The following is a 61,424-nucleotide window of genomic DNA, read 5'->3' on the forward strand; positions in this document are numbered from 1 at the left end:
ATGAGTCATCAATCATGGAGCATGTCAAGACAAAGATAACAAATTATTGGTGCAAAGTTGACACCTTGCATGTAATAAATTAGATTAGGTGTTAATAGTGAAAAAAAGGCAAGGTGTCACTTTGTTTTAATGTGGTAGATAAAAATGAATCAATGTGGTTTGATAATTCACGTGGGAGGAAATGAGATTTCTCTCAAATGGAGAAGAAATTAGACAAAGGTGGGGACACTCCAATTACTCCCTTGACTTATTTTCCTCACATGACATTATTTTAGTTCCTTAGTGAAAATGAGTTGGAAGTTTTTTATTTTTATTAGAAAAAGCTTGTAATAGTTTTAATGGAGGAACACTTGTTCTTCTAAAAAAGAAAATAGAAGTGAGTTTGGTTGTGGATCTTCTCTTCTTCTTCTTTCTCTCTTGTTTTCCTAGTGTTAATCCATTGCCCCTAGGATCATGAGCTAACTTCCCTTTTGGGGAGTTAATCCAACTCATGTGAGGGAAAAACATTGGTTGTGAGTTTGGTAGGTTTTTAGGATGAACAACTAACACTACATCCTATCCCAAAATGATAGTTGGTGTAGTGTCTAGTTAGGAATCAAACAATGAGCTTAGAGATAAGTCATTGTTTGGTTTCACTTGCTAGCATGTATGAGCTCTTAAGTGAGCCATGCATGCTAGGGATCAATTCTATTTTTCCATTAGGGACTTGTCTATGAGTCTAGGAAGAATCAAAACCTTTTTCAAATAAACAACTAATGATAGTTTCACATGAGGAGGATTAACTCTCCACCTTTCTTTTTAGTAATTTGTATTTTGTTTAAGTGCATGATTTCAAACTTAAATGTTTTGCTTTAATGTTTGTTAGGAAGAAACCTAGTATTATAACCTTACTATTTAGTTCCCTTATTGTAACATCCAATTTGTAGTTGTTTAATACTTTAGGTAGTTCGAATCCTTATTCTAACTCTACTCAACGAAGATCGTGAGTAAGGTACTTTGAGTGCTTTTTCACCAATTTAGAGAGTTCAAAACTCTAAGTAGTGTCCAAGCATATATCATAAAGCTCTAATCCTGTAAGACTCATCTTTAACTAAAAATACTTCAAATCTGTTCTGTATGCAAATTGTCCTAATGTTATGGCGTAGAAGCGTGTGGTTGGCCACTCCATACCAAGCTTCAACTCAACTACTTCAGTCCTTGGCATCTCCATCTCTGGTTCAAAGTACACATTAGAAGTTTCAGCTTCAAAGTGGTAATATTCATCACCTGGTGGTATCTCAACTCCCTCTCATCTTCGGATGAGTGTGAGCTATGGTAGCCCTCTTCGGGGTGAAGACCATCAATGATAATTGTCGCTCCCACTTGAACTGAAGGGTTTGGTTTGGGTACAACCAATGGAACTCTCTCTCTCAAGATCATCATCCAAATTCATCCTCAAAACCAAATTTTAAGTCTAGCCAATTCTCCCTTTAAGTTTTCCTCCTCTTCATCAATGATTACACTTTTTCCCTTGTCTTTCAAGTCAACTTCTTATCTTTCTCGATGCTTTCTCTTAACTTGTTTTGGTTTGGACGCCACCTTCGTTTTTTTTTTTTTTTTACCTTTCTTCAACCTTTCTTTTTATCTCCAAAAGAGTGATATCATCTCCCTCTTCAGCTTGGGATAGTTGAGAAAGTCCATTTGGTGTTGGTGTAGAAATTCTATAAGTCATAACTAAAAAGTCATCAACACCACCAAGATCTAAGTCATCAACACCACCGAGATCTAAGTCAGCATATATACGACAAAAGTCATCTTTGCTAGGAGCCAACAAACCCCACATCTGTAACAATTCACCATCAGTATTCACATACACCAATTTACCATTTGTAATGTAGGACAATTGCAAGCCAACTGCCACTTGTACTAATTATTTAAGTATGTCTTTTGTGAAATCCATCATGTTCAACTCATCACCATCAACCTCACGCATCATCAGTGAATCCCACTCAGATTCGTAATGAGAATGACACACTTCTTTTGTATCAGGCGGTGGTTTAAAGCTTCCCCCAATATAAATAATTAAATCCTTTTTGTCAAATAACACCATCCTACACAAACATGGATAAATTACTCGAGAATTAGGAACGACACAAATACTGTAGGGTATAAAAGCTTAAAAATCTAATTTTTTTAAAAGAATGAGACAAATACTGTATAAATCCCTCTCATCATTTTATAACAAAGTAAAAAAATAGTGAGGTTGACAAAGATTGAAGGAGATTACCTTTAAATCGAAGATTAGATATAGTGATGATGAAGGATCCACACAACAACTTCCAACACCACTAGATATACACTTTAGACACTCAAAACCACGAAAAAGTAAAAATTACTTACAAAGCTCTCATTTTTATCTCAATTGCATAACAATGGCGACCTGACACCATTCTTCCCACTTAAAACCACCTAATAGAGCAAACTTTCATCTGGACGTAAACCGCATGTCTATTTTCGAAGTTGTGGGCTTTTGTGGGCTTTGAACAATGTCAATGGCTAATTTCATAATTTCCACGCACAAAGGGTATTTAGGACAATTCATGATCCTTGACCAAATCACCGACGAAAACTGTTAGTTGACTCCTATTGACTGTCAAGTTGGGGAAATCCTAATTTCAATTATTATGGGGGGTAATCCTAATTGCAACTACTGGTGGGGGGGTATGTCAATATAACCCTTGATTTAATGCCGAATTCCTGTGACCCATTAGACCCGTAAGCAAATAGGGTCTATTACTTGGGTTAACAAATGTGACTCTAACCCAACTCATTTACAAATCACGTGTAGTTTTTAAGTGTTAAGCAAGGTTGTGTTCCACGTGATGGGGTTCTATTGTCGTACTCTAATAGCTTTAATTAATAATTTAATTTAATATTGTAAGCCAGTATGCCTGTATAGAAAGTCGTTCACGTTGTGGTTGATGGTATTAATGTATTAATGGAATAAACAATTTCAACAACTCTTTTTTATTCTTGGGGTTAAGCAAACAAGTTATTTTTTGGCAAGTATCAGACCCCCTTCATTTGATATTCAGTATACTAGTTTTACTAGTTGTGCATACATGAGGCTTTTTAAGTTTCAACTCTAATGTCTCTGATTATACTTTTATATATAGGCTCAAACTGTAGGACTTGTCATTTCAGGTAACAGTTTTACATTTGATTTTTTTCAGAATAGTTTTATTGTAGCATCAATGATGGATTTCGAAACATAAAAATCTTCCAAGAAATTAATGTTTGAATCTGTAAATTGAAAACTTATATTTGAGATGGAAATTGGACTTATGAGATCATCCCCAATGCTAAATCTTAAGCATAATTCCAGTGGTTCATTATTTGGGAGCAAAGAAAATTACCCTTTCTGTAATATGTTTGCTTTCATTAATCTTCTCATTGGAATATCACTAGTTTACCTCATTTTCGCCTTTGAATTTTCTATTGTCAGACATGGATCATGGAGGATCGTAGTGGACTTGATGAAAATTGGGATGCTTTGTAAATATTAAGTGATAGAAACTCTTGAAGCTGTGAATATGTTAAGGGCCGATGGCAGATCAAAATCAATTGAAGTGTCTTTAGGTGAACTGGAAAGTGAGAAAATACAGCGATATTCGCACGAGCATCTTACCAAGTTCACAAGAAACTTCACTTTTCCTTTAGGCTCGGGTGCGTATGGAGATGTTTTTAAAGGCCAATTACCTAACGGTGAACAAGTAGCCGTTAAAGTACTGAAGAATATCGCGAGTGATGCATTGGAATACACATTCATGGCAGAATTGAGCACAATGAGCAGTACATCTCACCGAAATCTAGTTAGACTCTATGGGTATTGCTTTGAAGCAAACATGAAAGCTCTAGTGTTTGAATACATGAAGAATGGATCTTTCGATAGAGTTTTATACGAAAACCACCTTAATTTACAGTGGGAAAAGTTGTATGATATTGCAACTGAGACTGCAAAAGCGCTCTCTTATTTGCACGAGAGCTGCCGTAAGGTAATAATTCACTATGATGTAAAGGCTGGTAATGTGCTACTTGACTCAGATCATTCTCCTAAGGTTGCAGATTTCGGATTGGCTAAGGTTTCAAAAAGGGATGTAAGTCATATATCCGTGATTCAATTCAGAGGGACCCGTGGCTTTGCTGCCCCAGAAATGTGGATGCAAATGCCAGTAACCTACAAAAGTGATGTTTACAGCTTTGGCATGTTATTGTTTGAAGTTTTGGGTAGGAGGAGGATTTGTGAGGGCGAAGATTGGTTTCCTGGACAAGTTTGGGACATGTTTGAGAAGAAACAACTAGACAAACTTATAGAGGGCTGTCGCATTGAGGAGAAGAATAAAGAGAAAGCAAAGACGTTATCTACAGTCGCATTATGGTGTACTCAGCACAGCCCTGATAAAAGGCCAACCATGAGCCTTGTGGTGCAGGTTCTGGAGGGAAACATACAGCTTCGGCCACCTCCTAATCCACAATATCCATATTGTGTTTCTTCAGTGGCTTCAAGTATATACAACTGGATAGATGGTTCCACAAGCATTAGTGGACCGCCCCCGTCACCAGTTTCTTCTATTGGCTTTCATTCCTCTGATAAACGGTATGATTTCTTTCTGAAAATATGTTTTGATACTCTAAGTTTGTTATGGTTTGGATTGAACTTGAGAATTTAATGTTTCTGAAATAATTCCAACTGCTATCTAGTGTATTGTAATGACAATTAAGCACACAACGGAAAATACTTGCTGAGGAAGTTTTGGATTCATAAAATGTGGGATTTTAATGATCAGACGTCTCCCTTTTTATTTTTATTTTGTCCGTCTGTCTTTCAGTGATTTGCCGATAAAGGAAACGCTTGCATCTTTTCTGCTTTGTTTTTTACTGTTTCATCTATAATGTGGAATTTGGGCGTTTAACGTGTTTTCTTCTTGTCTCATAAGTTTGTATGTGTTTGGAAAGGTAAGCCGTGCTTTAAGTTTGATTTTGCATTGTGAATGCTTTGTTCTAGCTGCACGGTTGGAAATATCTTAGAAGGTTAAGGAACCTGTTGTATGGTATCTGGATATCTAATTTTGTTCATATCATATTCTATTCACTTATTTTAATTGATATTTTCGTATATCTGATTTTTGCAGTGAGTTATAGTTTTCAAAAACATAACTCGCTTCAAAATGTTAAGTTTATACTTTTTACTTGGTTGACTGGGGCAACGGGAAAACATGTCGTTGCTAACTTTTGTGGTGTAGTTAAGAATGGACAGAAGCATCTTGGTGAACAAATTGCCAGGCATTGTTTTCGTCTATCCATTCTATGTAGATGATGGAGTGACTGCTTACTCTAGAAGTAATTTGGTTGCTTTTTACATTTGAAAGAAGGTTATGTAAAAAACAGAAGGTTAAGGACTGTTTTTTGTGTTAAAAAATGGTGATAAGTGATGTATTCTAGGGTTCTAAACCCTTGGTTTAGTCCCATATAGGTTCGCATATTATTAAGGGGTTTTAGAAGCATGTTTGATTGCTATTTTGGTGTTTTTAGCATAGGTTATTTTTAGGTTTATGTTTAATTAATAATTATGAAAATTAGTTGTTTTAGTTTCTATAATTGAATTGGAAAGCTAGTTTCTAAATTCATTAGTTTCTTTAGTTATATATTGAATTGTAGGCCTTTGGCCGTACTTGGTTGTTGATTAATAAACTGTGTTTGTGTGAGAAAGGTTTTCTCTTTGTGTGTTCTTGTTATTGATTATTTGCAGGGTGATTACAAGCGATAACTTGTCATCTCCCTTCTCAAATTTGTGAGTTTCAAGTCCGGTTGTCGCGCACAACAACCGTAGTAGCTCACAAGCAACCAGTTCGTGATTCTTCAGCATCACGTTCATATCTATATGCACACTAGTGCATCAATAAGACTTTGAGAGGGTTCAGGTTTGTTTAGCACTTTGAAAGCGCTTTGTATAGCATGGCATTAAGCAAGAATTCAAGTATTGTGAACTATTTCAAGATGGGAAGCAATGGTATGATGGTATGAAATGGTACATGATGTTCAGAAGAATACTCAATGATTACCAATTAGATCATCAGTGTGAGTTTGTGACGACCACCTATTAAGCGGGGCGACTTTTGGCATGAGCGACAAACTAGTGTTGGATTTGAAACAAGAACAGAGTTTTCATGGTAAAATCCTTATGGCCAAGCTACAGGCAAGTGTGGTCCTTCAAAAATGGACTTTTAGCAAACTTGACTACTAGCGGGTTCGGTGCGAAGTACCTTATAATGATGCTTACCACAGGAGAATACCATAATATTGCTAAACTGAGTAGCAGAATACAAAATACCCTAAAGCAATCAGTTGGCCGGGAGTTGTGGTATTCAAACATGAAGTAAGAGCACCGAATCATTCTTGATAGCAAAGGACCTTTTGTTTTTTTTTTGGTTAGGAATCAGGAATATCAAAGTCAGAGGGCTGAAATTCTAAGACTCTTTTCACTTCACTAGGATCTATGTTGTCCAAGGCGCCCAAACAAGCCAGTCAACTTTTGTGAAAATTGTTATGACTTTTTCTCAAAGGTGTTGCGGAAATCTTAGGAAAAATTGTTGGGAAGCCTAATGCCTCCCATAGCCTTGACAACATAGATAAGGATATAAATGTGTGGTAACATTGACAACAAATAGGGAGTATCACAATTTATAACACAAATGCAGTCATTTTAAAATGCTTGAATTCTTGCTAAATGCTATGCTATACAAAGGGCTTTCCTTTGTACGCTATAGTCAGTATATTTCTATTGATGTTTATTACGCATCCCTAACTTAGAATGGAATTGTATTGTTTGGAAAAAGTGAGAAATTGAATTCTAATGGGTGCCTTTGAATATGTTGTACGCTCCTTTTACGTGAACGATTTGATTTGGTTACATGTTTATGATCCTTACAGGTTAGATGTAGCAGAGCAGAGTGGGGAAGTTCTTTCAGGATCTGTGTCTGCTGAAATCCTGTCAAGGTATACATATCTTAGATCATTTTTTTGGGAAAGTTTTGGCATTAAGAAAGTTGTTCGTGTTGGTTGTATTGTTTTTTTTCCCTCTCCCTCTCCCTGACTCTTTCTATTTGGCTTTTCTAACTTAAAGGGAAAACATCGGAAACTCTGTAGCAAGTCCAAATGCTTCAACAGACTGGAATGCGGCTCTGGATATGATTTCATTTGGTTCTCCTGAGCAGGTTCTTTATTTTTCTCGTTATATGCGTGATTTATTTAATTTATGGTTTTTTTGGATGTTATATTTCTAAGAGGGCATCCCCTGACCCGAAATTTTTAGGAAGTTTCTATTATGTGAAGCCCTGTTATCTTTTCAAAAATATTGAGTGATACTAGGTCAAAATGAACTGAGGCTGTATGATCTCTTTTTTCTCCAAACTTTCTTCTCCATTAGTAGGTTTTGGTCCAATCGGTCCAACTTAAAATGACGGTTAAGCTTTGGGACAAAACTCACAAAAGTAATCAGTGATTAGGTTTTGCCCTTGCAAGCACTCTTGAGGTGTGACCAGCTGTTCATCTGATTAAAAGCACATTGAAACTTGAGGCGTGCTTTCAAGGGCCAAAACCTAATTACCTACTAATTTTGTCCCAAGGCCTAAATAGCAATATGAAGTGTGACCAAAACCTAAAACTCCCTATGTTTAACTGTTTAAGTCTATGTTTAGTATTTCATGGTTTTAGTATGACAAATTAGATCTTATTTATGTTGTGGCATGTGAGCTTCTAATGGGTGTTTAACCTTTCTTGTGTTACAACCCACTTAAGGGAAAGTAGTTTTTTGTTTTTTTTTTAAAAATAAACTGAAGTTGTAAGAGAGTATTTTGAAAGTTACCTTTTTCTTGGTGTTTAACTTTTCCTGTGTTACTTAAAATAAATGAGAGAAAATAGTTCTAGCTATGTTCTTGTTGACCTGAGAAGCACCAGATTCTGAATTCCTAAATTTTTTAATCATTAGCTGACAATAGTTGGGACTTCTTTTCCTTCTATTTTCAGCAGTAGGGGTGACTTGTAGCTAATCTTCATCAGACATTTGTATATTTGGAGTATTTCCATAACATGTCTAGTTGTTTTATTATGATTTATCGGATGAGTTCTTGAATTCTTGTTTGTTCTGCTCTTAATTTTTTCTTCTTCATTTGAGCTGTGTAGTATCAATCTCACAGTAAAGAAATATATGATTTATCTGTCTTTCTTTTCTTAATTTCATGCAACATGTCAATGGTCTCTCTCTCTCCTAAGTCATAAATTACATCAGTAATGAATTTCAGTCAAACAGAAAATCTTGGAACTTGACTCTCACATATCGAACTTCGAGCGACATAATCAAAGAGTCTCCTCCAGCTTCTGAATCCCTTTCCTCTTACTAATTAATCCTACTATTTCTTTCATAGCCCACGACACAAAGAACGGCCACTTGAATATGGTCAACCATTAATCTCGTCTCGGATGAAAGAGGGTGGCCAATAAGCTTAACTTCTTATAAGCACAATAATATTACCTTTAGTTATAATACTTTGCAAAGATAAAGGTGGCTTTGTCTTTTCTGTTTGTGGATTGTGGCGCATTGACAATTCTGAAGTCGTAGGCATGATAGAAAGACTTTCTAATAGGCTGACTCTACTTGCTGCAGTCTGTTGAAGGCATAAAAGTTGTTTGCCATGAGTTGGCACAAGCTACGGATGATCCTGAAAACACTGCCATAGAAAATTTAATCAAGGACGCAGATAAACTTGTTTTATGCTTGGCAATTAAGGTTCAGTGAACTGACTTCCTCAAATTAATTATTATCTCCTGAGGAGTTAATTTCAGTTCTTGAAGCAAGTATTTATTTCTTTCGTATTTATAAATTTTAAAATTTACAGGTTCCCAAGACATTCGACTTCATTCTGACTGGAGGTTCTTCAAGATCTTGTAAATATGTCTTGAACACACTTATGCAGGTATTGATCCCCAATTTTAGTAGTTTCTATCTGAATATTGTTCATTCGTTCATTCCGCTGTCCTAATTTAAATGTTATATATGCTGCAGACTTTTCAGAATAAAAAACTTGCTCATGGTGTAAAAGAGAGTACTCTTCACAGCCTCATCACAGAGCTTCTGCTTTTTCTATTGGATGAAAAGATTCTCTTGATAGATGACGGTGCACAGATTTTGAAAGCATCAAATGTTTTGATGTTAAAGATTCTGGTTAGATTTAGCCCCATACATAAACGCTTTGATCATGCAATTTCTAGTGTGGCTCTGTTTTTCTCCTTGACTGACAGTGTTAAATACAGGATAATTCAGAACGGACATTGTCTTTTGTTGTACTAATCAATCTTCTGCAACCGTTAGACCCCTCCAGATTGCCTTCCCCAGCATCCACTGAGTCTGCTGTTACTATAAATCAGAAGTTCTCGGATCTGGTTGTCAAGTGTCTCATCAAATTGACCAAAGTAATACTCATTTCTTACTCATTTGTATTTATATATGTGAAAGTATTTAAAATAGAACTTTTGAAGATTGAATTTTAAATTTCGAATTGGGCAAAAATTCCATGTCATTAGAGAACTGTTCTTGATAGTTTATAGGTAAATATGCAATCTAATAAAGGATAACAACAACCTGGGATATTTGTGTAACTCAGTTAACAAAAGGAGAATTAGATTTACTGAATCTATCAAATTCAGTATTGGAAATAGCACTTGCTATCTGTAATTGATTTGAAGTTGTTAATGATAATTTCTTTTTTCTTCAATCCTATTTCATATTTTTGCTAGTCAAAAGACAGCTTTATTATGAAATGTGCTTCTTCTATATCAGAGGAGTGACTCTGTAATAAACTCGATTTTGTTATAATTCAGGTGCTTCAGAGTACAATACATGAAGTTGACCTTGATCGTATTCTTCAGAGCATCCATGTATATATGCAGGAGTTAGGAATGGAAGAAATCAGAAAAAGGTAATGTTTTGCTAAATATTTCCCTTAAGGCCTTAGCTGACTTTTATTTTACTGTATTATGTGTTTCTTTGCCTGATTAGAGCTGGAGCTGATGACAAGCCCTTGAGAATGGTTAAAACTATTTTACATGAACTTTGTAAGTTACGTGGGACTGCTATAAAGGGTCATCTTTCCATGGTTCCAACAGACATGGAACCTCAACCTATTGTTCTTGCCTACATCGACCTTAATCTTCAGGTACGTTGAAGACTAGTTTGAATACTAAACCCTTTCTATAAGCTCAACTCAGAAGATTTACTATTAGGTTTGTGAATCTATTATTCTGCCAGACTCTTGCTTCTGCCGGAATGCTGACTCCAACTGACCCTGTGGGCCAAACTCATTCTGGTGATTCTGCAAACACCAGTCCTTCACCAGCAAAACATTCTGCATATGCCCAATTAAAGGTTCTGTATGTCTATCTCTATACATACATTATTACATTTGTTGCATTTTGGCATATGATTGCCCCTCTTGAATATAGTATTCACCGAAATCGTGGTTGTTTGATACTTTGATATGCCCATACAGCAAGAACTTGGTGAAATGAAAATTGGTGACTAGCAGACTATACCCCAAGGTAACTCTATTATATTCTCCTTGATGATGCATTGATCTTGATCTTGTTGGACTAAAACTGTTCCAATACTAGTTGAAATTTATGTGAACTGATTGAGTTTCTTTCAATTGGTTTTTCTCCAGGTGGACATATTCTCTCAGCTCCAGAATGCGAGCGAGGCATTCAGGGCTTCTAATAGTGGAACTTTTCCTATCAAACATAGAAAAGTAATTATGAAGGCTTTCAGGTCTTGCAGAAGTCTGGTTTCGTAGGAAAAGCGTCATTTTACCTGAATGGCAGGAATGCTGAGTCAGTGCAGCTATGAGACTAGGACAATGTTAGGGGCGGGTTTGGAAATTGTGTGGCTTGAGTATTGACCAAAAACCACAATCTTCACACACCCACACCCATCCACCCACCCACCAACAGCACCATAGTCCACCACATGTTTTGGCATCATGAAATTGCTATCATGGACTGCTTTTGCAAGGAAGATAGGATCAGCCTGGTATTCTTGTATTTGCTAAACTTGATTGTACTTTATTTTCAATATGGTCTTATTTGAAATTAGGACTGATTTGTACATTTTTTTTTTTTTTTAGTTTAGTAAGTTTAATTCATGAATCCACTTGTAAACAAGAAAAATAAATCTTGTCCCTCCTCAGACCTCAGATCAGGAATTATGGTCCGTCCATACATGCAATTATGAACAAGGAATCTTAGTATTGGGAGCAGTAGTTAGATTTTTTCGTTAAATAATTCTTGTTTCCTATCACCCAATTGTAACAAAAATTGAAGAGATAAAGTGGGTGCCATTTTTTTGTTTGTGCCCCCATAAAAAAAATACACCCCTCAATCCGGAAATGGTTTACAGTTTACTTGCTTCCATTCTATATTTTGACGGTGGTAATGATGAACCAGTTCTTCTGCTTGTTTATTTAAGGTTGTATTCCACCACGTGCTTGGTTGAGATTAAAAATAATGTGAGCACAGGCCGGCAGTATAGAAAGTCATTCACGTTGTGCTTATTGGTATTATTATGGCATAAACAATTTCAACCACTTGTTCATCCCAACAACCCAGCTTTTTTATTCTGGAGTTTTCCTTGTTGGGTTAAAAAGCCTCATTCTCAAGTCTCAACGATCTTGGATATGAATATATGATGGTTCTTTTTTGGCAAGTATCAAAACCACTTCATTTGCTATTCAGTATACTAGTCCTATCAGCATGCTTTTCAACATAATGTCTAGGCTCAAACAAAGGAGGGGAATCAGATCGTGGAACTTGACTCTAAACTTGTCATTCCAGGTAACATGTTTTACATTTAAATGTTTTTTTTTTTTAAATAGTTTCAGTCAAACTTATATTTGAGATTAGGGTGCCAATGGGTACCGATTATCTGAAACCGAAACCGAATGTTTTGGTTATAGGTCTTAAAAAGTTAGACCCATTTAAAATGGGTCATTAAAAACCGAACCGATAAAGAATCGAAACAGTTGAACCGAATAGTAAAAAATCTGTGGTACCCGAACCGAAACCGATTATTATGATTTTGATATATAAAATTTAATATTATATTACATTTAAGATAATCAAACTCATACATCATAAGATAAAATATATTTTTTACGTGTAAAAGTCTATTAAATATATAGCATAATAGTGAATGTGTGATGTTAAATATATATTTTATAATTATACGTTAAACAAGTGTATGTTGTTAATAATAATGTCAACATGTATATTATGAATTAACTAATACATTTTATATTTATTAACTTATGTATGTGTATATTTAAATATGATACACATGCTTGATATATTGTGGTACACACACTTATTATAAACCAATATATAGTGTTCATGTTAAAAATTAGTGATGAGATGTAATTGTAAGATATATGTACTCACATGTTCGATTTAAAATGCGAGTTAATACACGTGTATAAATATATGTGTATGCATGTAAAATATATCAATGTAACAAATATATGTGATTGCACGTGTACACGATCGAGTTAATAAGGAAACAAATATATTTGTATGTACGTAAAATAAAATCAAAATTATAAAATTAGATATTTGATTATTTTAATTTCTATATCAAAGGTTTAAATTATCACATGAATAGTAAATGTTTTAACGTGTATGATTGATACATCACTAATTATATATAAAATATTATCGTGTAGGAAAATTTAAAAAAAAAAAAAAAAAACAATGCAAGTTTTAGTATTTAAATGATTGAAATTGTTTAATAATCATAATAAATAATAAAGACCCGAATTAGAACTGAAACCGATTAAAACCCATGGGTTTTTATGGTTTTGGGTTGGGTTCTATAATTCTCATACTAAAACCGTTGAGAACCGAAACCGATAAAACCGCAAATAGTAAAACCCAAACCCAAACCGCTAAGACTCGACCCAAAACCGACCCGTTGGCACCCCTATTTGAGATGATCTAATTAGTAATGGTTGACTCAAAATACTCCAAACCCATACTTGTTAGGGGCATTTGTTTTTGCCTCTGATAAGACTTTGAGGTCTTATAACCTCTTATAAGATGTGGTCTAGTGATTTTGGACATTTTTTTTGTTTGTTTTTTTGCCTCTTATAATAGGCATTCTACTATAAATGTCTTATAAGAGGCTCCAATTTTATAAGTACTAAAATTGGATTTACTTTAATTCTATAAGTCTTACTAGCTTTCGAACCCGTCCTACGAACGGGTGTCGTTATATTAAATTATTGTAAAAAATATTAACAACTATGCATAGCTATGAGATATGAAAATTATATTAACCAATCATTCAAATTTCTTGCACCACTCTCTACAAAAATGAAGCATCAAACCTTGATAAAACTCATCGACTTCTTTTTGTTGTTAGGTTTAATAATAAAAGTTTGATTGAAATTTTGTGAGAATGTCTAATGTGACGAAGACAATATTGAAGCTACTTGAATAGCATGACATTCTTAATCATAATAAAAAAATTATGATAAACACTACTTAAAATGAAAAACTATATTTGTCGAGACATTTATTCTCTATACTTATAATACAAACATGTTTTAGGGTTATTAGTTCAATGCATTTGCATTAAGTTTATGATTTTCCATTAATTATTCTTTGAAGTTAGTTCAATGTAGTATATTGCATTCAGTTTCCAATTTCTCATTAATTATTCTTTGAGGTTAGTTCAATGCAGTTGCATCAAGTTTTCGATTTTCCATTAATTATTATTTGAGGTTAGTTCAGTGCAATTACATCCACTTTATAATTTCCCGTTAGTTATTTATTAAGGTTAATTTAGTACAGTTGCATCCAATTTTTTATGTTTAATTAATTAGTCTTTGAGATTAGTTCAATGCATTTGCATCAAGGTTCCAATCTTCCGTTAATTACTCTTTGAGATTAGTTCAATACATCTGTATCCAGTTTCTGATTTTCCATTATTTATATTTTGAGGTTAGTTGAATGCAGTTGCATCCAATTTTCGATTCCCGTTATTTATTTTTTGAGGTTAGTTCAATGCAGTTGCATCCAATTTCCGATTTCTCATTAATTATTATTTGTGGTTAGTTCAATACATCTGCATCCAATTTTCAATTTCATGTTAATTGTTCTTTGAGGTCGATTCAATGCATTTGCATCAAGTTTACGATTTCCGGTTAATTATTCTGTGAGATTAGTTCAATGTATTTGCATCCAGTTTTCGATTTCTCGTTTATTATTTGATAAGATTGCATTTGCATCTAGTTCTCGATTTTCAGTTAATTATTGTTTGAGGTTAGTTCAATGAATTTGCATCTAATTTCTGATTTTTCGTTAATTATTTATTGAGGTTAGTTTAATGCATTTGCATCCAATTTATTATTTATGCTTTAAGATTAGTTCGATGCAATTACATCCGGTTTCTGATTTCTCGTTAACTATTCTTTGAGGTTATTTCAGTGCATATTTGTATTTAGTTTCTGATTTCCCACCAATTATTCTATGAGGTTAGTTCAATGCAGTTACATTTGGTTTTTGATTTTATGTTAATTATATTTTGAGTTTAGTTCAATGCATTTGCATCCAGTTTCTGGTTTCCTATTAATTATTATTTGAGGTTTGTTTAATGTTTAATGCATACCGTTTACGATTTCCCATTAAATATTTTTCAAGAATTTTCATCTATTTTCTAATTTTCCATTAGTTGTTCTCTGGCGTTAGTTTAATGCAATTGCATCCAGTTTTCGATTTCTAGTTAATTACTTTTTGAGTTTAGTTTATTGTATTTACATAAAGTTTTCGATTTCCCGTTAATTACTCTTTGAGCTTAGTTATGTATTTGAATCCAGTTTTCGATTTTCTTTTAATTATCCAATGTAGTGTGTAATACCAACTTCTACTGATCTATCTATAGTGTCCTTCCAAACATGACATAAAAAATAAATTATATTTGATTTATTATGTTGGATCATCAAAGATTATCTAGTTCCCAATTTCCGTTAATTATTCTTTTAAATTATGCATGACTCACTATGTCGAATCTACAAAAGATTATCTACGAATGGGTGTTGTTATATTAATTATTCTAAAAATATTTGCAAATATGCAGAACTATTATATATTAATATTATATTTGTCACTCATCGAAATTTCTTATAACGTGAAAACCTCATCCTCCATTAAAAAAAAAACTCACATTTGATAAAACCCTTAAATTTCATTTTGTTGTTTAATAATTGAAGTTTAATTGAAATTTTGTGAGATTGCCTAATAATGCGAAGTTCATATATATTGAAGCTACTTGAATAGCAAGAAGTTACCAATCATACGGAAAGAGATAAGATAAACACAATTTTAAATGCAAAACTATACTTATCGAGACATTCTCACAACATATAATCAAACTATGTTTTGAGGTTAGTTCAATGCATTTGCATCCAGGTTCGATTTTCCGTTATTTATATTTTGAGGTTAGTTAAATGCAGTTGAATATAATTTCGATTCCCGTTATTTTTTTATGTTAGTTCAATGCGGTTGCATCTAGTTTCCGATTTCTCGTTAATTATTCTTTTTCTGCTTAGTTCAATACATTTGCATCCAATTTTTAATTCCTTGTTAATTGTTCTTTGAGGTCACCAATGCATTTGCATCCAGGTTCGATTTCCAGGTTAATTATTCGTGAGATTAGTTTAATGCATTTGCATACAATTTTTGATTTCTCGTTTATTATTTGATAAGGTTGCATTTGCATCTAGTTTCGATTTTCCGTTAATTATTGTTTGATATTAATTTAATGAATTTGCATCAAGTTTCCAATTTCTTGTTAATTATTTATTGAGGTTAGTTCAATGCATTTGTATCTAGTTTATTTTTAAGATTAGTTCAAATCACGGATTCTTGCGCGGTTTTGATTTTCCGTAATTATTCTTTAAGATTAATTCCACACATTTGCATCATGTTTCCAATTTATAATTAATTTTTTTCTTTGAGGTTAGTTCAATGCGGTTGCATCCAGTTTTTGATTTTCCATTAATTTAATCTTTGAGGGTTAGTTCAATGCATTTGCATCCGGATCCGATTTCCGACAATTATTTTTATATTAGTCGATGTATTTGCATCCAAGTTTTGATTTCTCGTTAATTATTATTTTTGAGGTTAGTTTAATGCAAATGTATCCATATTCGATTTTCTATTAATTATTTTTAAGATTAGTTTAATACTTTTGCATTTTGCATCCAGTTTAGATTTCCTCTTAATTATTTTTTGAGGTTAGTTCAATGCAGTTATATCAAATTTATATATATATAGTGTTGAAAATTTATAAATTTATAAATTTAATTGGAATATGTCGTAATTATTGTGGCTAGAATTGTGGTTTTTGGAATCCTTAACTATGAATAAATATTTAAATCCCATTGTGATGTCGCATCAAATCGAAAGGGTTTTAGGAAAATCATTTTCAGTGGAAACTATTGTTTTTAGCAATTTAGTTTTTTGTCTCATATTTTTTTTTCGTAATTAGTTATATTGTTTAGAAAAAGTTGGAGACTGTGTGACACTCTAGATGGGATTATTTTTTCATAATTAGTTATAGTATTTAAGAAAAGTTAGAGACTCTCTAAAACTTTATATGAGATTGTTTTCTTATTTATATCATATTTTTTTTTATAAATAGTAATAGAGTTTAGAAAAAACTGGAGTTCCTGCAAGTGTTTCAAAAAAATAGATTGGCAAGGGTATAACTATAATATATATATCTAAAGAATTGGAATATGTCATAATTATTGTGGCCGTAATTGTGATTTTTTGAATCCTTAACTGAATAAATGTCTAAATCACATAGTGGATGGAACATCAAATCGAAAGTGTTTTAGGAAAATCGTTTTCGGTGGAAATTATTGTTTTTAAACTCTAGATGAGATTGTTTTTTTCGTAATTAGCTATAGTGTTTAGGAAAAGTTAGAGAGTCCAATGAAACTCTATATGGGATTGTTTCCTTTATTTATATCATACTTTTTATATTTAGTAATAGAGTTTAGGAAAAACTGGAGTCTCTATGAGGGTAATCTAAGGATAAAGATAAATATTTGTTTTCTAGAGGGTAGAACTCTAATATATATATAAATCCTATTTTGTCTCCTACTTTTTCTTAATTAGCTATGACACGTGGACACTCTAGAAACGCTTCCTCAATTGAAGAGGGTAGAGCTATAATATATATATAAAGATAACTTGAAAAATGACTCAAACACCACCGTTCATATGCCCCTAGCCTCATTCTCTCATTTTCTCTTTTCATTATTTTATTCTCCAAATAACTTCATTGCCCTAGCCACCACCACCACCACCACTGCCATCACTACCACCACCACCACCACCACCACCACTACCACCATACTATTAAAACTATCACCACCACCACCACCACCATCACTACCACTGTGTTATTAACACTACCGCCACTTCCACTTCCACCATCAATACCACCGTATTATTAAGACCAATATTATCACCTACACTACCACCACTACCACTACCATCTTACTATTAAGACTATCACCACCACCACCACCGTGCTATTAAGACATCCACCACTTCCAACTACCACCACCGTACTATTAAGACCAATATCATCACCTCTACTACCACCACCACCGTGCTATTAAGACCACTACCACCACCACCGCCAATAAATGTAATTTTCTAAAATCGATATTCTAATTATCAAAATTAATTTGAAACCGAAAATCAAACTATTTGCCTTGTTTCAAATTAATCTATTCAAGTTAAATGTGATGTAAAACAGGATTATATTTGTCAAATAACCATTTATAAGATGTGGTGTATTTGTTTTTTCTATTTTTACAAGTATTTATAATAAGAACTTAAAAGGAAAACAAACCACTTATAAAACCCTATTATAACACATGGTATTATAACTTGACCCAAAAAAACAAAATAGGGACTTGATAATGATTGGGATGCTTTGTAAATATGAAGTGATAGAAACTCTCAAAGCTGTGAATATGTTAAGGGCCGATGGCAGATCAAAATCAATTGAAGTGTCTTTAGGTGAACTGGAAAGTGAGAAAATACAGCGATATTCGCACGAGCATCTTACCAAGTTCACAAGAAACTTCACTTTTCCTTTAGGCTCGGGTGCGTATGGAGATGTTTTTAAAGGCCAATTACCTAACGGTGAACAAGTAGCCGTTAAGGTACTGAAGAATATCGCGAGTGATGCATTGGAATACACATTCATGGCAGAATTGAGCACAATGAGCAGTACATCTCACCGAAACCTAGTTAGACTCTATGGGTATTGCTTCTCTAGTGTTTGAATACATGAAGAATGGATCTTTCGATAGAGTTTTGTACGAAAACCACCTTAATTTACCGTGGGAGAAGTTGTATGATATTGCAATGGAGACAGCAAAAGCGCTCTCTTATTTGCATGAGAGCTGCCGGAAGGTAATAATTCACTATGATGTAAAGGCCGGTAATGTGCTACTTGACTCGAATCATTCTCCTAAGGTTGCAGATTTTGGATTGGCTAAGGTTTCAAAAAGAGATGTAAGTCATATATCTGTAATTCAATTCAGAGGATCCCGTGGCTTTGCTGCCCCAGAAATGTGGATGCAAATGCCAGTAACTTTTACAGCTTTGGCATGTTATTGTTTGAAGTTTTGGGTAGGAGGAGAATTTGTGAGGGCGAAGATTGGTTTCCTGGACAAGTTTGGGACTTGTTTGAGAAAAAACAACTAGACAAACTTATAGAGAGCTGTGGCATTGAGGAGAAGAATAGAGAGAAAGCAAAGACATTATCTACGGTCGCATTATGGTGCACTCAGCACAGCCCTGATAAAAGACCAACCATGAACCTTGTGGTGTAGGTTCTTGAGGGAAACGTACAGCTTCGGCCACCTCCTAATCCACAATATCCATATTGTGTCTCTTCATTGGCTTCAAGTATATACAACTGGATAGATGGTTCCACAAGCATTAGTGGACCACCCCCCTCACCAGTTTCTTCTGTAGGCTTTCATTTCTCTGATAAACGGTATGATATCTTTCTGAAAATATGTTTTTGGTTCTCTAAGTTTGTTATGATGTGGATTGGGCTAGAGAATTTATTGTTTCTGAAATAATTCCAATTACTATCTGCTGTTTTGTAAATTTATAATGGCAATTAAGCACACAACGGAAAACACTTGCTAAGGAAGTTTTGGATCCGTAAAATGTGGGATTCCAATGAGCCGATGTCTCCTTTTCAATTTTTATTTTGTCTGTCTGTCTTACTGGGATTTGCTGATAATGAATAATGGAAAACATATTTAGGATCAGGAATAACGATGGAAGTTAGAGGACCGAAATTCTAAAACTCTTTTCACTTCATTAGGATCTACATTGTCCGAGGCACCCAAACACTCCAATCAATTTTTGTGAAAAAAATTATGACTTGTTCTCAAAGGCGCTGCAAAAATCTTAGAAAAAATTGTTGGGAATCCTAGTGCCTCCCCATAGCCTTGAAAACATAGGTAAGGATATAAATATGTAGTAACATTGACAACAAATTGGGAGTAGCACACTAGCACTTACGTTAGCTCCATGCTAAGGACTCTTGAGGTGGGATAACAAATGGATGAGTGAACTAAGGGGTTTTACAATGCTGATGCCAATTGTTCCTCTATGAAGTGTGTTTGAATATGCTCTTTTATGAAATTGTAATTTGGTTTTATCGGTTTTTTATGGTGTGTGGACCCCATTGCCAGCATACTTTGATTTTTTATGGATAAAAAAAAAAATGTTGTTAAAATTGGGTGAAAAGATTACCAATGTACTCCAGTCAGTAAAATTACTAAAATGTAGTAGTAGTGATATTCTATAATCAATGTGTCCCCAAACACTTCTTTTCTCCTTAAGGTGTATTCTTAATATTATTAGAGAGGAACGATGAGAAATCTTACAACCATGCAATTACAAAATATGCCAAAAAACAAAGGTCAAAACCAACTACTAAACAACTTCGAGAGTATTATGACAGTAGAGGCCTAAGAAACAAGAACCCTCGTAAAGCCTATCACAATTTTTAACACAAAATAAAAATACTTGAATTTTTGCTCAATTCCATGCTATACAAAGTGCTTTCCGTTCTATGCTATACTTGATATATTTCTATTGATGTTTATTACGCATCCCTAACTTGGAATGGAATTGTATTGTTTGGAAATAGTGTGAAATTGAAATCTAATGGGTACCTTTGACTATGTCGTACAATCCTTTTATGCGGCCGATTAAATTTGGTTTCATGTTTATGGACCTTACAGGTTAGATGTAGCAGTGCAAAGTGGGGAAGTTCTTTCAGGATCTGTGTCTGCTGAAATCCTGTCAAGGTATACATATCTTAGATCTGTATTTTTTGGAAAGTGTTGGCATTAGAAAGTTGTATTGTTTTTTTTTTTTTCTCTCCCTGACTCTTTCTATTTGGTTTTTCTATCTTATAGGGAAAACATCGGTAAGTCTGTACCAAGTTCAAATGCTTCAACAGACTGGAATGAGGCATTGGATATTATTTCATTTGGTTCTCCTGAGCAGGTTCTTTATTTTTCTCAATATATATGCATGATTTATTTGATTTATGTTTTTTTAGGTTGTTAGAGTTCTAGTGGACATCCCCTGACCTGAATTTTTTAGGAAGTTTCTATTATGTAAATCCCTGTTATCTTTTTATATATTAAGTGATACTAGTTCAAGATGAACTGAGGCCGTATTCTCTCTCTCTCCAAACTTTCTTCTCCATGAGCAATAATAAACTTTTGTATAGGTTTTGGTCCCAGTTAAAATGCGAGTTACGCTTTGGGACAAAAGGTAAGTGACATTGACACGGAAAAATGAGTCTGTATCCGACACGGATACGAAGTGTCTGACATGGCGAGATATAAAAAATTGAGGTATATTACATACGATATGTGTCCATTTGTGTCTGACACGGATTGTTTTTGAAATATGGTGTGTCCATGTAACATAGGACAAAAGTAATCAGTAATTAGGTTTTGCCCTTGCAAGAACTCTTGAGGTGTGGTCAGCTGTTCATCTGATTAAAAGCCCATTGAGATTTGAGGTGTGCTTACAAGGGCCAAAACCTAATTACCTATTAAGTTGTCCCAAACCTAAAATCCCTTTGTTTAACTGTTTAAGTATGTGTAAGTATTCCATGTTTTTAGTATGACAAAGATTTAGATCTTATTTATGGTGTGTCATGTGAGCTTCTAATGGGTGTTTATCCTTTTTTGTGTTACAACCCACATAAGAGAAAGTAGTTCTTTGTTTTTCGACACGAGAAAGTATTTTGAAAGTTACCTTTTTCTTGGTGTTTAACCTTTCCTGTGATACTTAAAATAAATGAGAGAAAATAATTCTAACCTTGTTCTTGTTGACCTGAGGAGCACCAGATTCTGAATTTTTTAATACATTCATCATTAGCTGACAATAGTTGACTTCTTTTTCCTTCTATTTTCAGTAGTAGGGTTGACTTGTAGATAATCTCCATTTGTATATTTGGAGTATTTCCATAACATGTCTAGTTGTTTTATTATGATTTGTTCGATGAGTTCTTGAGTTTTTGTTTGTGTCACAGTAAAAAAGAATATGATTTATCTGTCTTTCTCATGAGTCATAAATTACATCAGTAATGAATTTCAGTCAGACAAAATCTTGGAATTTGACTCTCACATATCGAACTTCGAGCGACATAATCAAAGAGTCTCCTTCAGTTTCTGACTCCCTTTCCTCTTTCAAATCAATCCTACTATTTCTTTCATAGCCCAAGGCACAAAGAATGGCCACTTGAATTTGGTCAACCATTAATCTCGTCTCGGCTGAAAGAGGGTGGCCAATAAGCTTAGCTTCTTATAAGCACAATACTATTACTTTTAGTTATAATACTTTGCAAAGATAAAGGTGGTTTTGTCTTTTCTGTTTGTGGATTGTGGTTCATTGACAATTCTGAAGTTGTGGGCATGATAGAAAGACTTTCTAATAGGCTGACTCTACTTGCTGCAGTCTGTTGAAGGCATGAAAGTTGTTTGCCATGAGTTGGCACAAGCTACGGATGACCCTGAAAACACTGCCATAGATAATTTTATCAAGGACGCAGATAAACTTGTTTTATGCTTGGCAATTAAGGTTCAATGAACTGACTTCATCAAATTAATTATTATCTTCTGATGAGTTGATTTAAATTCTTGGAGCAAGTATTTTTTTTTTCGTATTGACAAATGTTCAATTTTACAGGTTCCAAAGATATTGGATTTCATTGTGGATGGAGGTTCTTCAAGATCTTGTAAACATGTCTTGAACACACTTATACAGGTATTGATCCCCTATTTTAGTAGTTTCTATCTGAATATTGTTCATTCGTGCATTCCGCTGTCCTAATTTAAATGTTATATATGCTGCAGACTTTTCAGAATAGAAAACTTGCTCATGGTGTAAAAGAGAGTACTCTTCACAGCCTCATCACAGAGCTTCTGCTTTTTCTATTGGATGAAAAGATTCTCTTGATAGATGATGGTGCGCAGCTTTTGAAAGCATCAAATGTTTTGATGTTAAAGATTCTGGTTAGATTTTGCCCCATACATAAATGCTTTGATCATGCAATTTCTATTGTGGCTCTGTTTTTCTCCTTGACTGACTGTTAAATACAGGAAAATGCAGAACGGACATTGTCTTTTGTTGTACTAATCAATCTTCTGGGACCGTTAGACCCCTCCAGATTGCCTTCCCCAGCATCCATTGAGTCTGTTGTTACTATAAATCAGAAGCTCTCGGATCTGGTTGTCAAGTGTCTCATCAAATTGACCAAAGTAATACTCGTTTCTTACTCATTTGTATTTATATATGTGAAAGTATTTAAAATAGAACTTTTGAAGATTGAATTTTAAATTTCGAATTGGGCAAAAATTCCATGTCATTAGAGAACTGTTCTTGATAGTTTATGGGTAGATACGTAATCTAATAAAGGATAACAACAACCTGGGATATTTGTGTAACTCAGTTAACAAAAGGAGAATTAGATTTACTGAATCTATCAAATTCAGTATTGGAAATAGCACTTGCTATCTGTAATTGATTTGAAGTTGTTAATGATAATTTCTTTTTTCTTCAATCCTATTTCATATTTTTGCTAGTCAAAAGACAGCTTTATTATGAAATGTGTTTCTTCTATATCAGAGGAGTGTCGACTCTGTAATAAACTCGATTTTGTTATAATTCAGGTGCTTCAGAGTACAATACATGAAGTTGACCTTGATCATATTCTTCAGAGCATCCATGTATATATGCAGGAGTTAGGAATGGAAGAAATCAGAAAAAGGTAATATTTTGCTATATATTTTCCTTAAGGTATGTATGTGTTTCTTTGCCTGACCTTTATTTTATGGTATGTATGTGTTTCTTTGCCTGATTAGAGCTGGAGCTGATGACAAACCCTTGAGAATGGTGAAAACTGTTCTACATGAACTTTGTAAGTTACGTGGGACTGCTATAAAGGGTCATCTTTCCATGGTTCCCATGGAAATGGAACCTCAACCTATTGTTCTTGCCTACATCGACCTTAATCTGCAGGTATTTTGTAGTTGAAGATTAGTTTGAAAACTAAAACCTTTCTATAAGCTCAACTCAGAAGACACTATTAGGTTTCTGAATCTATTATTCTACCAGACTCTTGCTTCTGCCGGAATGCTGACCCCAACTGAACCTGTGGGCCAAACTCATTCTGCTGATTCTGCAAACACCAGTCCATCACCCACTACAGATTCTGCAGATACCCAGTTAAAGGTTCTAGATGACAATTTCAATATATACAGTTTTATCTTTGTTGCATTTTGTTGTCACTGCCCGTTTCACTAATTTGTATTTACTGATTTCTCTGTTTGTTTGATATGCATGTGTACAGCAAGAACTTGCTGCAATATTTAAGAAGATTGGTGACAAGGAAACATGTACATTAGGTTTATATGAACTCTACCGTATAACACAATTATACCCCAAGGTGAATTTTGTTATTCTTTGATGTTGCATTGATTTCTATTTTAGTTGCTGCATTACTTCTCAGATTTCACTGCTAATATGGTTTAACAGTTTAGGACACCTTGCATAGCAGTTGAAATCATCTCGCCTTTGTTAGTTTATAGCACTGCTCGGAACCTGAGTTTCTTTATTTCTTTTTTCTTTTTAGGTTGACATATTTTCTCAGCTCCAGAATGCGAGTGAGGCTTTCAGGACATATATTAGAGATGGATTAGCTCAGGTTTGCATGATTTCTGGTTTGAGATCTATCAATTATCCTGGAAAGCTCATTTATTGTGTGTAGCCGTCTTCCTGGTATTTGTGTCGCAGATGGAAAAGAATGCTGCCGCTGGAAGGATACCGTCAAGTGTTGACTTTTCACCCCCAACAGCACTGTAGTCTACCACATGGTTTGGCATCATGTAATTGCTATCATGAATTGAAGGAAGGTAGGATCAGCCTGGTATTCGATAAGGCCTTATTTGAAATTGTATTGCTAAACTTGATTGTACTTTATTTTCGAGAAGGTCTTCTTTCAAATTAGGACTGATTGTACTTTTCTTTCTGTAGTTTAAGAACTTTAATTCTTTAAGCCACTTGTAAACAAAGATGAAAAAGAAATCTTGTCCTCAGATAAGCAGGGTGTGTCCTTCCATGTATGGCCTAACTAGTACCGGTGTATGGGGTGGGAGGGGTGATTCTAAGTTTATAACAGCTTGAAGTACATCAGTCCATCATGTACTCTCTCTCTCTATGTACAGGGAAGGTTGAACTGACATTAATGAAACATTTTTATTTTCGTGAAAAAAAGAAAAAGAAAATCAGGGACTAAACCAGGAATCTTTGTTTTGGGACTTGGGAGCAGTAAGATTTTTCTTTAAAAATATAATCATAAAATTTGGGCTGCAAATCTTTACTATTTGTGAGAATGGGGTCGCACCCGCGAGCACCATACTTAGATCAATCCGTCCCAAAGAAGTGTACCGGATGGCTGTACTTAACTTATACTTTATTTTGTTTCCATTTTTCCACTCACCCAATTGTGACAAAAGTTGAAGCCCAACCCCAGGCCATTATGCATACTTCTGCAGTTTAGCTTAAAAAAAAGGGAAGGATAAAGGCATAAATCCTATCTACTTTTCTCTGAGTTAGCCCCATAACTATTGGATCACCAACATGCATTGGATAGGGAGCCCAAATATCCTCTCACATCATCATAAAACAAGCACAAATATCGAAGGAAATCCAAACAACAAAACCCCATTGGTTATTGATAGCTTCCTTGGCTGATTCAGCAGCCAAAAGTTATCTTATCCCCCTCTGTACTCCAAATATCCAAGCAATATATGCCACTTCAATTCATTGTATTTAAATGAATCATTCACATCATATCAATCTGCCAAGTAACTAGAACAGATAAAAGAACCAAAAGTTCTCAAGTATTTTGTAACAACATGGCTCTTCAGGCATCCTCAGTTCTTCCCTCAGCAATATCCATTCACAAAGAGGTATGCACTTGGGAACTGTAAGTGCATGGTTGTGCTTGAGGTTTATAGCTGAACGGGTTTTTGTTTTGCAGGGTAAGCTGAACATGTCTCTTAAGGACACTGCTTTCCTAGGAATATCACTTGGTGATCATCTCAAATCAGAATTCAGTCCACTTGTCCTTAAAAACAAGGTACACTAAGGTTTATTTTCTTCGTATATTCTAACATGTAGTCTAAATTAATCTTTTGAATCCAAGTAGAGGACCAGAAACAGTAAATTTGGTGCAGTGAAGCATGAAAGTTGGGACTAATATGGAGTTGGGAGCACTTGGTTCTAATTTATTTGTTAGTGGAGTTAAAATGATAGCAATGAACATGAAAAATACTATTTCCGCTATAGTCAATTGTGTTTCAATTATTTCATGCATGAGTGGTTAGGCCATATGAATGAATTCCTAGCAGTTACAGTATGAGTGGTTAAGCCATGCTAACTAATTAATGTGCAGTGTTGAAATGCATAGTGAAGCTTGTTTTAGTGTCAAGATGAATGCTGCACCTTGAAACAAGTATAATTGATGTTGGTAATTGGTATATACTGTATGGTAGTTGAAATGGTTTTTGGAGCATACCATGGTGTCATAATGGCCATACAATAAACAATTAAGCTTTAATCTATTGATCACGGTCTGTGTGTCATCCTGTTGACTGGTTTGAAAATGATCATCTTAAGTAGGCCAAATTCGATTTGCTCAAGAACCCTTTATAGCGTACAGATTAAAAGGCTGTTGGCTCCTGTGATTGGCAATATTGTTTAGCATTAACTTTTCAGATTAATTCCTGTGATATTACTCAACCCCCTGTAATTTTACATAAATGTACTTCAGTATTATTTGTTTAGTTTTCATCTAGGACGAGCTTCTGTTGATGCTGGCATTACTGATATGTAAAGTATATATGAAACTTGCAGAGGGAACTTACCCATAGGAACATGTCAGTTGGAGTCATCAGAGCGACAGCAGCTACAACATCAGAAGTAAGCCAGGCCACCCCCCAAGGAAAGAAAACACTGAGGCAAGGCAGTGTTATAGTTACTGGAGCCTCATCCGGTCTGGGTCTGGCCACAGCCAAATCTTTAGCTGAATCCGGAAAGTGGCACGTAATAATGGCTTGCAGGGATTTCCTCAAGACCGAGAGGGCTGCTAAGTCAGTTGGAATGGCAAAGGAGAATTACACTATTATGCACCTAGACCTTTCCTCTCTTGACAGTGTAAAGCAGTTTGTCGATAACTTCAGACGATCAGGAAGACCACTCGATGTGCTAGTATGTAATGCAGCTGTGTACCAACCAACTGCCAAGGAGCCCAGCTATACTGCTGAAGGGTTTGAACTTAGCGTTGGGACTAACCACTTAGGACACTTCCTACTCTCTCGATTACTGCTTGATGACTTGAAACAGTCCGACTACCCATCAAAGCGTCTTATCATCGTTGGCTCAATTACAGGTACTCAGAATTGGAAGTTGAATCCTTAAAACTACATAAATGAATTACAAGTTAATGTTATAATCTGCTATATTTCAGAATTTTTTTAAATCGGTTATTGTTTTTATAAATTTGATATATTAGGAAATACAAACACGTTGGCTGGGAATGTGCCACCAAAGGCAAACTTGGGAGACCTGAGAGGACTTGCAGGGGGATTGAGCGGACTGAACACTTCACCCATGATTGATGGAGGGGATTTTGATGGTGCCAAGGCCTACAAGGACAGCAAAGTCTGCAACATGCTAATAATGCAGGAGTTCCACAAGCGTTACCACGAGGAGACTGGTATAACCTTTGCATCCCTCTACCCTGGTTGCATTGCTACGACAGGTTTGTTTAGAGAGCACATCCCGTTGTTCAGACTCCTCTTCCCTCCCTTCCAGAAGTATATTACCAAGGGGTATGTATCCGAAGATGAAGCTGGAAAAAGATTAGCACAGGTAATAATCGATTGAAGAAGGTTCTTTAACAATTCCATATCTATTCAGTGTTACATTAGCTTATTATTCTCATCTTTTCTTCAGGTGGTAAGTGATCCAAGCCTAACCAAATCAGGTGTATACTGGAGCTGGAACAAAACCTCAGCCTCCTTTGAGAACCAACTATCAGAAGAAGCTAGTAATGCAGAGAAGGCAAGAAAGGTTTGGGAGATCAGTGAAAAGCTTGTTGGGCTGGTTTAAGGGAAGTTATTCATGTTCAAAAGTTCCCCTACTTCAGCATTAGTTTACCAAGGAAGGAGAGGTCAACAGATTATCTGGCTCGAATGAGCACATGAGTGTCAATCGTGCTCGCAGGCTGTATCTATTTGTATGTGATTTTCTCTTTTAAAGGATGAGAGCGTTTTGACTAGAAATAAAATTATTACCTGTCTCTGTAAAAGGAGAGGGAAAAAAAATCGTTCAACTTGCCTTCTCTATCTACATGCGTTTAAATCTCATGGAGTCATATTTGTAACTAACAATACAATTGACTGAAAATAACTAAGAGCACGTTAAACAGTATGGATCAAAGTCGTTGGCTTGGTAGTTCAAGCGGTGTATGCAACGAAAGATTGGTATGTTTGATGCACAACTACAAGAGCAAACACACCGAGGTAGATGAGACATTATCTAGATTACAAGGCAACTCTTTTCCCGATTGGTAAGGGTATCGACAGGAAGAAGAGCTTTTCGCCATAGACCACCAAGATGCTTACGGCTTTAAGAGCAAGTTGTCTTTGATTTGAAATATGTAGCTGAAAAAAGAAAATTTTGTCCCGCCTTGAGGTTTCCAGTACTCGATTCTAAAATATGAATCCCACGTTTCCTAAGGGGGTGAAAGAAAATAGTTAATGAAAAGATTATTTTTGGCTTATTTTGTTCTGCAGCTGGAAAGAGCCAAACAGAGCCTAAATCCTACTTTTTAATCCGTGGGACTGTAGGAGTGAATCCTCAAACCAACCCACTGAGGAATGCTCATGAAACACCACTGGCTTCTGTATAGCCATTAATACTTCCAAATGTCCAAGCAAACAGCAAATAAGACGAGGGCGGACCATTCCCAAAAAATAAATTAGACTCTTAGTTTTCAAGTTAAATTTTGATAAAAAAAAAATAAAATAAAATCAAGTAGTAAGTTCAGAATCAGCAAAAAAATCATTTGTATCACATTTTGAGAAAAGACTAGAAGACTTGCTATGTTTTGTTTTATAATATAACTAAGATGGCAAGTATGATTGTTAATTGTTTTTCTTCTTCTTTCGAATTCTTAAAAAAAGAGTCTTCAACTATTAAACATGTATACCAGGTCAGCTTCTCAAATTTAATATCACATAAAATGGAGATAAAAGACCCATTACAGCACCTGACACTAATGTATTCCTACTAGCAACCAGAGAAAGGACAGATCAGAAAAAAACTCGGCTAGAGATAGGAGCCTATGCCATCGAAACAGTAGCTGTTGGAAGAGAAATATCCTTCTCCACCTCAGGGACTGTTGGTTGGTGCTGCATGGTCTGGCTGGCTTCTTGAAGTGTTTCAGTAACCACTACTGCCCCATCTCCCTGTGATTGTGATTTTGTTACAGGCTCCATTCGAGTTGCTTCACTTTCAACCCCACTGGTGCCCCTTTTTTCTTCAGCATCATTGTCACTGCCTTTTTCCTCATATTCCAGGTCCACGAAGTCCACCAAGGGGACAAAGTCACCATTTGGCCCAAGCTCAGGCAACCAGCAAAGTGGGGACTTGTTTGCCTCTAGCAGAGCCTTGCACCTAGTTTGATACTCCTCAAAAGACAGCCCAAGAACACGCAATGTGCATCTTACAGATGATTGAATTGCAAGGCGCTTCTCCTGAGCCAGTTTCTTCTCATACTGCTCCTCGAGGCACGCTACTTCTTCAGCATGAGCATCTTCCTGGTCCTTCTTCTTGCGTAGCAGTTGATGGAACTCGTTATATAGTGCCTTGTTCTTCTGACATTCCTCATTATATTTCTGGTCAATCAATTTAAATTGCTCATTCTTCTCTTCCAAATTCTTTTTTATCTGTCTCTGACGCAGCTGTAGTACGTTAAGGCAGTGAGTCTGATTAGCAATCTTCTCCGCCTGTTTGTGAGTGTTCATACTGGTTGCCTGGAGCTCCAAATGAGTGCGAGTTTGATCGTTTTCAAGCTTACTCAGGGAAGAGTGTAGTTTTTCCATCTCGAGCATGCAGGGACCAGACCTTACAACACGGTTGTGAAGCTCTGCAGTCGCTCCAATAACCTGCGATGAGAAACGAAAAAAAATCAGAAGGACAAAGAAAGGTAGAACTAAATACATGCATAACAATAGTAAATAGGAAAACAGAAAGCCTCACCCCTGATAAGCATCTGGCTATGTGGGTGTAAAGCTGTGATGCATCCCTGTATTGGGTGAAGTACGCAATGTCAGCTGGGAGCCGAGCTCCATGAACTAACCCAAGAGCAACGTCATCCATGAAAGTAGATTGGTCAGCTTTCAAGGGTCCCTTTTCAGGATTTCCACCAATGAAAAACTCAGGGCTCCAAACAGTAGGACCTTGAAGAGGCAAGTTTCCAATACTTGGAGTATTGGTATCATCCCTCCAGCATGGTTGTAACCTCTGCTGCTGCTCCGGTTGCCTCTCCAACTGCTGCTGTGGCTGGAAAGGCATTGGAGCAGAATCCTTCTTTTGTGGCCACCCTTGCTGCCTCAATACCCTTTGCAACCAATGTTCTTTCTTCTCTTGTTTGTCGGATATGCTCGTAGCATCGGTTTCCAACTCTACAATCTCAGCAGAGGTCGAAGATGAAACTTTAACTTTCTTGAATGTATCAGTCCTAGCATCCCCCTTTCGCTTGGATCCAGAAGTCGATAATACCTCAGTTCCCCTATCAATAAGTTGATCCTTTACAGACCCTATATCCATAGCCATACTAGTCGAAGGAGCCACTCTTTCAAAAGCACCAGTCCTAGACTGAGGAGTTAATGAAACCGACAACTGTTGACTCTCAATCCCCTCATCACAACACAATTTCCTATCGGAATCCCCATTTAAAGTTGTCTCACACGTCTTCTCAGTACCCTGAAAAACATAATTTCAAGGAAATGCTTCGTTTTAACTGATACTCAGATTACTATTAAACTGAAATAAAAACTAAAAAAATCCAACAGGATTAAACAGAAAAAAGTAAGACAAGTACCTTATCATCTTCAGCTTCAGTTGTTGAGACAGGTTTCTTTTTTTCCTTCTTGGCCAAACGATTTCTTCTTCGCCGCTCCCTTGCTCTAGATTTCTTGTCGTTTATATGTTGTTGCTGTAATAACAGTAAAGCACGATCATCTTCTTTATTAATCATCATAGATGTTGGGTTTGAAGTGGACTCTATATTTGCGGTATCATTAGACATTTTTTCACTCAATCAAGTACTACTGACAAAATTAAAATTTGCATGACCAAAATAGTTGAAAACATGTTAAGGTGCTTTGATGTTCAGTCGTTCACCATATGTGATATGACCATTCCCTTTTCGAATAGGGCTGTCAAATGGGCCGGGCCAAATGATGCCAATTACCATACAACCTACAAGTCTAACAAAACTAGTAATGAATTTTTCTATCTTAGCGCTTCAAATTATGCATATTACTCATTCAAATTTGTCAACTTGCGTTATATATATATCATGTTAAGAATGGACGACGACAAATAAACATGATGATAAAAAAGATCTTACAGATGAAAGCATGGAGAAAGTTAAAGATAGCATATTATTAGTATGTCCGACTTCCAATCAACTGAACACAATAGAGAAGATAAATATATAGATTTCTCTTTTAATCTGATGTATTTATTATGAAGGAAACCAGACGTTTCATCATTTCTTGAGCTTTCTCACCTGTCGGATTATAGAGATGAAACACATGGTTCTCTCCTTCTACTTCCACAAACTCCACCACTCCATCCCACCCACTCTTCCCCAATTTGTCACAATATAAAACCTTCCCCTATATTTTAATCCATCTTGTTCTGCAACACACACCAGCACCCTTTCCCATCCTAAACTAGAAAACTTTTGACCTTTAACCGGGTTTATCTGCCCCAGTTGTCGTTGGACATACTGCATTCCATTAGCTTCCATGCGATTTCCATGTTGGGTTCAGACTCGAGGGGTTCAGCCCCATAGAAAAAAGGATGGACTAAAACAATCCCAACAAGTTTAACTCCTGTTAGTTCAGAATGCCCATCTCGAATAGCCATGTTGTGTGCTATATTCGCACCTGCACTATCGCCTGCCATGAAAACACGATCAAAGTCAACGTACTTGTTCAACCACTCTTCTTCATACTGAGAAACTAGCCATTGCAATGAAGTCCATGAATCTTCATAAGCAATGAGTACAGGATGTTCTGGCGCTCTTCTGTAGTCAACAGATAATGCAACAATATTAGCCTTTGCCACTATCAAATTGAGGTAATTGTGGTATGTCGGAGAGAAGGCAGATTCTATGCAAAACCCACCACCATGAAAGTAAATGACAATGGGCAGCTTAGATTGTGTGTCTGATGCTTTGGGCAGATATAATCTTGCAGATAAACCTTTTTCTTGGTCGAATACAACATTAGGAAATAATGGCACCAGATAGAAGGGTCAGCCATCATTATTCCCACACTAAGATGGCCCACATGTGAGTAGCATTACATCAACTTACCTCTTGGGATTTCACATAGTTATTAAGCATACATTGACATTCGTAAATGCTCATTCCCAATCCAATTCATCTACTCATCAGCACTTGGACTTTCACTTGCCATGACAAACCGACCCTTCACCCGCTTCCTAGTATCAGCCGTGGCCTTTCTTGATTCATATCGAATGTGCTTATCAAATCTGTTCAATACTCTCAATTGGTTATTCGATTCAGAGAATCATTTATCTAAAATATGCAAAGAAAGAGAAATAAATGACTGAGAAAGATCATACCTCCGAGTTCTCTTTTTCTCTTTGTAACGTAACATGGCATTGTCTCTATTATGAGCTAAGAGCTCCATGTCGACCTTCGTTGGGTGCCGCTTCAACTCTAAACACAAGAGGCTGTTCCATATAATTGGCATCTCTGGGGCTGCTACAGGCTTTAGGTAAGGTTAAGATGTTGATCTCTGGAATGATGCAGGCTTTTTTGAGTTATTCTGCGATTAGCAATTTGGTACGTTAAATTGAGCAAAAAACAGTTTAGAGAAATGGAACAGAAAGGAACAAGTTCGACTACATTACACACATTAGATGGAATACCCTCACTAATGTACAAAGTAACAAAAGAACTTAGTGACAATGCAGAAAAACGGGTGTCCAAACATAAAATGCTGTTTGTAGCTTACTTAGGGCCCAATCATTAAACCCTCTTCTCCAAAGTTAGAAGTACTCTCTAGTCCCTATGTTTAGAAGTTTTTTTTTTCTGCGCATATTAGCACTTGTCAGAAACATAATGTTTGCATACATCTAATACATAGATAATCTCGACCAATAACCATATAGCTCCTTAGAGTTGAATTGGAGAAAGGTGTGTCGTAATCACATAATGACAAAAGAGAAAGTAGGTAATATTAAATATAATTTGCCATAGACGAATGTGCAAACTTCAATTAAATCACTTTAAACGATACAAAAGAGTAAATGGTAAAAGGGATGCAGTTGCATGCTGGGCAGCACATTCACATCTAAGAGATTTAACAACAGACATGAAGATGGTAGCAACTCATCCGAAGTTAGATTCTTTTGTAATTTTCTATACATAGCAATGATAGACTTATCAAACTGTAACATGAAAGCCATAATGATGCTGGAAGACCTTCAGCGGCAAGTACATTTCATTATGATGGATTTTTTTTCCGTCATCACACTATTAATTATTGGCACAGAAGATATAAAGAGTAGCTTATTCACCTTGATGATGATGAGATCGAATAGTATCTCGGCTGCAACTGAGGAGGTATAGCAGCAAGAAAACTCCAAGAGGAGGCTTTGCTGATGGAAACTCATCCATGACCTCAAGGAGACTTCTCTGACTTGCAACTATCCACTGTGCATATTCATCCTGCACAAAGAACGGTAAGTTAGCTTCAATGTGTAAAAAGTAAACTATCTCACCAATTGGTTGTCAAGTTTCAAAATGCAAACCTTCTCAGCAGGAGATGCAAGATTTCTTAATCAATCAGCTTCACTTGGATCGGATGCATGGGCAGCTAGAGCCAAGAGAGCGGACTGAACAAAAAAAGATTGTTATTACAAGTAAAGAATCTCAACAATAAAACTTTCAAGAACAAATATGAAAACTGTAGCATGAAAATGAAAACTGAAAGAAAAATAACCTTTTTAGGAGAATTTAAAAGATCAGCATATCATAAATTAAATTAGAGCACCAGTAGAAACACCATTCCCACTTTAGAAAAAACCTAAATTTCTCTCAAAAACTTGCTGAAAAACATAAACCCTAATCTTATATGCAGAATTCAACATGGTGTCCCATAAAAATGCTTCTGGCAAAAAATGAGCAATCAATCTCCCTAAAACTAAAACACCCAACACTACCAAGGAAATAAGGATGGATGACTAAAACAATACCGTTAAACTTCTCATTTAATTTAAATCAGAACGTGCAGCTTGAATCACCATATCATGCGCGATAGTAGCCCATGCACTATCACCTGTCATGAAAATTCAATTAAAGTCGGCATAGTTATTCCACCAATGTGATCGTCAACCTGACATCCAGAAAAGAAAGCTAATAAAATGTTAGAAAATGATTTACCGGAAACATTAGTGTAATGAGTTCTCCATCTGGTTTGAAAAACTTACTGAGGCCTCAAAATGAGTGACTTTTGTGCGTATCCCATGACTTGAGTAAACATATCCGAAGATGTAGTCAGGTGCCTGTTCATATGTTACGAAAGACAGTAAGTACAGGAACAAAAGTGTCCATTTACGAAAACAAAGCGAAAGAAAATAAACTAAGTGGGAAAAGGGAAATTACACATTTGTCATTGAAGATGTTTATAGCAAAACTTCTGGGTATACCACATTCGCGGTTTGACTTTCTGCATTTGGAGGTAGAAGAATGTTGATCCTGTCTGCCGAAGTGCATCTTGAGAGCGCCACATACAATTGACCATGACTGAAAACTTCCGTGCAGAAGTCAATACCAACATACTTCACTAATTGTCCTTGAGACTTATTAATAGTCATTGAATATGCCAATCAAACTGGAAATTGTCTTCTCGTCATATGGAAAGGAAAATTGGAAGATGACGGTGACAAAGATATCCTTGGAATAAAAGCTTCATTGCCTGCTTTTTCACCAGTTAAAATGTTGGAAAAAAGAACATGTGGTTTGCATTGTACCACTACCAATCAGGTTCTATTCCATAGTCCATCTCTGGGAGTAATATTTCGCAACAACATTATAGGACTACCAACTTTAAGGTTAAGACGAAATGGTGGCAGGCCAGTTGGATCAAGTGTGTTTAGGTACTCATTTGGGTATTGATTAATATTACTTGGATTATTTGCTTCTGCATCCTCCATCTTGTCGACAGCTAGAAAGAGAGTAGTTTCTCCTGGGAACATATTCAAAGCTGTTGCATTAATTTCATTGACATCATCATTGCGTGCTGAAAGAATTGTATGCTCAGTTAAATTTCCTGGGGTGACTGTGGCAGCATGACTCAGTTGAGGGTATGTAGCAGAAATTAGTTCTCGAAGATCTGCACCTTGACGAATTGTCGATGGCAGTTCCACCGTCTCACTTGGATCACTTCCAATCTAAACGAAGGAAGACAGAAAAAGATTAATGGATATAAGTTTGAAACAAAGGAGGAGAAAGCAGAATACATAAGTGGTTACCTTGATCAAGAAATTCGCAAAACCCATATTTGTAGAGTTCCCATGTTCTAATCTCATGTTTTGTACCAAAGTTAGAACCCGAATATGATTGCAGAGGAAAGAACACCGCAAGAAGCACACACAATTTGTTCTCGCACCCCTTTGGGTATAACTGGAAGGCATTGGCGAAAGTCACCACTAAGAACAACTGTAATTCCACCGAAAGGCTTATTATTATTGCAAGTATCCCGAAGAGTCCGATCAATTGCCTCAACACAGAACTTATTTTACATTGGGACCTCATCCCAAATAATAAGTTTAGTTTCCCTGAACAAGTGGGCATGCGGTGAATTCTTATTGAACCCACAAACCGAGAGATCAAGAATGTCCAGTGGGATGCAAAAGGTTGAGTGAGCAGTCCGACCGCCAGCCAATAGCAATGAAGCTATTCCAGATGAAGCCACCATAATAACAATATGTCCCTCAATCCGACATGTAGCAGCAATAGTGTTATAGACAAAAGTCTTGCCTGTCCCTGCTGCCCCATTCAAAAAGAAGAGTGTCCCTTGATTTCGGTAAACAGAATCCAGGACTGCTTTATATGCAGAGTGTTGCTCAACATTTAAATGAACTTGTTGCCATGTGCTTTTTCAGTTTGTGGATCATATTGAAATTGTCGTTGGTCCCATATAAGTCGGTTACCAACAACTGAGTTCCAATTGGTGGTTAATAGTGGCATAGGAGGAAAATTAATGAGCAGTTTACCTGACTCTATGAGAATCTCATTTAGAAGAAATAAACCATAATCTTGGACCTCAGCTTCGGTAGGTTCTGGAATGTTGAAGATGGTGCGAAGTTTGTGTGAGAGGTCGTCGTAGATACTCTCCCAAAAATCATGCCACAATGTTTGGGGATATAGAGGATTGCATTCTGCGAGAATAACAAAGAATAGTCGACGAAGATGATAGCCAGTTTGCATGGTTGAGGCCTCTTGCAGACACTGCACCCATTCACTATCATCCTCAAGAAGTTTGTGCGCAATACATGCTTCTTTGAAAGTTGGATGTAAATCAGTACTAGTCGTTTTCAGATCATTAAAAGACTGTGACCCTTTCACGACGGTTAGAAGCAAGCGTAAGTAAAATCTTTCACCAGAATTAGGACTCGCGAAATACATTCTACCAATAGCAAACCCCTATTCCCTAAATTTCCAATTTTGGTGTTAATTGATCCAAACGTAGTGTTCTGGTACTTGTTGATATGTGAGCCCCCTTGCACGCGCATCTGAAGCGCAACAATCAAAAAATGCAGTAAGAGTTAACCGTTGCCTCTCCTTCCAGATATATCATGCATGGACTCATTAGCATTATACAAAACACGATGCATTCCAGGGAGATGAAGGGCTAATCTCACAACTGTTGGAATCTCCTTGTGCAAAGAAATTCCTAACAATCTCACAGCAGCTTCAGGTGGACCAATATATCTCGCATCCAAATATTGCTTGATCTCATCCAATTCATTCAACACAATTGTTGTTCTATCATTACCTTTAAATATGTACTTGTGAATGTATTTCACATAAGTTACACAAACTTCAACATTAATATAACAATCAAACATCTTAGAAAGGTAAGGATTGTAAGGAACAACATTTCTATTATCAACTGTATGTTCTCTAACAAAATAAGACTTCCCATTGTCACGACGATGGTAGAGAGCATATCCATTTGTATCCATAGTTGTACAATCTGTGAAAGCTCGAGGATAGTGATATTTACATTGACGATTAACCATGCAAGGAGAGTTTGGATTTTTAAGCCCACATGGGCCATGAACCATACATCTTAGTACAGTACGAAATAATTTAGGCTCAGTGTCAGGATCAGGAAATTCCGCAGATACAATGGGATCCACTTGTGCAGGCACTCGGATCTTGTCTGAATGTCGAAGATATATAAGTGCATGCATATGTGGCAGACCACATTTCTGGAACTCAATGGTGTAAACATGAGCAACTGCCACACCAAGGACACCACACTTCTTGATTACTTCCATCAAAGCTTTTCGTTTCAATTCAAAAGCACGTGCAACCACCTCCGGGTGATCATAAGCAGTTTGGTTTGTAAACAATGCTTCAAGAATTTCCGTCCACTGCGGGTTTGTAGTCATTGTGAGGAATATGTCTGGATGGTGGTTGTAACGTATAATTGCCATGGAGTCTTGAAAATTTTCAAACATATGCCTAGGGCTGCCGATACAGGATGATGGTAGTACGACTCGCCTTCCAATCTGATTTGGATCGACAGCATCAGCTGACACATCAGTGATACCTTGATGTAGTTCTGCACGAAGCTTGTCTTGTTGTTGCCTATAATAGCGCATTTTGTTTTGCTAAGTTGATGCCCATCCGTCCACCACAAACTCCTCAAACAACTTTCTCCCTCACAAAATAGTTGAGTACTCTGTGGGGCGATCAAACAGTAGGTAAGAATAAAAATTCATCTGTGTTAAGCCATCATTAGTGGAGGTAGCGGTTGAAAAGTCCCAACGCCGCAATTCAGATGTCCATCCAAGCTCCCCATGGGGAAACAATAGGACATAATGCAATGGTAAGTAAGCTGGATGACACTCACTAATTTGCATGAATTCTTGCCCTCCTTTCAGATAAATGACAATGTCTCTCATACTTGCTCGCTCATTGCCATCACCTGGTAAAATGACAGCAACCTCATCTGCTGTTGGTAAGTTGTACCGACGACGACCGTCTCTTGAAGCGATTAATGCGGTAAATAAGCAGGTACATTGAAGTCCTGACCATGCTCAGAAGAAGCCGATCTAAGAACATCATATGTGTGGCGATATGTATCAGAAAAGCGGTTATATTGGAGCATAGTAGCTTGAATGATTTTCAAGACATCCGTGTTGAGCTTAGGATTACGAAGTTGACGGACAGCTAGTGCAGCACTGGGATCATAGATGTAAAGTTGAGAATAAGTAGCTTGATATCCCGCGTTAGGAATTAAAGCTCCTGTGTGATGTCGCAGTTTACCGTGAATAGTGAAAGGCCTTGGACCCCGTCCAGTAAATAAGTGTTCTTGTACTCCAAGACTTGTAAATGCAAAAGCTTGATTATATTGTCGCATATATCTTCGAAATGACTTTGTCTTTCGATCATTCCCATCGTATAAGGCTTTAAGGGCAGGTGGTAGTGGTTGCAAAGGAGGACGCTTTATCTTTCCTTGTAAACAACATCTCCCAAAAAGAGGATGTGACAGCGATGACTTTGATAATCGTTCATCCATCCAATGAAGTGCCTTACAAAATGGACATTGAACGTCCATTTTGCCCAAGTAATGTCTTCCTTGTTCAACTGGGCGGTTAGGATTAAGAGTCGTGTGCACATCCCCATTGTAGTCGAGTCCATCTTCATCGTCATCTTCACTCATGGCATCAACACGTTCAAAGAACGGTTGTGCAGTATGTTGGAATGACTGTGGTCTACGCAAGAATGAAGTATTAAAAGGATTTAGACTGAGGTGTAAGCAATTTGTTATTATTGCAAACATTTTTGTGGAGAAATTACCTTGAATTTTGGTTAGCTGATATTGACTCAGAACCCAGACTTGGTAAATGTGGTATTGCATCAGGGAAGCTTGATGTAGACGAAATGAGGTTACACGCATTGCAAGGGAGTTTATATGGGTAAGAAAATATTGAAAAGTAGAAAATATGAAGTGAAAGTTGTAAAGAGCTCTGTGGTGCTATACCTTGCATTTTGGTCAGATGACGTTGATGTAAAGGACTTATTTCTGAAATTTGGAATTGCATTATTTGGTAACGCAACACCAGAGATAAGAATACATGTGTTGTAGAAAGATAATAAAGGTGAGGTGTGAATTGGATTGTAAGGAAAACCAATAAAATGACATACGAGACTCACTTATTGCTTACAGGTGTTGAATCAACATGAGTACATTCTTCAGGCAGTGTAAATAACCTAATATGATTAAGAACATAGAGAGATGTTTGAAGAGATTCCATAGAATTGAGTCGTTTAGTTGATGTGGTATGAGGTGTGATTGGACTATGCTGAGGTGGAAGCCTGACAGTTTGAGGTGGAGTTCTTGGAATTGGAGGGTGGACATCCACCACAAAACCAGACAATCGATGGGCCATTGCTTGATGCCCATTATGTGGAACAAATTCTATGTTTTGGAGCCTTTCGGCGCGTCCATCTTTGTAAACGCGAATAAAAGGTTCAAGTTCAAAGGTTACTCTCACAAAAAAAAAAAGTTCAAAGGAAATGTTTTTCATGGGACAAGAGAGGGATATATAAAAGGATCATTTTGCGTTTGGTAGATTCATGTGATTGGTTCGAATTAGGTGATCTACTAACGGGTGACTTCACGTTTTTAGCAAGTTGCACACCTTAATTTATTCATGTATATATATTGTGATTTAAACTTTTTAAACTCCCCGTTTCAAAATTTCAATCTCGCAGCTAATGTGTTCACTTGGAAACGGTTAGTAACACTGCCCCTCCATTGGGGCCAAATAGGAACGGATTAGGCCCGTTCTGTTAGGCCCATCCCTAAATTGTGAACTTTTAGACTAATTTTGAGATGGGCCTACCAAACATAGGCCCATCCATTCTTGTTTGGCCCAAATAGTGTAATGTAATCTAGGAACATTACTGATAGAGCTTCTTCTAAAACCACCTCTCAAATGCATAAGCTAGCGATTGATATGCATGATAACTATATTTCAAGGCGCACGACACATTTGGACTTCAAAATCAAAACAAATAACTCCCATCATGTCAACGCATTGCACACCCTTTGTCAATATGAATGTTGGTATAGTATGAATTGTCTTAGAATATCTCTGTATATTTAGTTTCTAAGCTCATGTGTATTTCCTTTTGTATAGTTTCCAATTACTAGATTCTTGGTGAGGAAGTATTTCCATGTTGTTGGTAATTCTGCTTAGTGAGCAAGTCTTGTATCTTATATATAGAATGAAGTTCCAGTCTCTCTTCAATAAGAGGAAGACAAACAATCGTGTTCTTCTTTACTTTCATATACAAACTCTTTATTTTACATGGTATCAAGAGCAAGTTCGATTCACGCTTAATCACATCAAATCCCATTCAATTCAATTTTTCTCTCTTTTAACAATGGGTGACGACGTTTCAAAGACACCAGAATCACATGTTTCTGTCAACAATGACGACATCTTTGCTTCTCACATATCCGACAATCCATATTAAGTTCATCTCTCAGATAGCCCCACGACTATTTTAGTTTCTCCTTCTTTTACTGGCGACAACTATGGTACCTGGATTCAATTCGAGCTATTACTATGGCACTCCGAGCAAAAAACAAAATAGGATTTGTTGATGGCACGGTTGTTAAACCAAAAACTGAAAAAGAGTTGTGTCAATGGAGAGATGTAATGATTTGGTTTCTAGCTAGATCTTAAACTCGGTTTCGAGTGATATTCGAAGCAATATACTATATGCAAATACTGCACATGATATATGGATTGATTTACAAGAACGATATTCTCAAACCAATGCTCCAAAAATATTTTAGTTGAAAGACACTATTATGCTACTCAAGCAAGAAGATATGTCTGTTTCTGAATATTATACCAAACTGAAATATTTATGGGAAGAATTGAGCTCTCTTGTGGTGATTCCACTTTGCACATGCGGTCATGGTCATGCCACTTATGAACTCCTCAACCAAGACCATGGTATGAATTTTTTGCAAGGGTTACATGATCGTTATATACCACTTCGGATCAGATTTTGCTTGGAGAGAAATTCCCTCCAACTACTAAGATTTATTCCTTAGTTTGTCAAGAAGAAAAACAACAAGAAATCCATTCCTTATCATCTCCTATGGTTCAATCAACAACTCTCAATGCTTCTAGATCTAAACTACATAGCAAAAATACTAATACACCTAATCGATTTGGTGGAACAAATAGGCAAAGCTTTTCTAACATACGCCAAAAGGGGCATCCTTATTGTGGTCATTGCAGCATTCATGGCCATACAAAGGCGACCTGTTACAAGATTCACAGAGTTTTTTGTTGTGAACATTGCGGGATAGAAGGCCACACAAAGGATACATGTTATAAGATTCATGGCTTTCTTCCGAAAAATGTTGAATCCACTTCTCTTGCTTCTTCTACTCTAAGTACATCCGATGGTGCTATTTGATAAACACCTAAAATTGTAGTTTAAACCCCCTTAATAATATTCTACTTAGGCTAATTATGTTATTAATAATGTGAGTTTAACACTATTTACTTGCTTCCATGCATTTTAGGCTTTGGAGATGAATAAGTGTTGAAATGATGTCAATTGTGCATGAAAAGAAGCTAAATTGATTGCTAGATGAAAAACATGAATAAAAGCCAAGATTTATGAAGGAAAACCCCTCAAAAATCCCAAGTCAAAAGAGTCAAGCGAAAGTCAACCCGGATGGAAAACTATTGAAAAGTCAACAAAACCTCAAATGGGCATATTTTTGGACTCAAAGCTCTGATTAAGGCCCATTTTATATCAAAATAACCAGATTGAAAATATCTTTCTAACCATCCAGGCCTTGACCTATTTGGATTAGTATAAGTCACAAAAAAAGAGCAACAGTAAAACACTATAGATTTAGCTTAAGTTAAATTCTATGTATTGGACCCTAGTATGATTTTGAAGCTCATGAGCCTATGGAGAGATAGAATTTCGACCACAACATGTAAAATCCTATTTGTTTTCTATAAAAGTAGTGGTTAACTAGAAGTCTAAACAACTATTGTATTATCCAACTTTAGTTTAGTTTTTGGGGTTAGAATTAGGATTATCATCTTCTCCATTAAACCTCCATTAATAAAGCTTCCACCTTTTTTCTTCCATATAGTCTAATGTCTTCTTTTAATCATATTATTTGTATTCTTCCAATAACATTATTCTAATCATCCCATTAGAGAGAGTGATTATGAAGTCTAATGAGGAATATATTGCTAAAGTAGAATTATTCATTATGTATGTTTTAATAGCTTTAGTTTCTTATGCATGTTTAGAGATAAAGTGTATATTGAATTAACCCAAGGATTATTATAATTAGAATAGAAATGTTTAGTTGTAATTATCCTACACGCTAGTAATAATGACTATAGAGATGTAAGTTAATTCGTTGTTGCTAGGGATGATAAAATTTGAGGCTTTAGGTTGGAACATTACGGGAAAACCTAAAGAAGATTACTTTTCAATGAGTAATTTGAATTTGGAATGAAATAAATCATTAGGTGGATTATCATTCTCTCCAGTTTCTTTTCATTCCTCATATCATATTTTAATTGCTTAGTTAAATTAGATTAAGAATATAATCATTAGTATAATCGTAGAATAGAAATCTCTCAACATATTATTACTCCCACCTTGTTCCTCTTGATTTAATTAGTTGAATTCTATTTAACCTTGGTAATTTAAGAGTGGATTTGAACATTTACTAGATCTATATTACTTGATAGTAGAGAGAGAGAGAGAGAGAGAGAGAGAGAGAGAGATTGATCTAAACACATATTTGTTATATTAGGTATTAGTGTTTATGTATTAATATTGTGTTTAAAAAATTTGTGTTATCAAATGGCGCTGCTACCATTTAAATATATCAAGACAAGGAATTCAATTGGTTGAATCCAAGAGGGAAACCCCCATTCTCAACCCACCCACCCTTTTAATTTATCATTCTTGTTTTTCGTGTTTTCTTTAATTTCTTACTGGAAATTCTTCCTGTCGATTTTTTTTAGTGCAGGTTGGAGCATACGACTAAAGAAAAGTTGTCCAGACGTCTATATGAGTCATCTGTAAAAGTTTCAAGTTAAACAGTTAAAATTTGGGGGCGGGCGCCCTCTATTTTGCCTTTACAGAAAGGCCCCCACCCTCTGCTGGACACTGCGGTACTAACAGTAAAGATTACTACGGTAAACATATTTCTAAATTTCTGAAAATTCTAAAATTCTGCAGTCACAATATATAATGTGTTAGTGATTTATTGGAATTGTTTCATATTTTTCGTAGTTGTTTTACCCAGTGAACTAATTCCATCTTTACAGTTGTTTTACCCAGTGCTGCATTTCCATTTTCAAAACATAAGTTTCTGGAAATCCTGTTGAGCAGAGTTACTTAGAAAATTCCAAATAATTTGAAATTGTTACAGGAGAATATTTGATAATTCAGTAGGTTTGTGTGAAAAGTTTAAGTTTTTTCAACCTGTTTTGACCACCTAACTAGTTGCTTGCTCCCAGTGTGTTTATGCAGTTTTTCGACACTTAAGTTTCTATAACAATAGCCAATAAGTACGGTCTTTCGTATTCCAATTGCTCTCAAATTTTTACAGGAACACACATGATCTATCAGGAGTCTCCAATAAAAGTTTTGAGATTTTTGGCTATATTTTGATTGGTTAACCATTCGGTTGTTTGTATTGTGTACTGAAAATTGTTTCACGGAATTTGCAGTGCAGTAGAAGGACTTTCATAGCTCTGATTGTTCTGAAAAATTTACAGACTAATTCCTAGACATCTCAGCATACTACGGTCACGCATAGTCAACTTACAGGATCCAGATATGTGCTGGTATATAGTGTTCTAGTATTTTTGAGGACGCTGTAATACGTTCTTGAAGACGCTAGTAAGCGTAGCTTGGAGGCAATACAGGTTCCATCCATCTTTCTAAATTCTCCTCGAATTCCTTACCAAAGGAGTATTTGAGTGTTGTTTTCTCATAATTTTATCATTAGAGTTTTTGTATATTAATTAGCATAGAATCTAGTTTTAAAATCAATATGGCCTATCAAATGTAGACTAACAATTATGTGATTATTATGCACACCTTTCACCATGTTCATGTTGTGGTAGTCCTTACCATTGGGTTTCTTATTACCCATCATATCAAGAGTTTGAACCTACTATAAGAAATAATTATAATTATGAGCCTCAATTTTCAAACTTCTATAGTAACACATATAATCATATCAAGAGGTTTTTAGTCATCCAAATTATTTATGAAGTTACACCACAAACAATCAACCTCAACCTAGTCCATCACAATACAAGATCATCCATAGTCACTCACAAGTCATATCCCAAGTTCTAGCCACAAAGGGACTCATATCAAGTCCATTCGCCAATAACAATGACTACCAATCACCATACCAACCAAAACCACTGACACATAATATGCCTACTCCGCCAATAACATTTAAAGAACTAATTATATCTAAAAACGAAATAATACTTCAAAATCTAGCAAACCATTTCTTCTTTGACGTCCCCCCCCCCCTGTGACAGACTTTTCCTCCGTGGCAGAAATCGACCACATATCCACTTCGCCACCTTTCCCAGACTAATTTTCCCAGCAACTGGACGAGAACACAAAAGCATTTAATGCACTTATGGATAGATGTAATTCGATTCTTTCCCCACCTATAATAGAGCTTTCCACAATGCTACAACTTAATAAACAAATGGAAAACAATATCACCGTAATCAAACCATTTGACCTAGTTGAGACCTATCTTGAATTTCATGAACCATTACTTTCCCGTGACCCTTCCATTAACCATTGTGTTGACTCTACACCTCACCTGGATGATAAAATTCTTGAAGATGACTTTTTAGGACTTGTTTTGGATTCCCAATCAATAAATTTGAACGATGCCTCTAAGGAACTTCCCATTGATCCATCTAATGAGGAATATAATGATAACACATTAGAAGATATTTATAAAGATGTGCATGACGGAGGAAGAGTTTTTTAACTACTGGTATTCTCTTAATGTGGACCCTCCTATTGAGCAGGTTCAGGCTTTTGTGAATGCTAATCGCACTTGGATAGACAATCCCTCGACACATTTGAATGATGTCATTGAGGAAACTCATACTATTTTAAAGGATGAAGGTCAGGAAATAGAGATCACCAATTCTAATCTAAGGCATGAACAAGTTAGTGTGCAAGAAAAAAAGAAAGTAACTTCTTTAGAGCAATATGAATCTCCATTTAGTTTGGCAGATTAAAACATAACGGTGGAAGAAATAGATGAATTTCTTAAGGATGAAGTCAATGACCACAACTTTGTGGATTCGGCTAAGCTAGATAAAGAATTCTATGAGTTCTTAGAAGCATGTGAGGATCCACCAACTCAACCACCAACTGACCACCATCCACCTGAGTTAACACCTGCAATCCAACCATCTACCGCCACTAAGCCATCCATTCCTCATCCATTTCAATGGAATCTCAAATTTGCACTGAAGCCTTTTGCCTCAGATCAGATCCTCTATAATTTTTTCAACCCTCACGGTGAAGAGTTTTTGCCAAGCACACAAACCCATAAGTCCACCATTCCTGTAGTTGAAAGCCACGATTTGATTGATTATTTGTGAGAAACCTAGTTTGTCATATTTTTCATCATCTGAGCATAATGAAGGACATAAACAACAACACTATATTTCTTTCTCACCTAAAGTATCGCTAGTTCCTCTTTTGGGACGTTCTAATAACTCTCTAAAATAGCTACAACATGATGGTTTGCATATGTTTTTTGATGGGTTGCATAAGTTTTCATTCATTCTTCTGCATGATTATTTCAAATTATACTATTTCATTCTATTTGGGGGTGCATGTAGTATCATATTCTTATGGCTAGACCTAACTCTTTCGAGTATTAGTTTATAGTTGATCGAGTATCGTCCATCTTGTGCCACCCCAGTTTCTTTGGGGGTGTGCACAAACTTGGGGAATCTGACTTACCCCACATTAAGTCTAGGGAATCTGACTTTAAAATACCCATACAATTTTTTGTAACATACCACCTTTTTGGAGTATATGCCACAAAATTTTCAAACTGAAAAAAAGTTTTTAAAAATTTGTTTGGGGGTGGAGTATTTTGGTCTTTCAACTCAAAACTTTTTGACACCCTTTGCCTATCATGTTTACTATAGTAGAGTACGTGTCAGTTTAGTATGTAACAGTTTGATTGTACTCCATGTTATCATATTATCTTTATTATATTGTTGTTACAAGTACTGCCAATTTTTGCTATGTTTCTATGGTATAATCTTTCCATCTCTTTACACTTTGAGGACAAAGCGTCCATTTGTTTGGGGGTGGGATAAAAACATTTGCAAAAATTAGGCACTTTTAGGATGTAAATTATGTACTTTTCTTTATAAAAAGTTTAAAAAACTATAAAAATTATTTATACTATGCACTTAGTGATAATGATATTATTTCCTTTTATGTGATAATATTAGTCTAGAAATCTCACGTAGCATTTGAATTAGAGTAGTTTTTAGAAACTTAGGTCAATATGTAGGTAATAGTCATTGCATCTTTTCATGAATATCTTGCATGAACATCATGATTGTATTTGGCAGTATTTTTCTGAGACCTAGGTTAGACTACTTAATTTTACAAATCCTGTGAGAATCTAGCGAAAAGCCTCATATGAGTGAATATATGAGTGATGACACAAGGGAAAAGTTAAATCCAAATAGAGAAACCAAATGTCTACTTGCTTGATCACCACATTATACCCTAACCGAGAATTTAGGCCTTCTTTGGATCGATATAGCCAGAAATTCCAACCTAAAGATAAATTTTCTGCTAATCGCCCTACTAAGCCTTTTCATAAACCATAAATCCCTTACCCATTTATAAAAACAAAATAAAAATAAAAATCATCCAACCCATCTTGATAAGTCTGAGAAATAGGATGAAGTGAAGAGAAAGACCTATGTAGAAACAAATACAAAGTTGCTTCAAAAGAAAAAGAAAATAAAGTTTCCAAAAGAACAAAAACAAAAAAATTAGAACTCCAAAAATAAAATCAAAAGGAGTCAAAAACCAAAACAAAAGGGTTAAGTATGGAACAAAAGTGTAGAAACAAAGTAAGAACAAGGGTTTTCACTAAGTTACATGTTTTGAAGACCTTATTTTCTCAGACTTGTCATTTTGATCATCCATTTCATTTCTTCTTAAACCATCACTGATAAGAGCCCAAAACTGTAGTTTTAACCCTGTAACAGTCATACTTTTAGACCAATTATGTGAGTAATAATTAAGAGTTAATACTGATTACGTGTTTTTATGCATTTCAGGCTTCAAAGTCCATTATGTGCAGAAATGTGCCACTTTAGCGAGATAAAGGAGCAAAGGTCGGTTGCTAAGGAATCCTGTGATTAAAGGTCAAAATTTAAGAAGACAAAGCCTTTCTAAAGCCCGGTCAAAAGCTGAAAAGTCGACGCGGGCAGGAACAACATGCAAAGTCAGCAGAACTTCTGAAGGCCGTATCTTTGGACTCAGACCTCGGAATTGGGCCTACCTTATGTCAAAACGACCGGCTCGGAAAGAGCTTTCGAATGGTCTAAGTCTTGACCCAATCAGAGGAGCAGAAGTGGACGAAAAGTCTATTGAAGCCAACTGCAGCTGAAGAGGCCTTTTTGGACTGAAAGAATTGGGTTTTGGGCCTGATTCTCTGGCCCAAAACATGGCTCCAAGCCCATGCACGATTTTTGGATCTGAAAGTATAAAAACAAAAGCTTAGCTCTTTGTTAATGGTAGCTAGTTAGACCTAAAACTATAGATAATTCTAGATCTAGTTTTCATTTAATAAAATTAAGTTTAGTTTAATTTCGATTATTGTTTTAGATTAATCTTTAGAATCATTGTTCTTCATTAGTTTGATAAATAAAATAGCTAGTTTGTTAATTTCGATTCTTGTCATTTACAATTGTTTAGATCTAAATTCCCCTATTACGTAGATAGTTAGACCTAGATTAGTTAGCATCCATTAATTAGTTTTAGAACTTAGTTTTTTCATATCTTGTTTTAGATCTAGTTTTATGTTTAATTAATTACTTTAGAACAAAGTAGATTATTAATTTAGTATTTGAATCATTGTTTTATTATTCATTAGATTAATAAAATAGTGTTCTTGATAATCTAGTTTCATTTCCATTAATTGTTTAGTTTCAATTCTTAGATTCAATTACTTGTCATTATTAGTTTAATTAAATTATTGCATGATTAGTTTTCATTTGAGTTTAAATAAGCAAAGTTCAAATCTTTATATCATGTCTTGTTTGAATTCCATTGGGAATGATAGCGTGATGATTCTCGGCTAAATCTCCATTAGAGGGGGTTGAGAAGCCTTGATGAAAGCTTGATTCCGATTATCGTAGAGTCGTCGTAATTTTCTTTCCACTCTAGAAATGATTAGTTCATCATGAGAATGGGTGTAATCGTTCACATGCTAGTTATGAATTGGTATAAATGCCATATGTAATTAGGGATTAAGAGTAACCATATTGTTCTGCGAAGCAGTTCAATTTGGATTACGACGATTCGTCGTTAGTAGGATTAAGTCGAGTTAAGGTGGAATCAATCCCCCTCTAACTCCTTATCATAGAATCGACGTAGCATTCACATAGTTGTTCTAATAGTCGACTAGTTGCATCTTGTGGGTAGTTGCATCGTAGTCTAGTTACCATTTCGTAAATCTCTCATTAGACTTTAGTTAAGATTACTTATACATAGAGAACACAGCATGCGGAAGGACTAGGAGTGGAACGAATCATTTACTCCACTATATCTAATAGGATTGAGAGCAGAAAACTTTGATAAATCTAGGCGTAATAAGTTTTAGTTTACTTACGTTTTGAGTTTCATCGTTCATTTCGTAGGTAAACTATCTTTTTTATGTATTATCAATCACCTTAGCCCTACATCAGCTAATAAAGACCTCTAGCTCAATTGGGAATATGTTGGTGTGATATATAGTAAGTGGTAGTTGTGTTGATCAACCTCAACTCCTTTGGATTGTCATTGAGATTGTAAGGAAGAGTGTTGATAAGAAATAAATAATGTTTGATTGATGCATAGTGAATATATGATGTCGTGAACATTAAATTATGGTGGAAAAATAGTAAAGAAAACTCATCAAAATCATGTGATAAAGAGGAGAGTAGTCGTGTTCGCCAAACTTTAATTCGTACACTACTTGGATGCGAGTCTAGATTGCAATTATGCTTCACTAATAAGAGTCAAAACAGTAAATATGATGTGAAAACAGTAAATTTAGAGAATGAAGAAAGGAATTAGAAGGGGTTTAATCCGCCATGCGATTCGATTTACTATTAGTTAGTATCGAATCGCTTTGTTAATCCCTAGTGAATACCAAGTCCTCTCAGATCGAGATTTCACTAGCAAGAGAGTACAACTCCACCACAAATCTCTTTGGTGGTGGCTCTATACTCTAGTTCTCCGTTATGAGCTCTATCTCTAGTTACTCATAACGAAGAACTTGAAGTTCTTATTTGCAAAACAAAAAATCATAAAGATTAATCATCCTCACATGGCTTTATAAACCTCCTCTAATGGAGGTTTAGCCTAGTGTCATAGGAATCATTACATAAAGGCAATAATAAGAAGACATAATGTAAGGAGAATTGAATTGAATATAAAAGAACTAAGATTTTTATTGATATGTTCTAATGGAGGATACAATGCTAACCTTAATAAAAGTAAAAACTAATTAAAACTAAACTAAACTACTTATTAACTAAATAGGGGAAGAGATATGGAGTTTAGCCTTAACCTCTTTATATAGGAGAGGGTTAGACTTACATTTTCGTGCATGGGCTAAAAAGGGAGACTTTGGGCCTCTAAAGTGAGCCCAAAGTCCATTAGGTTAAGTCTAAAAGGGCCACAGCTGCTAGCAATTACTTTAGTGCATTTTTCGTCCACTTTTATAGCTCTGATTGGGGCAAAGCCAGATCCATTAGAAAGCTGATTCTGAGTTTGTCGTTTTGACCTAAAGTAGGCCTAATTCTGAGTTCCGAGTCCAAAGATACGGCCTGTTGAAGTTCTACTAACTTTTATATACTTTTTCTACTCGGATTGACTTTGACTTCCCAGCTTTGACTGGGCTTGAAATGTAGAACTTCCTTGGCAATCATCTTGACTTATTTTCCATGCAAAAGTGGTGATTTTAGTCACCTAATCAACTTCAAGTCCTGTAATGCACAAAAACATGTAAACATTACTAACTCTTATTTATTATAAACATAATTGGCCTAAATAGAGTACTATTAAGGGGTTTAAACTACACTTTTGGGTGCTTATCACACCACCCCTAAATAGAATTTTACTTGTCCTCAAGCAAAGATGAAATAAAAATAGATAAGTGGCAAAAAAATGTGGTCATAACTAATCTCGTTTCGCGGAGTGCGATTGCATTGACCATATGCAATAAGACCTTAAACCACTAGAAATTCTCTAGCAGACGAGTGATAGTCTCGTGAGAGTTTTCTAGAGAAGGTACTCACAAACTTCATTTATACTACAACGACTAAGAGATAAAAATAAAATTTTCTAATTAATCTCAGATATTTATACATCTCAATAACAATATAATAATAACAATGTTTTTGAAACCTAAGCTAATACACGCATAATAACCAAATCATCTAAAAATATACATGTATGCTATGAACTATGTTATGAAATGCAATGACTGGTCCGTTTCTGAAACTTTTGGAATAGCGACCTTAATTAAGTAGGTCCTCACAATTTGTCAAGACAAAAAATACTCTGATTTTTCCACTCAAGTTAGCTCACTCCAATGTGCAGTGGGCACATGCTTCCTCATAATCTCAATGACGTCTAAAGGAGCCGAGGTCGATCAATCACATCTACCACTTACTATCACACCAAATTAATCCTAATTGAGCTAGATGCCTTTATTAGGTGATACGGGACTGAGGTGATGGTTTAAAAAAAAATGGAATGGATATTCAAATAAACAAGTCTGAGATGATAGGGTCTTCAATTACATATAACTAGAGAAAACCTTGTTCTTACTTTGTTTCTACACTTAGTTTCCATCCTTAGTCTTTTTATTTTGGTTTTTTGACTCATTTTATTCTATTTTTGGAGTTTTTGTTTTCTTTATATTTATATTTTTGTTTTGTTTTGTTTTGTTTTCTTTGAATGGAAACTTCTTTCCTTTTTCTTTTCTGAAGCAACTAACTAATTTTGGTTTTCCACAGGGTTTTCTCTTTATTTTCTTTACTCATCCTATTCTCATACTCATTCAAAGATGGGTAGGTTTATTTTTATTTTTATTAGTTTAAAAGATGGGTAAAGGATTTGTGGTTGTGAAAAGGCTAAATGAAAGGCTCAGAGGGGAGACTAGCGGATAATTACTTATATATAGATATGAATGTTTAGCTATATCGATCCAAAGAAGGCCTAAATTCTTACTTAAGATATGGTATGGTGATCAAGCAAGTGAATGTGTGATTTCTTTACTCATATTATATGTCTCCTTTGTGTCATCACTCAGATACTCACTCATATAAGGCTTTTAGGCTAGAATCTCACAGGATATGTAAAATTAAGTAGTCTAACCTAGGTCTCAGAAAAATACTGCCAAGTACACTCATACATGCTCATGTAAGATGTTAATGAAAAGATGCAATGACTATTACCTATATATTAACCTAAGTTTCTAAGAACTACGCTTAATTCTATTGCTACTTGAGATTTCTAGACTAATATCATCATGGAAAAGAAAATAATACCATTATCCTAAGTGCATAGTATAAATTATTTTTATGTTTTTTATATTTTTTTATACGATAGTTAATAAGTAATATACAACCTAATATGTGCTTAAATATTTACATCGTGTTTCTATACCACCCCCCCAAATAGAATCATGCTTTTTCCACAAAGTATAGAATGAAAAGAAATGATAGAGAGTACCATAGAAACGTGCTTGTAAATGGTAGCACCTGTAAAGAAAGTTAAACAATACAAATATAAAGAATTAAAATGCAAACATAACTCCTATATGAGTTCCATCCATTATGGAGATAAAAAGAAATAAAATTCGCTTGAGACATAAGCGGACTCTAACAGAAATATAAATTTTACCATATATAGTTTTTCTAATCATGCATTTTCTTCCGTTTGCTCCTCACTTGTGAAATGAGGCTCCTTTAAGTCTTGCATATCTATGACTACTTTCCATGCCTTCATCCTGTTTTCATCTACCCTAGCTAACCTATTTAGTGCAATTTGGTCGGATGGGGTGCATGGGGCTATTAGGTGAGGTTGTAGGCGCCAGTCAGGCCAAACCATAGCACGTAAAGAACATACTATAACATTGGTCGTGCACATTGTATCAACCTTAACCCAATCAGTGAAGCGTGTACAAAATTCGGGGAAAAAGAATCTCATTATATGGCAAACCATAACATGCATAAGAAGGTACTCATGCCTCATTGTATGGGCTCATGCTAAGCTAGACAGTATGGTCTTGGGAATATCAAAGTGCATACGTCCCTCAGCTAAAGCAAGGAAGACATTACATGCAGTGCTATTCACAGTTTAAAAATGTCATTCTCCTAATATATTGAGCATAATGAAAAACATAGTAGAGCCTATTGTTTGGGTAAGAACTTGCCCAAACACACCAATGGTTTTTTAAGGGAGGTTGTTGTAATGAATTATTGAGACTGTACCTTCAATGGCTGCCTACGTATCCAAATCGTTCTCTGGAATCAAGTCTCTCAAATGAACGTCGTTCTTTGTTTCAAAGGAATGGGGTATTTATAGGATAATAGTGAGAAATATCATTTTCTTAATTGCTAGAAAATCTTATGTAATTATGTAAAGTCTTAATATGGAAGCATATCTTGACAAATATGTTTTCTAAATCTAAACCCGCTATATCTAGCTTATGGCTTCCATAATTTTGGGGGGGCGGACCATACCATAATAATTTTGGCAGGCGGGCACGCCATAATTTTAGGCAGCGCAGGCACGCCATAATTTTGGGCAGGACAGGCACGCCATAATTTTGGGCAGGACAGGCACGCCATAATTTTGGGCAGGGTAGGCACGCCATAATTTTGGGCAGGGCAGGCATGCCATAATTTTGGGAAGGGCCGGCACGCCATAATTTTGGACAGGACAGGCACGCCATAATTTTGGGCAGCGCTGGCATGCCATAATCTTGGGCATCGTGCCTAGTAGTGAGTGGCACTATAATGGTACCCAATGATGGTTGTTTATAAGGGTGCAGATATTGTGGCACATACACCGCCCCCTCTTTGCCGGATAGAGGTCGGAACTAGTTCCTTGTGGTGAAGAATAATAACAAAAACTAGTTCAAAAAGGATGCGACAATGGAAGTTATAGACAAAGGTGAAGATTGTGAAAAGAAAGCAACCAAAGGTTGTTTGCTTGGCATGAATGCCTAAAGCTGTTTGTACGACTATGAAATTGATCGTTGTTTTTGTTCACTGCTTAGTTCAGGCAACACCAGTGGTATGAAAACACTCAATACTAATGAGATGGAGATATATATATATATATATATATATATATATATATATATATATATATATATATATATATATATATATATATATATATATATATATATATATATATATTTTTGGGAGTTAAACGTGATCGCAAGCCCCCCAATTGTTGGTATTTCACTGGAGAAACAACCATATTCTACGACAGTTGGATATATATTCCAACTATTCAATGTCAACCAATGCTTACCCCTATTTTTACATTGTGTATAAAATATTGGTGAAACTTGAGCTTTGTTGTAAAATTTGAGCTTTTGTGGTGCATGGATTGCATATGCAAACTCCACGACTTTGTGGCGCATAGAGAGAGGTGTTGCAAACGCAAACTCTATGACTTTTTTGTACATTGAGAGAGGTGTTGTAAACGCAAACTCCATGACTTGGTGATGCACGGACTTTTTGGTGCATGGAGAGAGATGTTGAAAATGCAAACTCCATGGCTTGGTGATGCACGGAGTAAGGTGTTGCAAATGCAAACTCCATGACTTTTTGGTGCATGGAGAGAGGTGTTGAAAACACAAACTCCACGACTTTTTGGTGCATAGAGAGAGGTGTTGAAAATGCAAACTCCATGACTTTTTGGTGCATGGAGAGAGGTATTGAAAACGCAAACTCTATGACTTTTTGGTGTATGGAGAGAGGTGTTGCAAACGCAAACTCCATGACTTTTGAATTTGTATATATTTTGTATAGTTGAGCCTTCATATCAAATGTTTGTCTTTAAGAATGGTAACTGAGTAATTGATATATATTATTTTTGCTAATAACTAACTGAATGAAAATAAAGAACTATGGAATAATGCATTTTATTGATGATTGATAATCTGAAAAACAAAAGAAGATTACTTCAAGGACCAGTTCTAAGGAACTGTCGACCCAAACTACTAATTGTCTGGCTTGATAAAAACAAATCCTAATCCAGAGCCGGATTTGTTGTGTGAGCCGTCCGTGTAAACCATCCATGAATCGGGTGATGGGGCCGTAAGATTTGTTGGGCCTTCCTCACCCCCAACTGCTGGCACTTCACTAGAGATGCCTTCGTCTTGGTTGACTTCAGGGATGAAATCGTCGATAGGGAAATCTGCCATTTGGAATGCAAGTGCATGACCCTTTTCTGAAATGAGAGGTTCAAAATTGATGCTATAAGCACTTAAGTAGATGTCCCATTCCGCGAGTCTACTTGATTCCTGGGCACTTCGAAAAACTTTGCGTAGAGGATATTTTGTGTATACTTTGACCAGTCTCCCTTAGAAATACGGCTTGAGGCGTCTGGCAGCATGAACCAACGCTAGAGCAATTTTTTAAATTCTAGAATATCTGCTTTCCGCCCCCGTTAGTGTTTTACTAATTAAGAAGATCGGACGACCGTCTTCTCCATCGATGAACAGGAGTGCACTTACTACAGTATCTGTAGCGGCCAAGTAAGCTCCAACAGGTTGCCCTGTAGCTGGGCTGGCCAAGATTGGTGGCGAGACCAGGTAGTTCTTGATTAATTGAAAGACATTTTCACAATCATCATTCCACCTTGCTGAGTCTTTTAACGTCTGAAAGAAAGGACGACACCGGTCCGAGTACTTAGAGATGAATCAATTTAGTGCTACTAAGCGCCCTGTGAGCTGTTGAATCTCTTTTTTTGTTTTTGGAGAGGGCACAGCTTGAATGGATCATATATGTTCTGGGTTAGCTTCGATGCTTCGATGAGTCATCAAATACCCTAGAAATTTCCCTGATATCAGTCCGAAAGCACATTTCAAAAGATTTAGCCGCATGTTGAATTCATCAATTCTGTCAAAAACTGATTGTAAGTCAGAGATGTGATCTCCACTGTGTTTGGATTTTACAACCATGTCATCAATATAAGCCTCCATTGTCTTGTCCAACATATCTCCGAATATGGTGTCGATCATCCTCTGGTACGTAGCCCCTACGTTTTTTAAACCGAAATACATAACTTGGTAACAAAAAATCCCTTGGTCAGTTATGAATGCAGTTGCTTCTTGGTCCTTCACAGCTAGTGGGATCTGGTGGTAACCCGAATACGCATCCATAAATGATAATCGTGGGTAGCTAGATGTAGCATCCACCAATTCCGATATTCGTGGGAGAGGGTAGGGATGAATCGGGCAAGCTTTGTTAAGGTTCGTGAAATCAATGCACACTCTCATTTTACCCTCTTTCTTGGGTACTGCAACCACATTAGACAACCACTGCAGATATGAAATTGGCCATATAAACTTAGTTGAGAGTAAATGATCAATTTCCTCTCTGACTTTGAGTTTTCTTTCTGGGGGCATGCGCTTAGGCTTCTGCCGAACTGGCTTGATGGTAGGATCAATGTCAAGTGTGTGACATGCAACTTCTGAGCTAATTCCTGGCATCTGCTCTACTGACCAAGCAAAAATATTTTTGTTCTTTCTGAGGAGTGCTACCATTTCCTTTTGTTCATTTTCCATCAGTTCTGCCGATATGAAAGTTGTTTCTCCACCTAAATTCCCAATCTGAACTTCTAAGAGGCGGTCTATGGTCGGCGGTCCTTCATTTCTTGAACTAGCAGTGTAAATATTGTGTGGGACTGATTCTGATTTAGATACTTGTTGCGAATTACTGAGAATTATATTTCCCCGCATATCCGACTGACGATATTCCTCCAAGACCTTTTTGTAACAGCTGTGGGAAGCCATCTGGACGCCGCTCACCTTACAAATTTTGTCAAGAGATGGGAACTTTATTGCCTGGTGAAATGTAGAGACTACTGCGCCCATGCTGTGGAGCCAATCCCTTCCTAGGATTGCATTGTAAGGGGATTTGCAATTCATCAGATGGAATTCAATGTCGATTGACTTGCCCATTAGCGTGACTGGTAAATAGACTCTTCCTACTGGGGTTGTTGTTGTTCCGTCAAACCCAATGATTGGATTATTTTCTGCAATAATTAAATTTTCTAACAGCTGCATGTTCTTGTAGCAACCTGCAAAAACGACGCTGACAGAACTTCCAGTATCTATCATGATGCGTTGAACTCACCGTAATCCAACGAAAGCTGAGATGATGACAACATTATAATGAGGATGATGGACGCCAATTAGATCTCTATCACTAAAACATAGGGGACCAGGCTCTGTAGTTTCTGAACGAATTCCCTCAACAAAATCAATGTTATTGACGTGACAAAATTCACGCAAGAAACCGAACTTAGCTCATTGTTCACACTTTTGCCTTGCTCGTGAAATGTCATTGATTTTGGCATGACCAGCTAGTATGACATTGTGGCTAGTCATTACTAAATTTTGCTTCATAGTTTTTGAAAGCAAAAACTCGTCTAATTGTCCCTTGTCGACTAGTCTCTGTATTTTTCCCTTAAGGGATCTGCACTCTTTTGTTTCATGGCCGAAATCATTGTGGAAGTGACACCAAAGATTTATGTCACGTTTAGACTTAGTGTGTTCAGGTAAGGGCATCGGAGGAAAAAATAAGTTGCGTCCCTTGATCTTCTCATATATCGTATCATACTTGGCATTTAATGGAGTGAGCTTCATTTCCTCACGAACTGTGTTAACATTTTCAGATTTCTGTTGTTGCCCTTCCGATATGTTTTGCTTATGTTTTCCTTTATCTTCGTTTGAGTCTTTACTCCTAAAGTTTTTATCTCTGGAAGCTTTTGATCTAACATCTTCCTCCACAGTAATGAACTGTTGCGTTTGTGCAAACAAATTGGACTTTGATTGTGGGGGGTTTCGTACAAGGGAGTTATAGATTCCGTTTTTATCAAAATGAACTCCTTCCTTGAATGCATGAATGATCATTACGTCAGGGACATCGGTAACCTCTGCTTGTACTTGGCGGAAACAAATTACAAACTTTGCTAGTGCTTCATCCTTTTGCTGCTTGGTGTTAAGCAAGATGTTGACATCCTTAGGACGTGTCCAATTATGCTTAAGCCGATCTGTGAACTGGTTTGCTAATTCATGGAATGACGCGATAGATTGAGCTGGCAAGCTGGAAAGCCAACATAGAGCTTCTCCTTTTAACGTAGATGGAAAAAGTTTGCATAAGAGGGGGTCATCTCTGCGCCAGAGAATTAGGCTACTTTTAAACTCCATAATATGATCGTTCGGGTCACCTCTTGCTTCTTTGAACGTAGGAAGTTCTGGTTGTTTGAATCCTTCCTGATGCTCTGCATTTTGTATCTTTAGGGAAAATCTCCTGACGACATCTTCGTTCATTGCAAGGTATTTCCATCGTGCATCAGCGACACCCATGTTGGTTATTGTTTTCTTAACAATGTCTTTGATTTGTTGTTCCATGAATGGTGCGCCTGTGGCTTCTAGATTTCCGATTTGAGGAATAATTTCACCACGTTGCATCTCACGGTGTTATCACCCCCAACTATTGCTTGCTTCAATATTTGGCTGGTTCCTTGGGCTGCGAGACCTATGCTGATAAAAAGGGCTAAGCTGTCGAACTGGGGAGGCGCTTCTTTGGTGTCGTCGTACTCTAGGCTGACCTTTGTTAACCTGTCTGTATCGGTTTGCTGCATTCAAGCCATGTCTAAGGTCAGGTTGCAATTCATCTCTGAGGTCCTGATCTTAGCGTCCAACATTGCGCCTTATGGTGGATGTTGTCCACCTTTCTGATGCGCTATGATCAACCTTCAATGATCTTGTCATGTTATGACCACTGCTACGCCTAGTGTTGTTGGTATTTCGAGATCTGGATCGCCTTCTTGAATGAGATGTATGTCTACTTGGCCTTGAGTGATTCTGATAATGCTCAGGGACAAGCTCTAATGGATGGGATGTACCGTAATTAAATTGTAGTTGGTTGAATACATTTCGATTTTCACCAGATCTGGGGGTTCTTGCCGGTGTGGAAGATGTAGCATCGGCGTCATCCCTTTGTACTTGCTTCCCTTTATCCAATTGCTTCTGTAAGTAGTTGTTATGTTCTTTCTCTCTTCTGAATCTCTGACACAACACTTCTAAAGGCACATCTTCATCTCCTATCTCCATATTCTTTGAATCTGCTTTGTTTGCCTCTAGATCTTGAGAATGAGTTATTGGAGCCTGAAGTCGTGTACGTCTAGATCTGCGTTGTCGTGGCACCTGGAGGTTTGAAGGCTGAGCTTGTAGATCTGGAGCGACTAGTTGATTCATCAAGGTCTGACTAGTCGGAACTCCGGGATTGGGTAAGTTCTTTTCTTTTTCTTGTTGTAATCTTGCATTCTTGCTCACTTGAGATCTTGTTGTTTTTGCCATTACCGAATCTTGGAAGAAAGAATGTGGACGAAGGTTCGTTGGTAAGAACCACAGACGGCGCCAATTATGTTTGGGTAAGAACTCGCCCAAACACACCAATGGTTTCGTAAGGGAGGTTGTTGTAATGAATTGTTAAGACTGTACCTTCAATGGCTGCCTACGTATCCAAATCGTTCTCTGGAATCAAGTTTCTCAAATGAACATCGTTCTTTGTTTCAAAGGAATGAGGTATTTATAGGATAATAATGAGAAATATCATTTCCTTAATTGCTAGAAAATCTTATGTAATTATGTAAAGTCTTAATATGGAAACATATCTTGACAAATATGTTTTCTAAATCTAAACCTGCTATATCTAGCTTATGGCGCCATAATTTTGGGCAGGGCCGGGCACGCCATAATTTTGGGCAGCGCAGGCACGTCATAATTTTGGGCAGGGCAGGCACGCCATAATTTTGGACAGGACAGGCACGCCATAATTTTGGGCGGCGCTGGCATGCCATAATCTTGGGCATCGTGCCTAGTAGTGAGTGGCACTATAATGGTACCCAACGATGGTTGTTTATACGGGTGCAGATATGGTGGCACATACACTGATACACCTATGTTAAAGGACAGACTTTTAAGGGCTATGTTATGTTGGCCTTGGTCTTCTAAACGGAAAACGCCCTCTCCATAAGTCTCGTGGAAGTATGGATAGTTATAATAGAAGGGATTATCCGACATGTAATCATATGTGTCTTGTCCATGAGGCATAGAAAGTCCTAGCGCCAATGCTAACAAAAATTTGCTTAAATCCATGATTTTATTGTTTATGGTGACAGAGAACATTTGTTATCCATCTTGGTTATTATAAAATTTACAATTATCATAGAAATAAGCAGTAAGTTGATGTGAATAAGTATCACATGGATATACCAACAGACGGTGCCAACCTAATTGGTTAATCATGTCGTCGAAATAAAAACCATAAGTGTCACTATCAAGCAAGTCATAAAAAGACTGTTCCGGTAAATTTTTTGCAGTGACGGCGCGCGCGCACTTGGAATAACCCTTGGGTGGGCGCGGTGCGCGATTAAAAATGTTGATACCAATTTAATACGAGCACGGTGCACGCTAAGTTTGGTCTGGTGAGAGCCGCGTGCGCGCTCTGAGATGCAACGATGTGTTTAGGGTTTTCAGTTATAAAACTATATGCTTAGAGATTGATTCTATAGTGTTTGGTTGCTAAGTCTAAGGCCGGATTGTTGCTAAAATAAAAAACATATTTTTAGAATAGTTTCCTACACATGAATTCTATTTCAGTTTTTGGAATTTCTATATATGATTCTATTCCATTAAACAACAATCAATGGAGACAAACTTTGTTCTAAACAGACTTATACTGGTGGCTTTTGAACTTTTTATTTTCAGGCAACCAAAATTTTCATTAAATTACACTAGTAAATGGGCACGCGCGTTGCGCCTGCCTACAATGGTTAGAATGATCTGAAAGATTTATATGTGGTAGCTGGTTTTTAGAAGGGGAAAAATATAAGTACATAGTTTTGCAATATCTAAATCAAGCAGAGACTTCCCCTAGTATCCCATCACTTTCACATGTTTGTAAAAGGAAAAAAGCACTATGATAAAGCCGAGGGCATGAAGTAATAACTGCAACGACATAGGAACTTTCCATCTTAGCTTTCTAATTTGGAAAAAAAATTAAAAGCACATGATATGTTGTACGAACCCAAACTAATTGTACATAGTATTCATTGCAAGCTACCACCATGAATGGCAACCAAACACTTTTTGCTAACATGCTAAGGTATCCCACAATTGATTCTCAAAAAAAATTCTTGAAAAAAAGCTAAAGTATCCCACAACTGTAAAATCAATGAGATAATAATGCATAGACATTGCAAACACTCAAATCTAAATTCCTAGAGTGTATATGAATTTAATTACAACAATTATATATGGAAGGAAACTTGAAATGAAATATAATGTTATCATTTCCTAAAAACATTTCTGAAACATATTTAGAGGCATAAAAAAATAAGCATGAGTCACAGACTCGCACACAATGAAGATGTGCAGGCTATTCTGATCATGAGAAGTTGATATATGTTGTTCATGTGCATTAGACAGCTAAATGTTTGG

The 61,424-nt window shown here is 36.2% G+C and overlaps 7 protein-coding genes, 1 long non-coding RNA gene and 1 pseudogene across 12 annotated transcripts; 3 read left to right on the forward strand and 6 right to left on the reverse strand.

The window, feature by feature from the left end:
- Positions 1–2,928: 2,928 nt before the first annotated feature.
- LOC147476007 (protein MOR1-like) lies at positions 2,929–11,370 on the forward strand. Its single transcript, XM_086581806.1, has 14 exons — positions 2,929–3,041; positions 3,156–3,183; positions 3,485–4,636; positions 6,970–7,035; positions 7,163–7,253; positions 8,702–8,824; positions 8,934–9,011; positions 9,101–9,259; positions 9,349–9,507; positions 9,916–10,013; positions 10,094–10,250; positions 10,343–10,459; positions 10,584–10,632; positions 10,755–11,370. The coding sequence occupies exons 3-13, from the start codon at positions 3,573–3,575 to the stop codon at positions 10,614–10,616; spliced, it is 2,145 nt and encodes a 714-aa protein (XP_086437932.1). The 5' UTR covers positions 2,929–3,041; positions 3,156–3,183; positions 3,485–3,572; the 3' UTR covers positions 10,617–10,632; positions 10,755–11,370.
- A 280-nt stretch (positions 11,371–11,650) lies between these two features.
- LOC147476008 (protein MOR1-like) lies at positions 11,651–24,814 on the forward strand. Of its 5 annotated transcripts, none has more exons than XM_086581809.1 (14): positions 11,651–11,919; positions 19,002–19,168; positions 20,436–20,501; positions 20,613–20,703; positions 22,171–22,293; positions 22,402–22,479; positions 22,569–22,727; positions 22,815–22,973; positions 23,385–23,482; positions 23,577–23,733; positions 23,830–23,946; positions 24,065–24,160; positions 24,347–24,418; positions 24,508–24,814. In XM_086581809.1, exons 1-14 carry the CDS (start codon positions 11,839–11,841, stop codon positions 24,574–24,576), a joined length of 1,533 nt encoding a protein of 510 aa, XP_086437935.1. In that variant the 5' UTR covers positions 11,651–11,838; the 3' UTR covers positions 24,577–24,814. The 5 variants fall into 5 exon arrangements, with proteins under 5 accessions (XP_086437935.1, XP_086437934.1, XP_086437938.1 ...); XM_086581808.1 differs by having other exon boundaries at positions 11,730–11,919; positions 24,482–24,814; XM_086581812.1 differs by lacking the exon at positions 19,002–19,168 and having other exon boundaries at positions 11,769–11,919; positions 24,482–24,814.
- Positions 24,815–25,284: 470 nt separating this feature from the next.
- Positions 25,285–28,040, forward strand: LOC147476009 (protochlorophyllide reductase, chloroplastic-like). The gene is made up of 5 exons (XM_086581814.1): positions 25,285–25,685; positions 25,757–25,855; positions 26,632–27,166; positions 27,290–27,648; positions 27,733–28,040. The coding sequence occupies exons 1-5, from the start codon at positions 25,632–25,634 to the stop codon at positions 27,886–27,888; spliced, it is 1,203 nt and encodes a 400-aa protein (XP_086437940.1). The 5' UTR covers positions 25,285–25,631; the 3' UTR covers positions 27,889–28,040.
- Positions 28,041–28,919: 879 nt separating this feature from the next.
- LOC147476010 (uncharacterized) lies at positions 28,920–31,199 on the reverse strand. The gene is made up of 3 exons (XM_086584525.1): positions 30,887–31,199; positions 30,043–30,768; positions 28,920–29,948 (listed from the first exon to the last, which is right to left on the reverse strand). The coding sequence occupies exons 1-3, from the start codon at positions 31,091–31,093 to the stop codon at positions 29,124–29,126; spliced, it is 1,758 nt and encodes a 585-aa protein (XP_086440651.1). The 5' UTR covers positions 31,094–31,199; the 3' UTR covers positions 28,920–29,123.
- A 318-nt stretch (positions 31,200–31,517) lies between these two features.
- Positions 31,518–32,310, reverse strand: LOC147476011 (putative carboxylesterase 12 pseudogene; annotated as a pseudogene).
- An 890-nt stretch (positions 32,311–33,200) lies between these two features.
- Positions 33,201–34,460, reverse strand: LOC147476012 (uncharacterized). The gene is made up of 3 exons (XR_015208260.1): positions 34,303–34,460; positions 33,859–33,942; positions 33,201–33,775 (listed from the first exon to the last, which is right to left on the reverse strand). It is a non-coding gene; the product is annotated as an uncharacterized LOC147476012 (long non-coding RNA).
- A 628-nt stretch (positions 34,461–35,088) lies between these two features.
- Positions 35,089–36,736, reverse strand: LOC147476013 (uncharacterized). Its single transcript, XM_086585602.1, has 3 exons — positions 36,325–36,736; positions 35,931–36,151; positions 35,089–35,499 (listed from the first exon to the last, which is right to left on the reverse strand). Exons 1-3 carry the CDS (start codon positions 36,734–36,736, stop codon positions 35,089–35,091), a joined length of 1,044 nt encoding a protein of 347 aa, XP_086441728.1.
- Positions 36,737–36,876: 140 nt separating this feature from the next.
- Positions 36,877–37,941, reverse strand: LOC147476014 (uncharacterized). The gene has a single exon (XM_086585603.1). The coding sequence runs from the start codon at positions 37,939–37,941 to the stop codon at positions 36,877–36,879; it is 1,065 nt and encodes a 354-aa protein (XP_086441729.1).
- Positions 37,942–57,221: 19,280 nt separating this feature from the next.
- On the reverse strand, positions 57,222–58,388 carry LOC147476015 (uncharacterized). Its single transcript, XM_086585604.1, has one exon. The coding sequence runs from the start codon at positions 58,386–58,388 to the stop codon at positions 57,222–57,224; it is 1,167 nt and encodes a 388-aa protein (XP_086441730.1).
- Positions 58,389–61,424: the final 3,036 nt, after the last annotated feature.

This window comes from Coptis chinensis, chromosome 9, assembly GCF_015680905.1.
Source record: "Coptis chinensis isolate HL-2020 chromosome 9, ASM1568090v1, whole genome shotgun sequence".
In the NCBI taxonomy this organism is placed as follows: domain Eukaryota; kingdom Viridiplantae; phylum Streptophyta; class Magnoliopsida; order Ranunculales; family Ranunculaceae; genus Coptis; species Coptis chinensis.

Bases quoted from the DNA above. Each gene is read 5' to 3' on its own strand.
- LOC147476007 (XM_086581806.1), top strand. From the start codon at position 3,573: ATGTTAAGGGCCGATGGCAGATCAAAATCAATTGAAGTGTCTTTAGGT. The intron at 7,036-7,162 runs GTATACATATCT...TCTAACTTAAAG, and splicing joins TCTGCTGAAATCCTGTCAAG to GGAAAACATCGGAAACTCTG. The intron at 9,012-9,100 runs GTATTGATCCCC...TATATGCTGCAG, and splicing joins TCTTGAACACACTTATGCAG to ACTTTTCAGAATAAAAAACT.
- LOC147476008 (XM_086581808.1), top strand. From the start codon at position 11,839: ATGCTTTTCAACATAATGTCTAGGCTCAAACAAAGGAGGGGAATCAGA. The intron at 22,480-22,568 runs GTATTGATCCCC...TATATGCTGCAG, and splicing joins TCTTGAACACACTTATACAG to ACTTTTCAGAATAGAAAACT. The intron at 22,974-23,384 runs GTAATACTCGTT...GTTATAATTCAG, and splicing joins GTCTCATCAAATTGACCAAA to GTGCTTCAGAGTACAATACA.
- LOC147476009 (XM_086581814.1), top strand. From the start codon at position 25,632: ATGGCTCTTCAGGCATCCTCAGTTCTTCCCTCAGCAATATCCATTCAC. The intron at 25,686-25,756 runs GTATGCACTTGG...TTTGTTTTGCAG, and splicing joins CAATATCCATTCACAAAGAG to GGTAAGCTGAACATGTCTCT. The intron at 27,649-27,732 runs GTAATAATCGAT...TCTTTTCTTCAG, and splicing joins CTGGAAAAAGATTAGCACAG to GTGGTAAGTGATCCAAGCCT.
- LOC147476010 (XM_086584525.1), bottom strand. From the start codon at position 31,093: ATGTCTAATGATACCGCAAATATAGAGTCCACTTCAAACCCAACATCT. The intron at 30,769-30,886 runs GTACTTGTCTTA...TATGTTTTTCAG, and splicing joins CTGAAGCTGAAGATGATAAG to GGTACTGAGAAGACGTGTGA. The intron at 29,949-30,042 runs GTGAGGCTTTCT...TTCTCATCGCAG, and splicing joins TAGCCAGATGCTTATCAGGG to GTTATTGGAGCGACTGCAGA.
- LOC147476013 (XM_086585602.1), bottom strand. From the start codon at position 36,736: ATGTATTTCGCGAGTCCTAATTCTGGTGAAAGATTTTACTTACGCTTG. The intron at 36,152-36,324 runs GTAAACTGCTCA...CATATAAAGCAG, and splicing joins TGAGATTCTCATAGAGTCAG to TCCTGGATTCTGTTTACCGA. The intron at 35,500-35,930 runs GTTTGTGGGTTC...TCCTTCGTTTAG, and splicing joins TGGACATTCTTGATCTCTCG to ATTGGAAGTGATCCAAGTGA.
- LOC147476014 (XM_086585603.1), bottom strand. From the start codon at position 37,941: ATGCGCTATTATAGGCAACAACAAGACAAGCTTCGTGCAGAACTACAT.
- LOC147476015 (XM_086585604.1), bottom strand. From the start codon at position 58,388: ATGCAACGTGGTGAAATTATTCCTCAAATCGGAAATCTAGAAGCCACA.